Below are 64,274 nucleotides of genomic sequence, written 5' to 3' on the forward strand. Positions count from 1 at the left end.
CTATGTGCCCTGCTGGGCGCCAGTATTGCTTTTAAAGATTTTATTTGTTGCCCCACCAGGTAAATAAAAACAGATTCCGCTGGTTCCAAGTTTGCATTGTTCAGTAATAAATATTTAGCGGGATTGTTGATTGGCTCTCTCAGCTTTGGTAAAAATGAGGCATGGGCAAGCGAGATAAAGGACGGGTAATGCAATTGTTTTATGGGTTTTGCCAGCTTGTGCCACAAATATTAGCTTCCCTGATGTAAAATTTTAACTCATTGAAGCTGAGGTCCGTGGTGGACCTATCATCACAGTTTCCTGTCTCAAAGTCAACTCTTCTCCATCACCACCTCTGCCATTACAATGCAACCTGCCATCAAAAGAGAAGAAATCACTTAAGGAGGAATAAACTGTGATTATGTGACAGATCCCCTTAAAAACATACATTCACAAGACCTATGAAGAGGCTTGTAACTTAAATGACAGTGTGAGCTTTATTCCAAGAGAAACAACATATTTTATGCAGACATCTTTCCCTTTTATTGAATTAATGGTAAACATTTCTTTGGGCTTAGCGTTCCAAAATAAGATGGCAAATTATGTGCTTTTTAACATTGATAATGCTTATATTGTTTAATATGTGTTGAGGTTCATTAACAGACAATATTCAAGTTTCAATGTTCTATGTAGCATATTTATCAATTTCCCTTTAGCCATTTAAGTACATAGTTTTATTGCTGAATACAATGTAAACCCGGTTTCACATAATTGGAACCAACAAATAGCTACTTGAAATGCTTGAAATGGGGCTTTGGTGTTGATGTTAGAGATATGAGTATATGGAACGCCAGGAGAAGATGCACCTTACTCTAAACGGAAAGGAAATAAAAATCCATAGCTGAACCAATATTTAAATTCATGCCCTGATCTCAGAGACCTGGCTCATTTCCACAAGTTTGCTCATCTACTGAGCCTTACAAGCTTTTAAAGGGGAACTCATCAATTGTATTACTAGTATCAGATATAAATAAGATATGAAAAGTACTGTGATAGGCTCTTTTTTAAAACATTAATAGGTTATGTATAATATTTTTTTAGACTGCTGCATATTAGTCATTTATGTGTTATAGTTTGATTATCTTAGCCTCATCTACTAGACGAATTTCCTGAATACATAGCATACTGCTTGTAGTAAACAATAGTTTCTGTCTCAAACATCCAGCCTGACATTTTCACTGGGGCCTGCCATTGATAAAATATAATAATGTATGGGAGCTGCAAACTCCTGGTTTAGTGAACAGACCCCTCTAACAAATGGAAATATATTGTACAAGGAGGACTTCATTAGGGTCACCATAAAGAATCAGCTCAGTACGGCTTTTGAGTAGGGAAAGTCATCCAAAATATTACATTACAGACAACAACCTCAGCATCCAGATCTGCAGATAAAGAAAGTCTATTGGAGCAAAATCAGTTCCAACCTACATTGCTCAAGCAGAATATATTTTCCATGGGACGTCGCTTTTTTGGCTATACTACCAACAAATCTGTGCTATCTTCAGTATTATTAGACTTTTGAGTACTGTCTTCTTTCTTGACGTCCACCCACTCAGGTTTCTGTAGGCAAGTGTTTTCATGTTGTCTATAAATAATGAGAGCGCATTACCAATCTCTTTGTGTCATTGTAAATTTCACAGAGATACTCTGAGTGTAGCTTGTCAGGCTGCTGGCTATGAATAGCATCTAGGTGGTATAATGCATCCTCCCCTTATTGGTAATGGGCTTCACTGTCCAAGAACATGTAATCATTGACTTGGAAAACATCCTCATCTAGCTCACTCTCTTTAAATGCTTTTTGTTCTCTCTCGTGTTTGTGGAAGCCTGAAAATCATTGTATACCAAAGGGAAATAATTTACAGGTTATTCTGGCAACTATCCAAATATAACCAATTCTAATCAAATCCAGGAAAAGTATATGTCTGAACAAAATGACACAAGAAACTATCGAACACACAGCTTGCTCCCAGTTATCCTTCAGAGGACCCCAACATGCTTCCGATCCAAACCCTAGACCCCTTACGCTAAATGACTGGATATATAAAAAATTACTAAGTGCAGTGGCAGATATAACTTTGTCGTAGAAGCATAGCTATACGTGTTTTTTTTTTTTTTTTAAATGCTTTACAAAAGCAATAAAAACACAACAAAAAGAAAAGTATGTAGAGAAAACTAAATGGAAGCTTTCTGTCTTGAATAACATTACATACATAGAGGGAAAGTGTTTAAGTGAGTGAAGTGGAAGAAAGAAAAAGACACAGGCCCAGACAGAAAGGTTTCCTTTAACTCAACATGTTCTGTACAGCCTCTCCCTATAGACAGTGTCACATTCCAACAGCACAGGTGTTTAAATTTCATTTGGTACCCGAAAGGTACCTAACTATACCTCCTTCTATACCTAACTATACCTCCTTCAGTTCTCCTTATAACATCGTCCTTTAGCTATTCCTTCTCTTCTTTATTCACTAATGTTCCACATAAAAAAAAGAAAAATTCTGCATATTGAAGAATGTTGAAATGTGTATTCTATACACTAAATTCTTAATCTATATCAATCAAATATTGTAATCAGACATTCTAAATATTTTATAGCATTCCTTATAAATCTTGCATTTTTTTTTTCTTAACCTTTCCCTACTGTTCCGTAATATACTGTATAACCTGTCTCTATAGGTCATCTATTCTCGGTACGTTGACCCGAAAAAACAATGTGTATGATCATGATTCACGCACATCTTTTCTGTGTCTCACTTTATGTCTGTACTTTAAGGTATAAAGCACGTGTTCAAATGAATTCATCTTCTGAACTTTGCCCTGGATGTTTGCTGCTTTCATTATGAATAGTACAGAAAAGTAGAGGCTGCCATCCACAGTGTTTGCTTCAGGAATAATACATTAAAGTGGTGTACATTGACATAATAATGCTCTCAAGTGTATGGAAAAGTCTCTATATCTTAGGAGCTATAGATACCTCAATACTATCATGTTAAGATCACAATAGCTTTGGAGCAGAAACTATGAGTGTGTATAGTTCTACAAGTGGAGTACACAACACAGCTTTTACCACCAACCATACTTCTGTGTTTCCTAAAACCCTGGATAGTTGGAGTTAAGACATGTAGTCACTAACACTTTAATATCCAAGTGAGTTGAAGCTCACTACAGTTGGGCTTTTATATTGCATAAAGTCAGTGAACTAAAAATGTTCAACAATCTTTTAATCTGGCTAAATAAACTCCTAAATGTGTTTTCACACTCATGTTTACTAATGTTTCAAACAAATATGACATTGTTACATTCCAATATGCATCTGTTTCTTGTATCAAAAAATAATGTTTATGTTAATAAATGAATATGTTACTATTAATATTGCAACATACAACTAAGAGTCCAAACACCATATGTGTGAGGCTCCCTAACATTTACCGGTTGATATACATTAAATAAAAGGTGCTAGTAGACTCATATATCTGATTATATTTCGCTTCAATCACTTTAACAGAAATGAATAAAAAAATAACTCATCCAACAACTCAAGAAACAAAACTTACGTTTTAGTAGATGTAAATGTTGATTTTCAAACCTTCAAAATCAGGATATTTGTGGCCCCAATGCTTATATAGAATTGTACCTGGGTTATATATATATATATATATATATATATATATATATATATATATATATATATATATATACTTCTGTTGTTTCTGTAAGTCAAATTGTCATACTATATACTACTTGTTATGTCCTGTCTACCCAGTGTACAGCGCTATGGAATATGATGGGGCTATATAAAACAATAAATAATAATATATGTGTCTATTTTATATTATTTCAACATAATAATGAAGGGTTAAGCCATGATTATATGCCCCGCCACACATGCAGACTTAAGTTGTACTGAGCAGTAAAGAATATCAGGACACCAATAAATCCATGCTGCAGGAAGTACTATGTGTCTGAAGCTTGCAATCTAGGTCCCACTTCCCCAGCATCTAACAATAAACTTGAGCTCAGGCTCCCTCAGACTTCAGTGAGCAGCAAACAACCTTCTGAGCTCCTGGTGACCCTAGCAGCATTAATCACATGTAGTGATGGCAGCCCTAGGACCTCAAGCAAAATGGTGATGACCTGCCATGGGTTACAGGAGCAATATATACATATTAATACCCCTCAAGGGTGCAAGATTTGGGAATGGTAATCTGTGACTGTGCCTAGATCATTGTGGCTGGATGTCCACATGACTATTATTTAATCGGGGACACAAATAAAAAGTGAAATGCATTATGCATGGCTGTTAAGGTTTTAATACAGATATTTTTCATATACACCCCTAGTAGCACCATTATGATGGCTGGAAAATACAGAATTCTCTAGAACAAGAATAAATACTAAGACATACTGATTCAGAAAAAGAAGAGATCTTCTCAACACCTTTTGAGGGCATGTTAATGTATTCAGCCTCTGCATGGGCTGTGGGTGGCTTTTTAGGAAGGTTAAAGAACCACTATATTAAATGAACTTATATTGACTCCACCAGCAAAGGGAACTTTAGCAGAGGAACATGAGAGCCTGAGGACTGGGGCTTGAGTTTCCTCTACAGTCAGTATCTCTCCTTATTTCCTGAGATCTCGGTTAAAGGGAAGGCTACAAATGTCCCAGCAACTGACCTGGGCATTTTTCTAACCTGAGGCCAAAACCCCTTCCCCCTTCCACCAAACACAGCTAATAACTGCTGGGAAAATAAACCAGGACACGCCAGACTGGTTTTTGGAGATGGGCTGGACCCCAGAGCCGGCCATACCGGGGACTTGAGTGTATCATTTCCAGGTGATGCCAGAGAGAGATAACAGGCAGCCGGCTGTCTAGACAAGTAATAAGACCAAGCTCACTGTTCTGGGCAGACACAGGGCGATTCCCCATTCATGGCTAACATAGAGGATCATGAAAAATCCAGTCTCTTTCACTATAATATAGACTACTTTTTTGCAGATTTATTGACATTTTTATTGCCTCTGCCTATCACAAGTAAGAATTGAGCATTATGATTGATTTAAAAAGCAATACATGCTATTTATAACTGTTCAATATTTCCATCTTTGCCTCTGTGTCAATGGACGACTTCATCGCAGGTGACAAAGGGGGTCTCCATGATGAGACCATAATCATTATTACCCGCATTTCCTAGATAGCGCTGACTGGCTTTTATCAGACATGCTGAAATGGTGGCTAACAACCATGGGAGTTCTGGTTCAGCTGAAGGTGTCCCTGATTTAACCATTTAAGTCCAATGCTATTAGTTTTCTTTTTCCCTTTCCTTCTCTTACCCCACAAACTCGTCACTGCCATTAAATGGCATTGCTCTGTCAAAAGGTTAACAACTTTCTATGGGTGACTTTTGGTTTAGGGCCGTCACCTAAGGTAAAATACTTTGGGAGACCATTGGTCAATAGAGAGCCTTAGTAGCTATGGGCCACTCACATGTTGTTGGGATGTGTACCTGAGACAAAACCTTTAAACAAGTATTCACAGCTTATACCATACATAATCAAAGGAGAATCCCATTACTTGCCCTGCACACCGAGACCGATCCTTTAACCCTGTACTGGCTAACTTCTTAATGCATACAGTTTCATGTGTTCTTATCTCATTATATATTATACATATAGTAATACAGTAACACATATGTCCATGTATATACAGAATGAAGGAGACTGCCAGTTGGATATTATTGTATGGAGGATAACTGTGTATATATATATATATATATATATATATATATATATATATATATATATATATATTATTATATTTATTTTTTTCACAATGTGCATGAGATGCGGGCATGTGGGGTACTGGGGAGTGAGCTGCGTACAGATGACCTAGATAGTGCAGCATCCCGGGCTCGATTGAAAAATGCCGTCTCTGGTTACGGAGACTCTGGCACTACATGCTTTACTCAAATCAACACTAAAATCAAGAAACTCAGATACCCCTATATATATCGTTTTTCAACGTAACCTTAGCTCCAAAATGATCGGTCTAATTTTAACCCTTCATCTATCAGCATGGATTATATTGTCAGTTCCTTTTAACATATAGTATTAAGGGTTAATATGACGTCGATAAACGACGTCATGTAATTGACACCCATTCGTCTGCACTCAGCCTGATATCTATCTAATAATCTGTATATATATATATATATATATATATATATATATATATATATATATATATATATATATATATATATCGATTTTATTACAGCCAGCGGTTAAAATAACAAAGAAACCCCATTTCACCGAGGTTTTCAACAAGGAATGTCAGATATTTAAGACAAGAAATCAGTCCTTTTGAGTATTTTTATTATTAAGATTTCATATTAATCCGTCGTAACTGCAGTTTTGACAATAAATATTAATAACTTACTTTTTTGTTCGATAATAAAGTCCTCGATCCACAAGATAAATTACCAGGGTCGTCAAACGTCTCAGCATTTGTTATATATTTCTATAAATATTTGATATCCCATTATTTCAGGTAAGAAGCCAGTACATCCATGTTCTGCTATAGAACCAAAGTATGGCCAGCGATCATTCTCCTCTGAGATGAATTGTGGGTGAGAAAAAAAAGAACCACAGTTTTTCTGTTTCTTTCCAAATTCCCAGTATAAAGTAGGGATGTGCAAGGATCCAGACTGGAGTGGGGTGTGACCCCCAGAGTTGTTATCAAGGGTCCAGCTAGGTGGGTGCTCAGGGGAACTGCTGTCTGTTTGGGGTACAGGGGTCTCATGCAGGCTCCATGCTGATCACTCTGCAGGTGAGGACCTCACGTTTCCACCGGGCTGGGGACCATGCTGTTGGGGGTGTCGGGGAGTTGGGAGGACAGGGAGGTCACATCACTGCCAGATGAGTTCCCCAAGGAGCCAGACTCGGAGAAGGATACCTGGAACAAGAAATGGAGTATGTCAGTGAGGGCAAAATAGCCTGATAGGGGGGCAAGTGAGACCAGCCTGAGCCAAGAAACTGCAATAAAGGAAGGGTAAAAGGGAGCATACATTGTGATGGAAGAACAGGTTTGGGCATGGTAAGCAGACAAAGGAAACTGGTTACTACAGGAGTTGGCAGGGTACGCAGAAAGAGGAGAGAGACTAGGGTAATCTCTTAGGCAAAAGAGACCTGTGTGAAAGAAGAAATGTTCAGGGGTTTAAAAGAACATCAAGAGGAAAAAGGTGTATACCAGCCTCAACCTCATCCAGCCTTCCTGTTCTTGTCTGACTTTTACACGCGTCTTCTCCTCACCACCCCTACCCATGAATGAGCCCCAGGTGTGCTCCCTCCTCACCAGCTGCTGGAATGCGGGTTGTTCCAGGTCGCTCTGTAATGCAAAGTCACTGAGTGCCTTCCAAGGTGGCTGATATGTCTGCACCTCCACCGCATTGCCCTGCAGAGCGCTGTCATGCCGGATAGGACTCCCAGCCACCAGTGGTGTTCCTGTCAACCCCTGTAGGCTCTGTGAGGATAGACACAGGTGATAACTGCCCCTCATATAACATTTACATGAATGCATACATGGATTAGATAATCAATACGAATTCTAAATACACAGATAAGCCACACATGTAGAGTCCTACCTAGCAGGGGCTTAACCCTCAGGCAATATTTGATCCCAGTAGGACCTTTACCTTGGAGTCAAACACAAACACTACACTGACTACAAGTCACATCATGCCCATCTAGTTCAATGTCACAATTAAAAGAAAAACAGAGGGAAGACAGATGAGGCATTTCTAACCTGATGTATCTATATGTATCTATCTACACACACGCACATATATATATATATATATATATATATATATATATATATATATATATATATATATATATACTTTTAACTGTTAAGTACCCGGACTAGTGTCAAAAATGGTGTTGCAAACATTTAGGCATAGAAGTACAGGGCACACGAACCTCATTTGGGTTATGTAGTGTCTGACATCATCAGAAAGCATGACCTCAGAACTCAGCCAAAGAACGCTGACCCTGTCTACTACGGTACATATGGAGATGACCATCCAATGCCACCTATAATTACATTACAGAGGCATGAGGTGAAGATATGGGCCCATTGGCTATATGCAGCTGCCCCATTTGGCCTCCTGATAACCCAGCTTTGTGGGTCACAGCCTTATGGCTGAGGGTTATGGGCTGGGTACAGTCTGTTGTTGCTATAACTCACCGTCTTGTCATTAAGCTGTTGCTGCTGTTGGAGCTGCTTCATAAGGATAGATTTTTTCTTGTCTTTACAGCGCTTATTCTGAAACCAGACCCTGATCACCCTTGGACTTAAACCAGTCATCTCGACCAACTGCTCCTTCATTAGGGCGTCTGGCCGGGGATTGGCCGCATAACAGGTCCTCAAGGTGTGAAGCTGCTTCTCGTTAAGGACCGTCCGTACTCTAGTGGTCTTCTCGCTTTGTTTATGTATGTGAGACCTAAGGGATGACGATCTGCCAGAGTCTGGGGGGGGGAAGCAGAATGTCACCTAAATGACTGGGAAGGGGGAAATCAAAGACCATGCAGTGAACAAGCAGAGAAAATAGACAGGGGCCAGGGAAGCAGTCATTAGGTAATAAAGTAAACCAGAAAATAAAATGACGTAAAAGCGACCAAAGAGAAAGGGAAAATAAGGAAACACATACAATGACTGATCTGCTAGTTCCAGGCTAGTACGGATTTTAGGTTATCACAGGTAGACGACTCCAAAGAGCTAAGCCAGCGACTGACTCTACTCTAATTGATCAGCCTTTGTACAGCGCTGTTTTAGCGTAACGAGAGGACCACAGTGCCTACAGTCTACAGCATAGTATTAACAGACAGGATGCCTAAATAACTATAATCCGAAACCATGGACAGATTACATCGGTGCAATTACTAGAGAGGGTATTCGTTTTATGATATGATTTTGTCCCATTTTCCTAGACAGAGTGAAAACGCCGTTAAACGAGACCCTGCTAATCCGGAGTTTCCGGGGTAAACTATGCCCCCTCCTCATTTTTTTAAGGATCTCTTAGACCGAATATTTAGTAAGGACAAGCAGAGCAGCGCATCATTCCTCACCATCTGCGGGCATCATACCTGGAAGGCTGTGATCTGCCCCGCACAGCAAGTCTTGGTCTCTCAGGCTGATCTCCTCTCCCGGCAGGAGCCGGCGACTGCACACCGAACACCGGAAACAATCCGTGTGATAGATACGTTCTCCGACCCTCATCACCAACTCCGAGCGAGGCAACGTGCCCTGGCACCGGGGGCATCGCGCACTGAACAGCCTGCGGGTGACAGTAGCCAACGCATTAGCTAGATCAGTGTATATAGCGATCGTTACATTAATAACAATGAACACAAAAACATCAATAATCATTATAATAACAACAATAATAATAATTATAACAACATTACAACGGCAATAATAATAGCTATTATTGTTATTATTGTTGTTATTAGTAGCAGCTGTATTATTATTATTAATTATTATTATCCATGACAGGTATAGAGTATAGACTTGCTCTTATCACCCAGGGATTTATATTGTCCTTTCATTAGTCACATACTCAAATCGTAAAAGTACATGAGTATCTTTAGATACATTTACACAGAGCTTTAGTACAGATACAAACACAACACAGGAAAGGGAACGTGCTTCAAACACAAAACCCAGGCAATGTGTATAAGTAAGGAATGTCTGAGGAGCTGTCTACAATCCATGTCAGTATCATACAACACAACATACACAGTTCAGATGTTACATGTGACCCCAATCCAAATCACTTTACATGCCAGCTTCTCTCCTGCCCCTCTGTCCTGAAGCGGGGTATTAACTGGTTTATCTAATACTGGACACTATATTTACACTGAAATTCAGAAGTGAACTTATCATGTATTAACTGTAGTTATCGGTGTGACAGTATAAAGATGAATGAGTGTGTTATTGTTACTTTACCATAAAGTGCGTGATATTTTTTTGTATTGTGCAGTGTGAATGTCTAATGCAAGATGTTACATGTTATATTGCTACAAAGTCCTCAGTCAGCTTCAATAAATTAACTCACAGCAACAAGCTTAATTAATATGTAAGCATTGAATAGTAAATGTCTATAGAACAAAAAAATTTAATATTTATAAATTATAGTAGTTTTTGTGTGGTTAATAGATAAATCGAATATATATATATATATATATATATATATATCGCGTTTTTTGTTTTGGAAGACATAACCTAATTTTATGCAAACACGCACACACAATGTGCAGAATATTATAAAACAAAGTAACAATTATAAAAATTGCAATCTAAATTTAATAAAACCAAAAAAAGCAATAAGGACATAAAATAGCAATCTGTAGAATGCAAGAATATTATATATAGTAATATAAAAGAAAGATATTAATCAGCATGCAGAATGTTAAGTAATATCATGACAGAGTTATGACAAAAAGGGAATAAAATAGCCATGTGATATTACTGACAGTAATTATTCAAAATATAAAAAGTGATATGATAATTGACATGCTAGTGCTGCAGTTATATTATATACTGTAATGCAATAACAGTAACGATTCATCATTTTATTCTGTGATATAACTGGAAATGACGAAGCGGTATGTAAAGGAATACAATCTATAATATATCACAGATGAAGATAATATCTAGAAAATACTGATGACGATATAACAGTTAGAAAAAATAGCATTTAGATATGTACAATTTAATTATAATAAATAAAAAATGAAATATAAAAACAAAAGTCTATACTATTTAATAATTTGAATTGCAAGTATTATGAATGAACGTATAATATACGAAATTAAAAAATATTATTAGCTAGTATACAGAGTAATAGTATACCAAAGGCGTGTTTTATTCAGGGCTTGAAAATATTTCTGGAAGCATATCGTTAATCTTATATTTATGAATTCTGAGGAGGATAAAAACTTAGTAAATCAAAATTTAGCACACGAAATCCAAAATGTGACCATGCAGTGAAACAAAACATATATTTCATATGCCTCCTACATTAATGGAGAGGTTAGCACCGCTAGGAGAACATAGGAGAATGTTGTGCAGGATAACAGCAATATTATATATTTATAGTTACAATTATATGAGAGGTGAGAGAATGACTCACAGCCTCCTAGCATCATGCAGTTGGATATAATATTACTTTCTTTCACATGAATACAATATCATGCTGAATAACTTCTTGGGATGTAAATAGGGCATCTGCCCTGAAACAGCATCATCCACACAAAAAAAAGTAAATTTCTATAACACAGAGTGTGAAGCCACTAAACACACTGCTGTACTGCCAGCATACAAATAGTTAAAGGCGGTGTGATGAAGATGGATATGGTAACATATAGCAGTCGTAAATTAACATGAAATATGAAAAATGGTTGGCATGGTAAAGGAGGCAACATGAACGCTTAGAGGGTGATATAAACATATAACTTATTAACATACAGAGAAACATGTTAATATGAAAATGTAATATGTGGCAGTGACAGCATAAAGCACAGACATGAACATACGATGTTAGGAGCACACAGTAACATGTGCAGCAATATGATTACAGATACACCCGCAAAGTAACATAGACAGACATTACATTATAAATCCCATTGTACAGCGGGGAGGAATAGGATGACGCTATATAAATGAATAAATAATAACAGTCACAATGGTAAAATGACGCGCATTACGACACAGCTACTGTGACATTAATAACATGCAGCTTGATGTAATACAATGCAGAAAATAGACCGTATTGTTAAAAGCCAGGGCAATAAATGCGTGCACATAGACAGACAGATAGATAGACAGATAGATAGATAGATAGATAGATAGATAGATAGATGGAATGAGCGATAGATATAACGAATCGAATGTTTTTTTAAGATCGCTTTAATTGGAAAAATTCGCTTTTTTCGGGGAATCACTTAGATAGGGTTTCCTTGGTACAAACATCGTGTTATTGTCCCTGTAGGGAAATACATAACGAATTTTGATTCGTTGACCCCACCTAGCAAACAGCGAAAGGGTTTAAAATGACAAAGATCTCGATTATATATATATATACATATATATATACATATATATATAATACATGTATATATATATACACATATATATGTATATATATATATATATATATATATATACACATGTATATATATATATATATATATATATACTATAGATTTCGATTTAATCCGCATCGAACTATAAGAAAAGAATGAGAAAATCTCAACTAAAATTGAAATTCCATAAACATATATTTTATTAAAAAATATACAGACCTGCAACTCTCAGCCAATGAAGGAGGCTTATTAATGTTCCAAATAAAAATAATCCAAATAAAAATAATCCAATATGTGTGTTTAGAGTTTTCCCGATGTTTCAAGAAAACCCGAAGTTGCTGGAATGTGGCCGTAGAATGGCATGATACTGGGGCTCACTGGGGCTCGCTGCGGCTAATGTGCGAATAAAAGGGTTCCGCGTCAAAAGTGAATCGCAGCACCGCGAACCCAACCCTATGAATAGATACTTTGTGTAATGATGTAACACGGGGGAGCCCTGATAATAAATCATTTAATATCGGATACAAATAGAAAAGGAAATGTAACAATAATAATAATAATGATAATAATTATAATAATAATAATAATGATAATAAAGATGAACGGGAGTGGGGAAACGCGTTAGTATACCCGTGGCAGATCGCACCCACGTGCTGTATTTATGTACTGAATGACTCCTCTTGCTGTGGGTGAGCGCCGGGCACACCGGGGGCAGCGCGGGAGGCTGTGTTCACCTGAGGTAATCTCTCTTGCAGTAGGTCTTTCCGTCTCGCACAAAACACGTGCAGTTCTCATCCAGGTACTGGCTGCACTCCGCACACTTCAGGCAGGCGGCATGCCACTCCAGGTCTGGGGACACTCTGAGGATGTACTGGTCAAGGATGTGGCTCCCACAGCCCACGCACACGGCCAGTCCGGCCTTCTCTGCCAGGGAGAGGAGCACACACACAGTTACCGACAGCGCCGCTAACGCCCACTCTCACCACGCCAAGCCACCGCTTAGAGCGTTTGCCTGGACGCCAATCATACAATCAGTCACGCTGTCCTACATGCCTGACTGGGACAATGACTTCAAATGCATTGGCATGCTGGTGTGTACAGCGCTGTGGAATATGATGACCCTACATAAATCATATAATAATAATAATAATAATTGTGGGACACAATAATCAGTGCACTTGTGTGTACAGCAGCGATCACACTGTCCGGGGCAGAGGTCTGGTTTATCCCCCCCCCCCCATTTGGCACATATTAATCTGGGATAACAGCAACAACAAAGTGTAACCGGGGGGTCTGGTTTATGTCAGCCTGTGCCCCAAACACACGGTGCAGCATGGGCAGCAAACACACAAAAAACACACAACAAACACACAACGATCCCAGTTTGTACAACAAATAAAGTTACCAAAAGCTGAACGGCCACCTTGTTTGGCAACAAATATAGTTTACAGGCGACTGAAAGCAAAATGTATATTTCTATCGTCTGTCCGTATCCCCCAATCTTTTCCCTTCACTTCTATTACTATTTCTTTGAAATTAATATTATTATTATTATTATTTTATGTCCACTAAAAAAAGAAATATTGCATCCAAAAGAAATATACTTTCAATAAACTTGAAATAATCCTTGTAATAATTCCTCCATTCCGTTTTTATTTCAAATTAACGAATTTTATCTACAGGAGACATGTTATTGATTTATAATAATAATAATAATGATTATTATTATTATTAGTTTTATGGGTAAATATATATATATACCGGTATGTTATTATGTTCCTAGTATACATAACATTTGTATAAGGCAGTTGGAATTGTGTGTACTAGTACTTATATAAACACCTAGGGGATTAGTTGAATGAACAGTATTTTCTATTGACATTTTTTTAATATATAAATACAATTGGGGAAAATAGCAAAAGATACATAAAAAGTGAGAAAAAGGCAGCAGTGTGAGGCTGGCAGAGCATAAAGTTGAGCGTACAGATGTATGATCATGCTGGCTGCTAGAAGTTTGTTATATATATATATATATATATATATATAGATATAAATTTACATATATATAATGCATAGACTTACTTTTGGGGTGATCACCCATGGCAGCCAGCAGAGGATAGGCGAAGATCAGATCCACCATACAGCTGCAGTGAGATGCCGGAGCTGGCAGGACAGGGAGCCAGAGCTGCAGCACCCAACATTCAGCTCCCAGGACTGGAGCCTGGACTGGGGACTGAACTGTCCCACGCACGCTCCATGACGTCACGGCGCACAGCACTGGCCCTCAGCCCAAGGGTTCTCGAGCGACAGGGCAGGGGGCGTGGCTAGACATGTTGGAAGCTGATTGGACGGCAGTTTAAATGGGCAGCCTGCTCTTGAAGTGCCAGATTTTTCTTCATAGGTTCCCAAAACATTAGACAATTCGAGTAATCTAGATAATTTGTGTGTATAAAATGAGTTTTGATGATCATACTTCTTCATTATAATTGCTTTTAAACAACCAAGTCCATCCTATATCTATTAGAGTTATAATTAGAATACCAATTACATATCGATTTATATAGCTTGGTATATACATATCGTATACATAAAAATATGTTATATATATATATATATATATATATATATATATATATATATATATATATATATATATATATATATAATTCACTCATAGGACGTTAACGTTCTCTATATTTAGGAGGACAGCGGGCATTTTTGCTGCACTTGTATCTTAGAAGGAGGTGTTAAACGTATTCATTTATTAGAAGCCATTACAAAACTGTAAGGGGAACGACAATAACCAAGGCAGTCTTCTGGCTGTTCCATTTTGTCCCATATGTGACTGTCATTAGGTAGCATCACAGAGTAATTGTAGAACTTGTGTGAATTACACATCTTCAAAGTGTCCTGGTATTGTTGGGAAAGTCCAGGAGAGGCACATGAGTCTCACTGTCTTGGTTGGATTGGACACCTAACCTAGACCAGCACAAGGGAAGAGCTGCCTCTGATTTTAATAGTAAGAATGGCTTCAGTGACATTCTTAAATGGATTTACTATACATTCTCTTCCTGTAAACGTGTTTTGGATCAGAATGCATGGTGTACACATGTTCTCTTTTCTGATGCTCTAGTACATAAACTGCTATCTAACTTATGCTGTTATTTCTCACAACCCCCTAAAACTCAACCTCGTTTACTACATATACTGTATACTACATGAACGTCTGGCTGCAGAGCGCCCTCTACTGGGTACAATTGGTAATGTATGAAATCCTTTATGAAGACACTGAACGCTTTTTTATAAATAAGAAACATTGTGGTTTATATCCAGCCTTCCAAGCATTTCAGAATATTCTTTTTGCATATATTGCATTTTATATTGATAGTATTTTGCTATTTTGCTATTTTACCTCCAGCAGTTTGTAACTCCCTGTCCCTCAGCAGATGTTCCTATATATTTAAATGTCTTGGCTGGGCAGTTTTATAGTAAGAATTACTGGGTCATATTGGAGTTCTTTGGGCCAGAGAATTCAGGGGGACTTATACACTGTTACAGTATAATTCCTCAAGGTGAACATTTGGTGTTCTTTCCCTGTCAGTTGTACTGTAAATATACTGTATTTAATGAATTAATGAATTGACTAACTCTACATATACGTATCATAGATTTAAAAGCCCCAACTGCCCCCGTTGTTCTATTTATTAAAATAAAGCTGTTATGACTCCAGAGCTTTTCATTTTACTGGACTCCTTATATTTCCAAGTAGACTGTGATGTATATAAAGCCACACACATATATATATATATGGGCCTTTCCGTCTGTATTTCAGCTTTCAAATTTCTTCCATCATTAAAATCTAATAAGTTTTGCAAAAAATGCTTCAAATAGTTCTTATTTTCAACAACCCTTTATAAAGCAGACATACTAGCAACAAATCTGTTCCACTGGACAAAAGAAATAATGTTTAATGTTCATCCTCATTATTTATATAACAGTATAATTAATACTGTGTCGGTTATTATTTTATATAATACTCTAGAATCAAACGTATAATCATAGCTGCTAATTAATACAATAGACCCATATGGTTCCTCCATGAACAAATAAAAAAGTCACTAAAGGGTTTATTCACTAATGAGAGAGTTCCTAGAAGAGTTGTGGATTCAACTCCCTCATGTCACTACTCATTATGAAGGGCCATCCCTATTCTCCAGCAAGAAGGGCTGAGCTGACCCTGTATAATGCATAATTCAATGGGTAAAGTAAGTTACTTTAAGAAATCTCAGCGTTAACTATACATTATACATGGCCAGCTAAACTCTTCCTGTATCAGAAGCTGCCTTGAGTTGGGCTTTCATAAAGATATGTCAAGAAGCTGAAACGCAAATGTCATGCAAACTCTCTCTTTAGTGAATATACCCCAAACAGAGGCATGAATAATTATACAGAATAACATATCCATGGGCCAGTAGTTTAAGGTACTGATTTTCTATACAATAGGTAAAGAATAAGATGATATGTTTATTGTCTAATAATTAACACTATGAAATAATATAATCTCAGCTAGAAGATAGAAAATCAAGTGACTGCAATCATGCTTTCAAATGATATATCCCACGCTGGAGCAGCATTAGATACTATTGCCAGAGGGGACAATGCATGAATATAATAACCTGCGCATGGATACTTACTGGGGTTTATTTACTAAAATGTAGACGTATTTCAACTGAGACATAAATGCCCCTTTTTTTAAATTAGTTTCAATAGTGCTGTAATTAGGTCAATACAATTAGCATTGTCTGCTTACCTTTAGGAGACCATGATAGGTTCCTTTTCTGATGGTGCGAAAGACAATAACCTATACACAGCATTCCCAAAAGTAAAACTTATTTCTCCTACACTACATATGTAAGATGGAATCAGGCAGCTTTTTGTATGACCACAAATTAACCCCTCTTGGGCATTTTTTATGGTGTGGGATACTTTTGTTTACATTTTGTGTGTTTATTGGATGGAGTAAGATCCTTAATGGATGTATCAATAATAAATGTCACTTTGACAATGTTTTCCACATGTGAATATTTTATGGTTTTTTTTACTTTGCTTTCAAGTGGGACAAAATAATGAATTCAGAGTGTTAAAAAGAAAGCTTGCAGACAGGCCCCAAGCGCTGCAACCTCCCAGTAACTGGGGATCCTAACACACAAGGAAATGTTGCTTTATATTATGATGGGTCAGATTCTATTCCCTGTAGAAAGTTTATAGGAAAAACAATACAATTATTACATCATCATCAAATATAATCGTACATGTAGCTGTTGTGTTAAAAAAGCAATAAGATGCCTTTTAACACTTTTTGTTATTTATCAATCTTTATAATATTGCTTCCCTATCTCATCATCTGACAGGCCAGTGGAAGGTGAACCTCAGACAGAGAAGAAAAGAGATCAAACTATTAACTGCTAAATTCTTCTGCAAGCTGTCTGCGGGGTCTTCAATCCAATTAACCACAAGCAGCAGACGAAAAATGTTGAGATCAATCTTAAATTAGGTTAATATTCAATCCATAATCACATTAATGGCAATCTGCCCATAATTAGCTATTTGATAATCCCTTGGAGCATACAGACCACTATTATCAAGAAGATTGAGGTCCATTGCATTTAACTAATAGGAAAGTCTGACATTTAAGTCACACCAAATCCTAATGCCCTGTAACAATATGAATTTATCAAAGCAACAGTCTGTCCCATTTATAGTTGGGATTAATGAGTCGGGACTAAACATCTTCCAATAAAGAATACTCAATAGTCATGGATACACTAACCAACTAATCTTAACAAGTTTAATCACGCTCAACACCCAATTAGCAAATTACATTTTCTTATCACTGTGGCTTGTTCTATAAGCTGTCAAAATCCAATATAACAAAAACAGTCTGTTCACTAATGAACAAAAAGATCTTATAATACAAATACGGCTTCAATCTTCAACAATGAAAACAAAAATTCCATCTTCCAGTGAGAATTGTCCATGATTCCATGTTAACATTATGTTAACATTATTTAAGAAGCAGTGAATAATTATTGTACAAATGAAGGACAATCCAGTTAAGGAGAAAATATCCAAGCAGAGGTCAACTAACACAATGTAGCATCTAATCTTAGATCAAATCAATCTCTAAAATTACTTTTACTGTTCCATTCAACAGTCTTTATATTTGAAGAAAAGAAAAAAAAACAGCCATATATCCATTTAGCTTCTCCCTATAAAATCTGTATCAACGGCACCTTTCCTCTTCCTTATAGCTCCATCTACTGCTCCATATAACCTCTCTATATAATGCTGCCTGCCAATTATATATTGGCTTTACATGACTCCTCCTACTGCTTTATGTAACTGTTCCTTATAACCTCACCTACTGCTCCCAAATAATATCTCCCTATAGCTCCATCTACTGCTCCAAATAACCGCTCTATGTTATGCTGTCTGACATCATATAACGGCTTACCATAACTCCAGCTACTGCTTCACGTAAATGTTCCATATAAATCCACCTATTGCTCCATATAATCTCCCTATAAGTCCATCTACTACTCTATAGAACCGCTCTCTATATTGCTGCCTACCAATCTTCCAACCGGTAACCATGACTTTATCTACAGTTCAATATAATTCCACCTACTAGCCTGTATAACCTCTTCTTATAACAAATTAAAACCTCTTCCTATAACAACCTTCTACTGTGCTGTATAACCCATGCCTATAACCCATTTTATTAGTCCGTATAATCTCCTTTTAAAATCCCAATGTCCCAGGAGCTTTGTACACAGAAAGCAATAGCCATACGAACGTTATGTGTATTATGTGTAAAAGGTTGAGATTTTACGATTTAAAACATAATGATCACTAATCTAAAGCTAGTCTTGGAGAACCTAGTGTTAGTTCAGGTCTATGTCTAGATGCAGATGGTGGGAAATCTCTTCTTATTGATAATAAGGTACTTCCATCTGTCTTAATTTCATAATGGTTTAATCCATGACCCCATCTGCACTTAATGCTCATCCTACAGCCTAATTAGAAGATAACACATCTAACCCTAGCACACACTGGAAAATAGAGCTAACACTCTGGTTTTTTATTCACTGTATAAACCATCAAGCATGTGGAGAACCGTGACTTTAAACGTTATAGGATGCCACCTGTGCCACAAGTCAGCTCATGAAATTTCACTGCCTCTATATCTGCCCTGCTTGACTGTAAATGCTATGATTGTGAAGTGGAAACTTCTAGGAGTAACAACATTAAACCACAAAATGGTAGACCATATACACTCCCAGAGCAGGGCTGCCAAATGCTGAAGAGCATAGAGCATAAAAATGATCTGTCCTATGTAACATCGCTCACTACAGAGTTCCAAACTGCCCCTGGAGCAACATCAGCACAAGCAGTTTGCGTTAGGAGCTTCATGAAATGGGTTTCCATGGCTGACCAGCTGCACACAAACCGAAGATGATGTAAAGTATATCTCGTTGGTCTCGGGTGATATATCATACTTCACTTTCTGGAAGTCTAATGGAAGAATCTGGATTTGGTGGATATCAGGAGGACGCTACCTACCTAGTTGCATAGTGCCTAATTTGTGGCACCAGTTTGAGGTCCTTTCTTGTTCTAGTACTACTGTACCCCTGTGCACAAGATCCATAAAGACATGGTATGGTGAGTTTGGTGTGGAGGAACTCGAGTGGCCTGGACAGAGCTCTTCTCATCCAACATCAGTGCCTGATCTTATAAATGCTCCTTTGGCTGAATGGGCTGAATTCCCACAGACAAACTCCAAAATCTTGTGAAAACTCTTCCCAGAAGAGTGGAGGCTTTTGTGGATAGCCACAGAGGGTTGGGCAACTCCATTAATGCCCATGGTTTTGGAATGGGATGACCAACAAACTCATATAGTGTGATGGACAGGTGTCCATTTACTTGTGGTCATATAGTGTATTTACCCAAAGTTCCCTTAGAAGGGCACTTTTGTTTGTTTTGAAATTTTTAGATTCTTATGTAACCTATTGCTAGCTGTTTATGTAACCAAGTAAGGCTTTTAATATTATGTCTTGTTTTTGTGCAAACAATACTCTATAAACTCATTTTCTGCTGTTTACTTGAGGCAACAGAACATAGATGTCCACGTAATGTTAGCTTCCTCTAAGAAAATTTTTTATAAACTTGGGAAAGATACTCAGAAGAAGCATGTTGTATTTTATCTAATTTATAAACACATTTCTTCTGTCTATATACACATAATTAATATAGGTAAAGGACTGTACAATGATAGCCATGGAAAGAAAATTCGCAAAGTTGATAAAGATGATACATTAATTGTGTACACATTCTAATAAAAGGTATTTTCTTACACATATTATTGTAACAGTTTGAGGAGTAGAACGCCGTTGCTATACTCATACCCAGCAAAGATTCTGAACTCTTAGAAAATATGGATAGAGTAATTTGGGTTCCAAATTTCTTTATTGTAATAACTCCTTTTGCCTTCAGGACAGAGGAGAACTAGGTAATTGTTTGTGACAGCCTGCTAGTGGGATAAAAGTCCCTGTTACTGTCAAAGAGGTAACTGGCAATTATAACTATAATACGTAGCATGAGTTCAGAATAGTTGACCTAGGTCTATGTAGCCCTACCTTAATCCCAGAAAAACCACACCAGACACAAAAAGTGGGAAATATGTGTTTGGGTATATGTTAAACTCCAACACTGTATTTCAACACATAGATACATAAGTACTCAAAAAAGCCCATCAGGGCCAACATTTCCAGGTATTCATATCTGTTGATCCAGAAGAAGGATCACAAAATAACCCCAAAACACTAAGTAAGATTTTCATTCAATAGGTCTCAAAGTACAACATTTGTTCGGGGTTCCTAAGGCAGATATATCTTTCTTTGTGTCAACAATATCAATGCTAAAGTTAAGTTGTTCTAACGACAAAAGACTGTGTTTTCTAAAAAAGGAATGCAATGAAAGTATTTACTGAATCGGCCAACAACAATATCTTTTATTTTAGATCAACTGCTGGAAGGTTTATTTCGTACAAGAATTCCCAGATCATCCTCCATGTATGATTTCTCCAAACAGCAAACATTCACTTTCTAGCATGCTTGTTTTAAAAATGGTCTACCTTTATTCTGTAGTTTTAATTTGAAAAAATATATACACAGTTTATTGAAGACCATAGCAAATTAAAATTAGCCTCCCTGGGCTAATTGATTATTATCAAAATGCATTTCGAAAACATCATGTTGTAGAATAGATAGTGTTTCCCAAATGTTCCCATACTTTGGTATGGGATAGAAATTCAGTACAATTTGCGATCACTGAATGCATCAAGGCATCATTTCTGGTAGGCTTATTCACAAACAGATGATATTTCCTTTTGCATTACAAAAATCTATGCCCCTAAGCAGAACTACACATTTTATTACTTCAATCAATTTCAAACTTGATATAATCTCTTGTAATTCAAACTTTGAGTAGTTGTGCATAGCATGATCAGCTCTACCTCTCTTGATCATTTCTACCCACAAGGCCAGTTTCATATATAGATAGACCCCACTTTTCTATAATGGATCCCTATCCCTTCTAAAAAGTATGGAACTATGGAAATTGATTGGCCAGTCATGAGTTCCATCCCACCATGTTTCTATTATACCCATTACATCATACTGTTTGTTTGTAACTCCTGTCCTTTCTTTACAAGTTTAGCTCCTTGCATTTGAAGCTGCACATGCTTAAGTTATGATTTTTTTTTTCAGAGATCACCTGTCATGCAGTTTTAAGCCTTGTATCCCAAGAGCCAAGCCCAGGGGCTCCTTAACCTGCAAATTTCCACTTTGGCAACTTAGATAACCCTAAATTAGCAAGCTGTGGCCTGTTACGCTTTCTCCTATCTCCATATTTGTGATAATAACAATGGGTTATGGTTACGTCACTACTGATCCAGGCTTAAGAGATGAGGAGAGTAGGCAATGTTTTGAAACCGCCCCCCTCCAACACTGTATCCCCCTCTTGACCAAACTCTGCCTTAAGCAATGATCAGCAATCATGCTTCCCCATCCCCATCTGGTCCAAGGACACTAGGCTATGAAGGCCTTTAGAGTAATCACCCATATGCCTAGCAGGCTGCAACAACCACAAGATCTCAGAAGGGTTTGATGAATTAATCATGATGGTTCATTTGAGATCCCCTGCTGTGATTAATTGATTCCCTTGCACGAGCATATGGCTGCTACATGACACCTTCAAATATTACAAGTGTCTACTGTTGTTGGAGGGTGGAGTAGCTAAAGGTGAGTATGACCAGGTATGGGGTCTATTTTATTATCAAAAAACACCTGCACCTTGTGATCTGTTGAAACAGAAAGCCCACATATGACACCACATCCTGACTGGGGCTGATATGCAATATGTGAAAATTATATGTTTTCTGAAAAACATAGCTGATGAGATAACCAGTATCCTGGAGCATGAGAGAATACACAACACTTGTGTAAGTTTTCTCTGGACAGCTAGCATTCCCAGATGGTGATACCTGGGGTCCTTCTTATTGAGCTGACCCACCCTTTAATAGCCTTTGGTGAAGATTTTATTTGGCGAGTCGCTAAATGTGTTTACATAATGGCTCTAATACCGGTCTTGGTGGAAATCATATGATTTATAAGATACATTTGAGTCACTTGTGTGCAAACAGGGGTATCAATCAACCATAACATAGTGGTAGCAAAATCACCATCTGGGAGCCTTATACATGATCATAGAACACAAAGAGGTCAACTCCAGACTGTGTGCCCCTTCACAATGACATTGGGGCGAAAACCCTGAGATTTCCCAAGTATGCAAATGATCCACTGTAACCTGGATCCCGGTGAACTGCAAATGTTCTTGGTCAGTATTCCAATGGTGCAGTTTTGTTGATCTATCAAATCCACGTAAAATATTTATAAATGTAGAAGCTTTCTTGAAACACTATTAAGACTTGTGATTTGAACACACACAAAGGATTTCTCAGAATAACAAAATAATTGTGGATGATGCTAAATTTGTGATTTGATAAGCAGATAATTGTTTATTACCAAGCCAATAAACTGTCAATATCAGAACAATATGAATTGGGCAGTTTCTTTCAAACATGTAACAAGGAGCACAATGAATGTTTTTTGCAAACAAAGTCGCCACTTTAAGTAACATACAATTGATCACGGCAGCCATAAACTCATAAAATCAGTGTAACGAATCCTTCACATTTGTTTTCTATTAAAAAAACCGGCGACAAAGAGTGATATATGTATCGGGACTCTTGTGTATAGAACGTATGTGATGTCATTCTTCTGCGCCCTTCTGTTAATATCTTGTCGCTTGTTGAAATCGTCTCAACCCCGGTCACCTCTGTGTCCGACAGTGAGGCTGTCATGTACCGATCCCTGACAACCGGCGGGCAGCGTGGGGTAATAAAGGAGACTTAATAAGCACGCATTGGAGACGGGAGAGTACGGGGTTATTTCTGATAAACGCACTGAATTTATATAATCTGTCTCCCGTATCGCATATGTAATAAGCTGCTTTTTCTTCCTCCAGGCCTCTGCCCTTCGCAGGTTACTCAGCACTCTGGTTATTGCTGAACATGACACCCAACAAGTGACCCCAATTACCCTCAGTGCAATATCTGCTGCACAGAAACTAGGAGGTGATGTGGCCTGTCTGGTGGCCGGCAATAACTGCTCTAAGGTAGGTCTGACCTCCTGCTAAACGTCCACTTTGCATGGAGGCTGTAGGGTTATGTAACAGACAGTCTTGTTTATATCTCTTTTGGACCCAGATCCATATGCGCCTCCATGGTGACCCCCTTTTTTCTAAGAGCTTGGGGTTAGGGTGTCACTGTGTTTTAGCGCAATAAAACAAGTCATAATAACCCATAGAGGAATGGCAGAAAATGTATAAATAAAATACATCTTATAGCTAAAAACATTTTGTAGTATATTTTCTAACAGGGCCGGAAATAGGGAAATGGATGGATCATTCAAGTTACAGGCTTTTTGAAAGCATTTATAAGGAATATCCCAATTCTGTGGTTTTGATAATGTTAATCATGTATGTTCCTTTTTAGCTTATATTTTATAGCATCATAACTTTGTAGAACTCGGCATCAAGCTGAGGCTTTGTGTAGGTTTTGGTATCTTATTATATGTGCAGCATTTCAAAGCCTGCACCGTTTATAAATGGTGAAAGAAGAATGTGCAACGTTTGTCGCTACAGGTAGCAGAAGAACTTGCAAAGGTGCAGGGTGTCTCCAAACTGTTCGTAGCGCAGCATGATGTGTACAAGGGGTTCCTGCCAGGTGAGAAACATGGAAATGGCTTCCCATGTCATTCAGCACCTTTCCTCCATAGCTTGTGCATGTAGTGTTTTATATCTACTACTTTGGTCTGCTTTTCTCATATTTCTCTGTGCGACGAAATGCAATTATCTTCACCTTTGATGTGTTTCTTTCTCCCCTTCCTTACTCATAAGAATATTAATGTGCTGCTAAAGAAGCCAAAATTATTTCTGGCCCTTAATACTTACAAGATGCTTTCCTCTGGGCTGAAGGCGCTTACTACTCCTGTAGGGAGTGATATGGTTTTTACCAAAATCGGTAGAGGGGATCGCTATTACCGCTGTCAGCTGATTGGTGTCGATCCATGCAGAGATAATAGGCAAGCGTCTACGATCCATCAGCTGTCAGCTATGTAAAATCAAGTGTATCCAAGATACTCATCGTTTTGTGAAAATTGTAAAAGAAAAATGGCTGGCCATAGTTATTTAACAGGAAAGTTTATCTGATTTTAAGCTCACACGACCATGGGATGGTATTTTAATACGGCATCTGTCAGAAAACATGGATAATACTCATAGACCTACTCAAAGCATGTGGAAAAGGATCATGTATATAAGTGTTTCTGCTTCAACTTTTCTATTGTAGTAAAAACACTGGGATTTGAAAGTTGCCTTTTCGGCCAATGGAATCATGTTTTTGAGAAGAATGCACGTTATTGTTTCTCTCGCTATAATGCATTATGTATATAATAACTATTTACTGCTTTATAAAAGCAGATAATCTGTGCTACAGATAACAATGACTCTATATTTTGTTCCCAGAGGAGTTGACCCCATTGGTTGTGGAAGCCCAGAAGCAATTTGCTTTCACACACATCATTGCTGGAGCATCAGCCTTTGGAAAGGTAAGCAGGCTGTATGCTACTGCTAATGTTTGATTAGCCCTGTTGCTCATTTGGGAAGTGATGGCTCTTTATAATACAAATAAATAAAAATGTTGAATCCTTTCTTCCCCAGAATTTGTTGCCCAGAGTAGCAGCAAAGCTTGATGTGGCTCCTGTATCAGATGTCATAGAAATTAAGTCTCCAGATACATTTGTGAGGACAATCTATGCTGGTAAGAAATTAATCTGTATTTCATATAAATAACCAGGTCTAAAATAACACCCTTGACGCGTAGTAGTCAAGGCAAAAAAAAACAAACCTCCCTTGCCACTCTGTAGTGATGTACCATTTGAACAAAACTTTTATTTGTAACTTTTTTTTGGAGCACTGCATCAAACTTTAATGCTCTTATGCCACTTTTGGGGATCTCTACTACCACCAAGAGCACTCAGAATTCTGGCCTTTTACCATCAACTTTAGTCACTGTCTCTGCCAAACTGGCACACAAACCTACAAATACTGTATGTTATGTCAGTGAATCCAAATAGATAGGAGTTATTTGTTTAAAGGGACACTCCTGTGTCCCAGGGAGCCCCTTTAACAATGCATATGAAAGTACTTGAAGAAGCCAGCCAGTCAGTGGCAGGAAAACACTATTGTTGCAATCAATTGAAGCGTGCACCAGCACCCGCAATGTTGCAAATACGTAACTGTATGAAAACCTATTTGTTTAAATGCAGGCTAGTTAAATGAGTTACTTGGAAATAAAATCACCTTCTTGCTTATGATTAGAAAAACACACAACATTGGTGTGTGGAAATTGCAACATTTCTTTTATTAGCAAACAAAATATTTTCCATTGTGAGGGATGACCTTAACAAGCCTACGCAGACTTCTTTATTGTTATTGGCCTTTAAATTAATATCCGTTACTATACTGCATATATGTCTCTAAATTGCCTAAAAAGTTTGCACCGGTTGGTTTCATAGAATGGGCTCATCATTGTTCGGGAATAACTTCTTAAATAGGGTAGGTTTGGACAGGTAACTTCCTTAGGATGAGTTTCTTTGTTCAGGGAGATAATTTGTATACACACTTTTCCTGTAGACATGTTTTTTTGCATGTCTGCCTTATTATTCTTGATTTCTGAAATCTCACTGGTGCTCGTTTAACACACTTGTCTGCAACCCCTCAAGAGCACTGGGTTTAATTAAGCAAAACCATTCACTGCAACAAAGTTATAATGGAAGATAAAACTTGCCAAATACCACTTGCTTTCTACCGGTGAATATCCCAGGATGGTACTACAGCAGTGTTCAAGCGTCCAGCTGTGCCTAAAGAGCTCAGCAATTGCCAAGTACCCATCTGTGGCTAAGGGTGTCTCTTGAGGATAACAAAGTACCAACTGTTCAACCAAGTATTGTAGAAAGTCTATATCCCTCAGCCAAGTGTTGTGGGCAAAGGCCACAGTATTGTCACTTTGCCCAGGCAAGGTCTCTGTTAGGAGGGCAACTTTCAACCAACTCTGAAGGCAGAGTTTTGTAGAAACAATACAAGGTTATCGGGATCTGTCATGAGAAGTCAATAAGAAAATGGATATAGCAGTATTGGCCAAAGCTACCGTGGCATGAAATTGATACACATGTAGAACAATATGTAAAGTAAAAGTTTCTGAACTGGCAAGACTGTATAGGTAGATGCTCTATGCTCTTGTATATTGTGGGTTAACTTGTACCCATAGGTAGATATGTTGCAGTTGAGGGACTTTTTCATGTCTTGGCACGGTTTAAGAAACCTGCTATACAACATGGATGAATACAATTCCAAAAGTAAATAGTGAATAGACATTTAACACATTTTACTTACTATAAATATGGAAAATAATGTAGAAACCACCCCAACAACGTTGTCTATATTGTGTCCTTTTGTCACACAGACCTTTTCCCTGTATATCCTTACACACAGTTGTGTCGAGTACTCCCTTCCCTGCATGTCCTGTTAAATATTAATCATTTCTGCTGCTTTGGGAACTCGTCGCTACAACATACAATCCGTGTCCTGAGGCTGAGAAATCCCGTTGGGTGTTTGTTACACGTAATCACGCACCTGTAGTAATATCGCTGGATCAGTCAGCTTACACTTCAAAAAAAGAATTAAGATCTATTTTTTTTCCTTTTCTATTTAAGCTTTTCTTTTTAATGTTTTTTATTTTTTTTTTGAATATAATTAGTTTTTATTTTGTGAAATCATATATCCGGTAACAATCCCCAGCACACTGTTTCTGTATCAACAATACCCGACCAGTATGTTTAGATAAATACTCCAACTAATACAGAGAAATATATATACTGTATTGGCCCGATTATAGGCCACACTTTTTTCCCATAATTTAAATCTTTAAAGTGGGGGTGCGGCCTACAATTGGGGTTTAGCATTTTTACCTTCTCCAGGTTTTCTGGAAGGCCGGATCAGAAGACTGCAGAGCGCTTTCGGTAGTGCGGTCCAGCAAAAATGCGGTCCCCCGGCAACACGAGCAAAAACTTTAGTTCCGCGCTGATTCTTGATTCTCAACGTTGATGTAGATGAGGCAGACTGGTGCAGGAAGTGGAGGTCGCGTCTGCCACATCTACATCCACGTTGCAACACTAAAGTTTAGGTAAGGAGGGTGGGAGCCTCCTACCATACATTAAATGTAAATAAAAAAAAAAATATATATATATATTTCTTTAAAATAGCACCAAACCATAAGGGTGCAGCCTATAATAGGGTGTGGCCTATATTCAAGCCAATATGGTATTTGCTTACTTAAGATTTTTAACGTTGCTCACTAACACCCTTTAGCATCTTGGCTTATCTCAGTATCTCTGATACTTTACCCTTGGAGGCTGTGCAATGCGTCATCTGCTGTGTTCTCTTGTAGAGAGAAGGTCTCGTGTGCTCTAACCTGTCACTTTTGCTTCTGTCAACTGTGTAGATAAATCCAATACAGTGTAACAGCTAAACACCTTGTTCAAACGCCGATGAAACTGTAAAATGCCATATAGCGGGAGCTCTCTGGTGCATTGAGCTCGACTGTTTTACGGCCTTTCTGTTTTGTTGGTGATGGTCTCTTTTGTTTATGGATTATCGCAGCATTGGGGTAGTCATGTAATAGTGCCCCATTGTGACTGCATTATTTTCTGACCAAGCACCACAAGGGGCTATAAACCCTTTTAAGTGAACGGCTTTTCTACTGTGCTTAAACCATTAGAATTTGCTCCTTTTCTCAGCTATTCCTTTATCTTGCAGGGAATGCATTGTGTACTGTAAAATGTGACGAGGCTGTGAAGGTGTTCACGGTAAGAGGGACATCCTTTGAAGTGGCTCCATCTTCAGGAGGAAGTGCCACTTTAGAGACGGGTAAGACTGGGGTACATTAAGTAGGACACCTACCTCACAGCTAGACCATTTAGTTGGTTCTTAAAGGCTAAAATGCTTTCTAAAATGACTCCCCCTTTTGGTAGTCCTGTAAACAGGCAAACAATATGTTGCTACTATATCTAGTATACTAGATATCTCTGGGAGTGAGGCACTGACATCGGCATATACTGAGCCACCTCAAACACCTACACTCTCGAGTTCTTACATGTGTATTTGTGGTTATCTGAGCAGCACATTAAAAACATTTATATGCGTGTTGGATAACATGCATATAAACCATCCAACCATACAGATGCCTCATGAATTGAGTCCAAAGAGGGCTGTAAGTTGCAGGGGAGTTGTATAGTATCATGGTAAGCTGTGATTGTATTAGAAAGGACTCACCAGAATTGGTACATTTAGCGGGGCCTTGCCAACCATCCTTGCCGTATAATTTTTATAAATGACGATGAGATTTGCAGTCGGAACCACTGTGGTTTAATCTAGATAGATATACAGACACCAAGGTTTGTATGTGGAGGTAATCTAAAAAAAGTACAAATGTTTTTTCCAATGTTAGTCTCCCCCGCTGCACCGGTCGGGCTGTCGGAGTGGCTTCAGCAAAGTCTGACCAAAAGTGACCGCCCAGAACTGACAAGTGCCAAAGTCGTCGTCTCTGGAGGTAAGAGAGGCTGCTTTACATGCTTGCGTTCAAATTTTTAGCGCACCAAACGCTATGTGCTTTCCTATATATCATATATACAATACAGTATATTACTAAGGCACTGTAATCCTGTAATGGAGAGGTCTGGAAATTGCTCAGAAGTATTGTGTAACGAATACTAGGAGCAAGTAAACAACGGATTAATAATAAACTCATACTAGTAGCCGATTTCTGTATCTGAGGACTGTGTTTGTTGTATCCCCCTGACTGCGCCTCCAGTGTACCTTTATAGCCACTGGTGTGATAGATCGTGTCCTTTAGTGTACATATGGAGCTGGATAGGTGCAGTATAAAAGCGTAGCATGCTGTTGCGTGTACCTATCCTTAAAGTGCCAGGAATGATTGTAAGCCCCACTCTTTAGATAATATTTTACAGAGAGACAAACTGTGACATTAAAGCCAGGCCTATTTAACACGTATTGGTTTATTCCTGGTATATAACGTATTCCTGTCCCATTTGTAGGTCGAGGGTTGAAGAGTGGTGACAACTTCAAACTATTATATGACTTGGCGGATCAGCTGCACGCTGCAGGTAAGGTACCTATAATGGGTGTATTTATGTAAAATGTATACAATATGAGCTGTGAATGCTACATATTTAAAGATATTTGTGTATTTGTATTTTAAAGTTTTAGGTAGTCTGTATGTATTGTAAGTTGAATTCACATATCGCTTCATGTACTATATCTGTATCATCCTTGGGTAATCAAGTAAAGGTAGGGAATGTGCAGCGCTATCGCACTGTTGCCAAGTTGAAATAAATATACATTCTCCTTTTTCGTAGTTGGTGCGTCTCGTGCCGCTGTGGATGCTGGCTTTGTCCCCAATGATATGCAAGTTGGGCAGACAGGAAAAATTGTTGCTCCAGTAAGTATGTTGCATTACAGTCAGTGGCAGATTGGATTTCCATAACGTATAGTGAAGTAAAGGAACTGGATATCACAACTCTCAAAAGTTTATTTAATTGACCGGAGTGATAGTTTAATACATTTAGACATGTCCTAGCACTCCGTATTAAAATGCTGCATTGTAAGCACCCCCATAGTGTAAGTGGGCCAGGTACAAAGGCAACGGATACTCCAATATTATTCTGTCCTAGTTTCCGAAATGGTAATGTGACTTATTTAATTTATGGCCTGAACCACCCTTGCTTAGACCCATACCAGGGACCTTTCTGGATCTGACCTAAGGACTCGGGGTAACAGCATGGAGCAGCCTTCTAGAAATGGTACTGTTATTTAAATATCTGAAAAACCCAGCAAGTCTTCATGGTAATGTGCTAGCTGAAATCCATGTTTAAAAACCATTGCCAGTAAAGCAGATTAATGATTCCCATAACAACCATTTTATAAACATTTAGTTCCCTCTGTAGCCTCTGTGATGACATTTGTACATCTTTTAGAGGCATGGTTTCCCTGCTACAGTCGTACAGTAGGCACTACATTTCTGGACCAGTCACGTTCAAAGGGTGTTCAAAAGCCAAGTAAAATTTGGAAAGGTTCACTAGAATTCATGTCTGCTTTACTAACGGTGCCATTTTTAAATGGTTACCATGTCAATCTCTAAAACTGAGTGACGCTTGCATTTAAATGTCTCGTCTTAGAAGCCTAGAAAGTCTGTGCTGTCCCTTTGGTAATTCCCAGCTGTAACGTGTATAGCTGTGTCTGTGAGACGGAAGGGGTAAGGGCAAGTTGAAGGCTGCGTGGAAAGTTCTTTGATACATGGACTCCAATACTTGCTTATAGACAATGAGTCTATCATTCTGGCTCTAAAAGGGTTAATTAGCAAGATTAAAGGGGGATCCAAAACATGCTTGCCAAATTGCTTTTCCGTTTAACCCCCTGGGAGCAGAACATCAACTGCTTTCAGCTAAATGCACTGACATATGAATATTTTACAGCAATTTAATGTTTTTCCAGCTCCCCCAAGGACTTGCGAATCAATTTGCAAATGCTGTTAAAGGCTGAGCCGGATAATTCAGTATGAAGGAGGCTGTCAGCCCAGAGCTTTTTAAGGGGCTTAATAAGAAAGTAAGATTGCCCCCCACCTTCGGTTCGTTCCCCTCCTCCCATCTCCTTAAAGTTTTATGCATAGGATTTTTCCACATTCTGCTGCTCCGAAAAACCTGTTTCTGTTAAGTTTTATGGACTTTATTTGAGCAGCCTGGATTTTTCAATTTAAGATCCGTTTGAAATAAAATAGGGTCGCCTTCCATTCTTCAATTACTTCTAAGGAGTCTATTACCAGCTCATATGAAAATGTGATGTGTGGTGCTTTCTGTTGATTTATTTTAACACTAATGTCTTTAGTTTTGTTAGACAGGACAGTGTTATACACTTTTATTTGTAAGTTTTTCTTGCATTCATCAATGAAATGCACGATCGTTGGGTTAAGAAGGTCTTAAATGCTCAGGGAATACTTAGGAAATTGTTTCTAAAGAAATTATGCATTTTGCTGTAAAGAAAAGGAATTTCTGAAAGATTTAAGTAATGAAAGCAGTTTTGTTTGATTTGACATTGCTGTGATAATATCTGCCCTGTAGCAGACTGTGTTGCATGATTTGGCAGTGAAATATATTATGTGTATTATGTGTACAGACTACAGGCACATGTCTTATTTTTGTTTACCTCAACACCGCTTCTCGGTAGTACAGATTGTGGACATCTTCACATACATGTTATATGTCTCTCTGTGACCTCCTGATGTGTTTGTAGAAGCTGCAAAATGTATCGACGTTCTGTGGATACTATATGAAAAGTGCAATGTGGTGCCTGTTAAGAATGTGTAACCATAAGATGTTCGTGAGCATGTGATATTCCAAATATTTAATGTATTGAGCAGTACTTTTTTTTTTTTTTTTTTTTTTTTTTTAAGAATTACAAATAATACAATCATTTTATTACAATATTAGAGATTTCTTGATATTAGAATGGGACAGATTCTATATATATATATATATATATATATATTTATATATTTATTATTATTAGAACATTTTGGTGTAGTGCATTACCTTCGAGACAAAGGAGAGGGGAGATATGACCGAAACTTTAAATATCAAAATACAAACGTGATTGGGAGAGCGGGGTGTTTGGCATAATGATGGTAGCCTACTCTTAAAGTAATAAGAAAGGTAGCGTAAAGAATCCCCACTATTAAATAGATTTCTGCCTTTAAAGTGTCCAATAAGTTAAATATAAGCCATGTTTATCAAGGTAAAACAAACTCGTTTCTCATTCAGTCGGTCGGTAGAAACATTCCAGTGTTTTCTATGGCAGTGGCCCAAGTGTTGCCTTGGTAAGAATGGCTTTGTAACGTAACCTTGTGCAAATCTGTTTTCCTGTGATGTGGGCCTTGAGCCGAAAAGGTGTCAGTGCTGTCCGCTGCCTCCCAGTAACAAGATAAACTGATGTCCTGTCGTGTACAGCTGCTTCTATAATGGGTCATTCTGTCCTACTTGCAGGAGCTTTATATTGCCGTTGGGATCTCTGGGGCCATTCAGCATCTGGCTGGGATGAAAGATAGCAAGGTAATGCTGCATGTATTGATATGTACAGACCCTGTAGAGAAATACACAGAAATGCTGCAGTGTAAAAATATATCTGAAAATAATCCTAAATAATAAATTACTCTGAGCAGTCCTCGGTAATTATATGTAGCCTGTAGGCATTGGTCATTGCCGTTAACACGTCCTTTTATTTTCAGACCATTGTAGCTATTAACAAGGATCCTGAGGCTCCAATCTTCCAAGTGGCAGACTATGGTTTGGTAGCAGACTTATTTAAGGTAATTAATTCTCCAAAGTTGTTTGCCGTTATCTGCTGTGCTAATCCTCATTAAAGTTAATTGTGGTTATTGTAAAATTACCTTTCGTTGTACAGCGCTATGGAATTTGATGGTGCTATATAAAACAATAAATTATTGTAATTAAACTACCAAAGTTAATCAAAAAGTCTAAGTTAGAAGACCTAAGTAGTAATAGTTCACTGTCTGTCCTTTAGATGCCACATCTAAGTAAAATCTGCGTAACATGTGGGCAAAAGCTATAGCCATCGATCATGTTTGTAAATATGAGTGCTAAGCTTCACCTGTCTTGCAAATGAAAAATATACTACTAGTTTCTACGTTTTCGCGGTGAAAGTAGATTTCCACAATGTACAGGATATTATTTATTCCTTCAGAGAAGTATTTAGGAATACTGGAAAATGTATATGTCCCATGCAGTTATATTGCCTTATGTGCATAAAGGGAAAGAGGATTGCTGTTAACCGGTTAGGACATGTTTGGCCCTATGTGCCTGTTGCCTGTCTGCTCGGGGAAGCAGGTGGCGAGTGCCAGCGCTTAATGCTGTTGCTGAACTGACGCCTGCTGGCAGGATCCAAGACACGGCCACTTGCAGGATACAACATGTAGACAATTTCCTCGATAAATTTTGCAGTAGCATATTAATTCCACCTGATGGAAACGTAGATATTATAAATAATTGAAGGAATGTTTTCATCAAAGAGGAACGAGGCAAGAACGAGAGGACACCTCGTCCCCTCCCATGGGGATATTTACGCAAGGTGGATGCAATGCAGTAGTAATGGTAGAATGTAGTATTTCTAGGCCGGTGGCCTCAGTCATTGCTATGTAGGGGTATTGTCACTCATTCCAAGGTCTTCATACATACACAAAAACATACTTTGAGATCACAATGGGCAGCTTTCACAACACTCCTAAGTAGATCATGTATGATGAATATGCCACCTTCCTGGTGACTGTAGGGGTGCCTTGATTCTTATTCTAGGCGTAAGGAAGAGTGATATATGTGCATAAATAAACCATTGGAAATGAGAATTACTGATACAAGTGATATTAGACACAATACTGAAAGCTAGCTGATAATATACCATTTATCACTGCAGGACTTTGTATTGAATCATGAGACGGGACATTTCTTGTCATGGGAAATCTTGTATAGTAACGTGTTTTTACCCAGGTTTATCAATTTTGTTTATAGCCTATCTTGTTTCCTTTTTAGGCGGTTCCAGAAATGACTGAAATTCTTAAGAAAAAATAGTCGACATCCTGCTGATGTAGGGGAAAACTCTTACTTCTACAAAAAATAATTTTATTAATTGCAGTTGAAAAATGTATCTGAAAAACCGAGAGCCTAGAGAATAATACAGGTACTCACTCAGGTCATGAAATGTATTTTTTACCACCAATGTATCATAATAGTTTAATAAAAGTCTGATACTTTGCACTGGTGAGAATCTTTGTACATTTGGATAAACGCTGCTGGGTGACTCCACTGCAAATCATGGCTGGCACAAGCCCTTATGAAGGCATTGCTAATAGATTGCATGTTGAGGCATCTTTATGACTTGATCAATAGGCTCTGCAAAGACCACACTATGACCAAGCTCTTGATACTGTGCATGGGGGCCATGATAAAACACTGCCAATCTTGGAATACTTTTCATATTTTTTTCTAATCTTTTGATTTCCGCATCTGAACCAGATGAATATTTTTAGCAGGTGAAACGGTACCCCCCCCCCCCCCAAAAAAAAACAACAAAGAATTAACTTTTTTGTTCAAGTTGCTTTTATTATCTCCATATTGAGTACTGCCAAAAATGTGTTGTGCATTGAAAAATATTGCAGCATTTGTACAAAATTTGTGGTTATGATCACAATTAATTGACAATTGTGTCAACACTGAAACATACTTTCTCCCCATTCAAGATATATAAATGTCTGTGTCTGCAAATAGTAAAGAAAATATACCCCCTGTAGTACTTCTAATTGTATTTGTTCCTGAATACATGCATTACATGTTTTGTAAACCGTTATATGAGGTCAAATGGGGGAAAAAAATCAATCTAGACTGTTGCATAAATCCTGAGAAGAGTAATCTTAGATTGCTGATGTAGACTGCCAAATGAAGAAAATAGCTTGAGTTCTGCTCCTTGTCACAGTGAATGATCTAGAATCCTGCTCCGTGACTTTAGCTGCTAAGATTCATGACCCTGATAAGCATTTTTTTTTCTTTTCTACTATGCGACTATCCAAAATAGCCATGAAACTGGACTCAAGAATTGTTTCTAGCTGAATCTGAAATTCTAGTACATTTTAACTCAGCATCTATAGGTTTACTTTCTAGCAGAGGGCGGTTTAGTGGAATTACTGACTTGTCCTGAAACATGCCAAATCCTTGTGGATGGTAAATGTTCATCTTATTACCATGGTTGGGACTAGATTTATATGGCCCTGCAAGATTACGCATATGAAGGTTGGCTGGATCGAGGCTTTTCTGAAGGAATGATACATCTTCTGAAAAAGAGGATGAGAGTTCTTGAGCGTTATTTACCGTGCGTCTGGTTGTTCCGGCCAGAGGACAATAATCTGTAGACTCCTCCCTTGTGCTACAGTCTGTGGAAGAACAGAAGACCTGGCTGCTGATACTCTGGGCTAGTGTTTCTGAACTTTCTGGAGATCTGGAAACACTTCCTGAGGTTATACTGCTTGAGGTGCTGTTGTGTTCTGGGGTGATTTGTACTTCTGCAGAGTAAAGGTCTGACGATATGTTGGGGTGATGAACATCAATAGCTGCTGTAGTGATGATGCAGTTACCAGGAACGACACTCTCTGCAGGTAATATATGTGTTTATTTTAGTAATATGGTGGTAAAATGCAAAGAGCAACAGATCAAAAAGAAAGGGGGAAAAAAAAAATCCCCATACACTCTCTGGGTTTCTAGAATTACCATTTCTGTGTGCGTTCGTATATTTTTCCACTACTCCATTATTTAGCTTATAAAACCACACATGTTGCAGTTCAGCTATTATTTGGATCAACAAACAGCTCACACTGACATATTAAATGCTAATTATGTTAACTCAGGGCAGAGATGCAGAATACTGCTTCACAAACAGTGTTTTTCAGATAGATATGAGTCTAATAATATTGACAGACACCCTCTGTGCAACGGAAGGATGCCCTTTTGCTTAAGAGCATAAGGTGGTGTTTGCTTATTTGCAATCCAAATTATACATTACTACCCTTATTGTCTATCCTATACAAGTAAAACCACACTTTCCAGTTTCAATAGGTTATTTTTGCTGAAACATTTGTCAGCGCCCGTTCCCCCTTAATGACTGCTGTTTCAACAGACACGGATCTAGCTTGATGTATACCATCTCACACAATAAAAGTGGTTGTGGTTCTCTTTCCTGTACCCTATGATCACTTTTTTCCATCATCAGCTGCATAACATGTACCACAGTTCTATAAGCACGTGACAAATGCCACACTGACTATATCCCCTAAAGTGTTTTTTTTCTTTTTCACACTGATCAGCCCTAACATTATGACCACCTGCCTAATATTGTGTAGGTCCCCCTTTCCCCGCCTAGACAGCCCTGACACACACAGACATGGACTCCACTAGACCTCTGAAGGTGTGCTGTGGTATCCGGCACCAAGACGTTAGCAGCAGATCCTTTAAGTTCTGTAAGTTGCGAGGTGCAGCCTCCATGGATGCATCCTGGTGCCATGTGTTCTCCAGGTAAGTGTCGCACACGCACCCAGCCATCCACGTGATGTAAAAGAAAACCTGATTTATCAGACCAGGCCACCTTCTTCCATTGCTCCGTGGTCCAGTTCTTATGCTCACGTGCCCATTGTAGGTGTTTTCAGCAGTCAACAGGGGTCAGCACGGGCAACCTGACTGGCCTGTGTTCTGACACCTTTCTATCAGAACCAGCATTAACTTTTTCAGCAATTTGTCAGCAAGTCTGTTGGAATTGACCACACAGGCCAGAATTTGCCACTACGTGTATCAATAAGTCTTGGCCGCCCATGACCCCAGCTTTTCATTCCCTGGACTACTTTTGATTACAGCAGACCGGGACCATCCCACAAGAGCTGCAGATTTGGGGATACTCTGACCCAGTCGTCTACCCATCATGTTTTTTTTTCCTGCTTTTAACTCCTCACCTGTAAGGACGAAATGTTCACTAATATATCCCACCCGCTGACTGGTGCCATGATGACAAGATTATCAGTGTTATTCACTTCACCTGTCAGTGGTCATAATTTTATGGCTGATCCATGTATATATACAGATACACCTAAGCAGGGTTAATGCTCAGTTATCAGCATCATGAAATGTATTTTCAAAATATCTAAAGAACTATGCATTTTGAGAGTTGGAGAAATGAGAGCTGTGTTTTCCCTTCCCCCAGTATTAGAAACTATGTTAAATATGTATCTGTTTCAGTATGTAATTTACAGGCTCTCCAATACCCCAGGACCCTCTCCTTTTAGTGAATTATAAGTATCGGTTATATATGGAAAATATTTCGTTAGACATACTTGGTTATAGACACACCAGGGGTTGACAAATTTGGTTTATATTTAGCAGCCAGTCAAAAAATGTAGGAGCCTTATTTTCTGTCACTAACGCACATACATACAGTAAAATAAACCCACAAACATACTTCCAGATGCATACAGACACACTATATTTGTACTTCTAACTTTGTGGCTCCGGACAGCTCTTCTGTCTGCTCCTTCATGCACCTCACATGCTGCTTTCGTCTGATCGCCGGGAAATGACATGCTCTCCCTGCGTTCAGACTCGGGCCGCGTGCTGGGACTGAGGAAGGCCTGGCAGTCGTGTTGGCAGTACTGGGCAGCACGACCCCCGCAATGCAAGGGCCTCCATTATGCAAAGTACAGTAGTCCCTGACAAAACCTTAGACTCCAGGTAGTGATTTCTGGTTTCCATGGCAACCTGGGGTTTGTTGAGCCCTGATGTATACTATGTACATATTTTGCTTACACACGCATTACACTTTAGAAATTTAGAACACTTACCGCTGCTCGGTTCATTGTAATACTGTGTGATGTAATTGTTCATGTCATCCTTCGTGATTACCTCTGAGAAACACAAAGTATGGGAAATAACGCGTCAAACAGGATGTTCGTTAGCAACAAAAATACAAATAGAGTTTATTTGTATAGTAAAGATTTCCCATTTCAGGATACCACTGCATTACGCAATAACAATATATAAAAATATGAACCATTTGGTCCATCTAGTTTGCTGTTTTTCCAGTGACCTTAGGTCTTATATTTAGGACAGCTTTGCGTATATAACCATGCATGTTAAGTTCCCTCACTATGCTAATATCTGCCCTTCTGCTGGATTAGAGTGGATAGATAAGTGGAAGTAGATAAATATTAATTAATACATGAAAACTACCTTCCTTAGTGGGCTGGCTTTCTAAAACAAAAGATATATTGCCAAGTCTTAGGCCATCGCTTAAGGCTGCATAGACCTCAGCCACCGATTTGCCCACTAATGTCCTATTCACGGCGAATCTGTGGGAATTAGTGCCCATTCAGCCAAAAGAGCATTTTTAAAACCAGGCACTGGCATCTGCCAAACCCAGATTCATCACTCCAGGGAACACGTTTCCACTGATGCACAGTCCAGTGCCAATGTGCTTTACACCACTCCAGCCGACCATTGGCATTGCACATCGTGAACTTAGGCTTGTGTGCAGTCGCTCAGCTGTGGAAACCCATTTTACGGAGCTCCCGCCACACACTGCTTGTGGTTTATGTTGCTGACAGCACCACGTTTAAAGTCACTGAGCTCTTCAGTATTCTCTTGCCAATGTTCGTCTTGACTTTATACCTTTGTTTGCAAGGGGTAAGGCTGAAACACGTAAATGTAATAATCAGGAATGGTGTCCACGGGTTTTTGGCCATATATTGTATGGATGGTTCCTGTTGTAAATGAACGATTTCAGTGGAAGTGCTTTCCTGTAAGATTGCTTCAAGCTGCCAATCAGAGGTGAGAATTGTTGGAGCACAGAGAAGGTGAGGAGCATAATGTTACCTCCCCAACTACAGGTTAACATCTTTGTAACTACTAGTGCAAAAACCTTGCCATACCTTCCTTATTGAAACATCACATTCCTTCCAAAAATAGCAATGCAATATTCCAGATATCATTTCTCTGCAAATCCTCCTACTAATCCATACGGCCTTTCCCTATGAACATGCCCCTTCCCATCCATTATTTGCCATGACTTAATACAGCCACCCTCTACGCCCTCTTCTCTAGCAGGCAACACAGCTAAGCAGTAAAACTCATACAAGCTGGAAAGCTGTTCAGATCCTGTGTTGATGGCAGGTGACCTGCACAATAGTATAGTGGTGAGAAAAGATTTACACTTGTGGTTTTTAAGTACTGTAGTGTTACAGGAACGGCATCACTGAAGGTACTTGTGGTTTATCAGTTTTAAGTACTCAGTAACAGTGGGACACCCTTTATGTGTCTGGTTTCCCAGCTCTTACTGGGCTTCTGGAAATGGGTTCTGGCAGCAGAGCGTTACCCACCATGCTTGGCTTTTTTTAAAATCAGGTCTAATAATTTTTTTTTGTCTAATGCGTTTAGATCTCATGATTTGTGATTTAGAAGGCTGAAGTGTAGCCATATTTAAGGATCATGACACTTAAATCGTACTCACTTTGTATTGGAAAGCCTCCCTTCACCAGGGTCAGTGCATGTTTATCTTGGAAAGGCTGAGCATAATGGACTTTTCTTTTTTTCTTCAATCTTATTAATTATATATTTATAGCTACAACATCAGCTGTTATCCCCAACCATATTTCAGAGACATGATAACTGGGAAGCGATTGTAACTGTAGTTTATAAGGTCTAAGTATGACCCTGTTTTCCGAGTTGGGTAATGGTAACGGAGTGTTAGCTGATGTACTTGATAGTTAATCGGTATAAGAGTTGCCGTTTTGACAAATGTTCCCTTCTCCCGGAGAGCTGTATATCCCACAGCCCTTTGGGAACACTGACAGCTCTGTACAGCACTTTGCGGTCTGCAGGTGAAATAAACAGATGTTTTCTGTTCAACATGTTCTGCGCTGTATACGACTCGAACCGCTAACTTTCTGCATCCTAAAGACGACAATTAAATTTGACAATGAGATGGAACGAGTCTGTTTTCCCGGTCTGGGTTTAAAAGCTTTTTTGGCCATCTTGTGGCTGAATTGCCTGCAGTCAGAGGAGGGCTGTGTTCTAATGTGAAAGTTTAGAAAGAGCCTGAATGTAGCTGTGGGCTGTTAAGACTCTAGGAACCACGTACAGCGGTTCAGCTATCTGATGTTCAATCGAATCATTGTTCCCATCTATAATTAATGGTTAATGCCACCTTACCACACACATCCACACACGCCACTTCACCTCCGATACCTCGCTCAGTGACATGCTTAACAGATAAGCTTTGCATGACCATATATGCGACACTAGAAAGGAGTACGTGTGGAGGAGCATAAACTGCATGCAGTTTCACTATTTTTATTCGGATGTTCTAATTAAAACTAAGGCTCTTGCAAGAATTCATTATTATACGGTTCCAGAGAATCCCTATAAGCATTTTATACGCTAAAAAGGCTTGTAGACTTCAAGATCAATCAACTAACCCCACATTACGACAACACATCACACCACATAGCTAATACAGAAACCGCTCACTGGAACTCAGCCACACCTTGGGTAAAAATATCCCATAAAACATACATACCTGTTATGTTTAAAAGAAATGTTATGTTTCCCAGACAAATTCATTAAAGAGATATTCCTCTCTTTAAATACATACATTACACATTCATCTTAAATCAAAATTTAAATGATAAAAATGCACTGGAGTCCAAGCAAAGTGAATGTGTATGTATATACAGTATTTAGGGATAGAAATAGAAAAAAAGACAAGTCTATCAATTTCAACCCTCTTGCAGATGTAGAATCCCACATTGCAGCGATTCCAAATTATGTCTAAAAAAATCCTTCCTGACCCTAAAACGGCTTCTTATTTCTTACTGGATCAACAAACTATAATTAATCATATTCTTCTTAACTTTTGCAAACACAAAACAATTGAGCCAAACTTAAAGGCACTTATTGAATTTGATAGAGCAACCCTTGTTTGTAGTGAACTCCACATCTTTACTGTTCCTAGCGAGTTTTATTTATTTATATATTTTTTTAAAGTAAGACTTTTGTACTTGGGTATACTGCATCATTTAGATTTCAATGTACATATGTGTGAGAAAAGTGACAGACATTGACAAGTCATTAAAGAAGAACATCTCACCTAAACATTTTTTGGGATGTGTGAGAATTGCTAAATACAAGGAAAACTACTGGTGCCAGAGTTGTCTCAAGATAGCCCAAACATCAAATGAACTTCAGGTAGACCTACTTGGTGCTTGAGACCCTGGCACGGTTCATACTGTAAATCCTAGCATCCACTGAATTTTAATGTGTACTGTAGAGCGCCAGTGGAATAAAAAAAAAATAAAAAATACTTGACGAGAGATTTAGAATATGATTGGAATTCATTTAGATTTGGCATTATGGCTGCTTATTGTGTGACACAGCCTCCATAGCATGCCATTTCTAGGCACCTGGTGTCTTTAAGGCAGAGTGGTAGAATACAATGTCATATCCCGGCGCTAAGCAGGAGAGACAGCTGGAGGTTCTGGCCAAGGGCAGTGCGAAAGATAAATACATTGCTGTATGTTATAACAATCACATGGTTGTAGATAAAAAAGCTTAATAATATAAATGACACCAATCACGTGTAAATAGTGCAAAGGTATAGGAGAAAATTTAAAGTATAAAATATGAAATATACTCCCCAAGAACGCACTTCAGTAACCCTCAAAAACACTCCAACAACAAGAACAGGGGCGCATGTGCATGTAGGGAAAAAAACTAAATATAATAGCGTAATCCCGTGGGTACATAAATCTAGTAAAAAAAAGTGTTATAGCTGCACTCACAAACTATGACAGTACAGGAGGCTCTTCAGAAAACTTTATACAAGCAGATCTTTATTTCTTCTATAGGATCTATAAGTGAACCAAAGAAAACAAATCGTGCAGTATCTTCATGTATTGCAAAAGAAGGAAAAGCAGAATGCATTTACAGTGTTTTCGGCACGACCTCACTGTTATGCATGAGCGTATTATTGATCAAAAGTCCTGTGTTTTGTAGATGATGAATGTGACCGCCTAATTCTATTTATGTATATGTAATTGTATTGCACAGAGATACCTAGGTATAATTTACTCACCATGAGCCAGCTCTGTGATGTTTTCTGTTGTTTCATCATCAGAATTTGGCATCACCTTGAAGCGTTCATTTTGTTTTTGAAGCTCATGCGGAAGCTTTAAGGCTCTCTCTCTCTCTGCTACCAGATCCAAGTCCTGTTGTGCGAGGTGGGCTCTCAGCTGCCTAATCTCAAACTGGGAGAAATAGAACATATCATGGTAAAAATGCAAAGTAAGACCTTATATCAACTATAAAAAGGATAGTAAGTCACTTGCCCAGCAGAATAAATTCATACGAACAGCATGCTTATTTTTTCGGAAGGATTTGTTTACTGAAGGGAGCTGATCCCATTACATTTTCCTGGTCTACGTGTGATATTGATTTGATGTTATGAATATAGTGACTGCCATCTAGTGTTAAATTAAAAGACTGTAAAGTTCCAGAGGCCATGGGTTCAACAGGTCAGTAGCTACAGCTGACCATGTGCATAAATTCTTTCACATGCTACCTTCATTTTTGTGTGTTCTGTGAAAAACAGATTCGTGTCTATATCAAGTCATCTACGTATTGTGTGCGTATGTATGTATATATACACACGCACACACACACACACACTGAACAGCCATATTATAATGGCCAACTGCCTAGGGGGTTAAAAGGCATAACATGGGCAGAGTGGCATATAGGAGGGTAAAAGGCATATCAGGGAGGCAAAGTGGCACATAGGTGGTATAAGGCATTTCTGGGGGCAGAGTGGCAAGTCTGGGGGCAGGTTGGCAAATAAAAGGAAATAAAAACAAACAAAAAAAAGTTTACATGAATTAAACTTTTTTCCTTTAGAGTGGTCTTATAATCAGGCTTTTTCTTTTTTTTTTTATTAATATTCAGATTTTGGGGGGTCGTCTTATAATCGAGCAAATACGGTAATAATTCCTGGTCAGCAACAATATTTGCCAGGATGGGTCCCTTCACTCATACTCATTAGCCCTCTTCTGCTACCAGTGTTCACCACAAATCAACCCCTGCTGCTAAGCAGTCCACTTTTGGTTCTGTTTTGTTCCCTTTAAGTGTCCCCTTTTAAGAAAGTGTGGTTTAGCTACTGTTGTACAGCCACCTGAGATGAGGACTAACAGGTTGTACGATCTAAGATGCCGCTACGTAACTGCACAGTCTCTTTACCTGACCTGTTGAAGAACATCTATGGGATTCTGCTCACCCTCTGTCTACCTCAGTATATAAAGTAAGCAGATCATGATTATGAGTATAACTGCCGACATTAAGTATAGAAATCTGAATCCTTAGCTTTTTTGCAGAGTCCATTAAATGCTATTGTTGCCAAATATAACAATGTAACATGTATCTACTAGAGGGAGTACAAATGTTGGCAAATGATGGAACGGCACTATAAACTTCAAATCTTTCGGTGGGCTGGTGGAAGTGGGGGTCAAGGCATTTTTTTCCCTGCAATACTTAATATACATGAAGCAACACACGAGTCTTGTGCTGGCCAGTACTATAAGAGGAGTTGGAGTTAATACCATGAGATAAGGCTAACAAGCTTAGATCTAGATCATACAAGTGAAAAAAATCAAACACTCCAAAGAGAAGCACATGACTTTTTTCAATGATAAAAGCAGGGCTAGCTTGGTCAGGAGAAAGAGAGGTGAAAGCAAATAATATAAAGTGTGCAACATACAGGAGAATTTTTATTTTTATAAGACCCTCAGTTTTCAGGAACTCGGCCAAAGAAATATCCATTCTCTGGGCAGCAAGCTGTACTGTCATGTAAAGTATATACATAAATAAATAATAATAATAATATAAAAAGATTACCAACCAGTGAAAGCAACAGGAAATAATCGCAGATTATGAGCTTGTGTAAACTTCTCCTGCCATCAGGCTGTGGTGGTAAGGAATGCAGTTGTTGCACTAGGTGGACAGGTGAAATTGTATGTAATGTGCAAGCAATATTTAGGGCAACAATACCTGGACCCTTTCAGTTCACTTAGGACTTACTGGTACGTCCTTACAACCTGTGGCAAAAAGCCGGATAAGAACACATCGGTGTGTCCTGACTTTGTTCCAGCGGTGGCTACATGGTAGAATTTTCGTTGGCGGAAGCCAGCTGAACGTGTGACAGTGCTTGCCAAAAGCCCTGGTACACGGTCATTCAAGGAATGCCTGATCACGCAATCGGTCATTCCTTTCCGGGAGGTGTCACTGCTGACACCCACCAGAAGTTCACTTGAGGACAACAGGGCCTTTCTAGACCATGGTGGGCTCTCACACTGCTCCCCTCTGCTGGCTGATCACACATATTGCAACCCACAATGTGGGAACATAATGAAGTATGAATAAAATATATATAATAAATATGTTTCTTCTAATAAAAAGTGCACCTCAGCCCTTCCACTATAACTAAAAATATATACATAAAAAACACGACCCCAAACCCCATATGCTGCGATACCTACAGTGTAGAACAAAATTTAAGCAAGATTACAAATTTTGTTTTTTTTATTTTAGTATAGTTTTTTTTTTTTTAATCTATTTTCACCAATAATTATGTTTTATGTATTTTTATGGTTTTAAAAAGAAGGCCCTACTTTTGAACAAAATGATGTATAATTTGTGCAGGTTAATCAAATGTGGAAAAGGGGAACAAAGGGTTAAGAAACATTATAAAAGCCTTAAAGGGTTACACTTAATGAGCTCATTTACCATTAGCGTTCAATAACAGTAAATAAGTCTATACTAGTCAAACAGCCAATGGGAACTAGGAAACAATTCTCAGAATACCTTTTTGTCTCCTCTGGACATTTAGTGTACAAGACACTGTTTGTCCTCAATTAGATTATTAATTTCGCTACTACACATGTGTATGATGTGTGTGTGATTAGCTATAGCGTTTCTTTATATGGCAATTCCACGGTATATCCTGTCAGTAGGCAAAATGCCGTGGTGGAAGCTGACAGCATGTATTATTCCGGTTTTATTTCGGTCTGGTCTGCTGTAAACCGGCACACGTGTGTATGTTGCTCTGATGTGCCTTTTAAACTTGCAATCCAATCATAACTTAACACTGTACAACACTGCTATTTAAACTTGGCAGTCTGTTGACTTTAAACACAATAACAACTGCTGTTAAAGAGCAAGTGCAGCTGGGTTGTGAGCGGTTCTACACGATGCAAACTATTCTTTAGTTTTCAACAAAAAGATTGAAAGAGTGATGGTTTGGCACTCCATGGACATTTTCCAGTCGTGTTAATACCAGAGCACTAGGTGGTAATGGGGTAGGAAAACACTGTTATGCATCTTTAATCACGGGCTGCGTTCCTGAAATCCTGTTAAACTATACAATGGAAAATGGTTGTTGAGTATATTTTAGTTTTTTGGATAGTCCAGACATCTAAGGGGTTATGTATAAAAGTGAACATGTTGCAAATTTCTTATAACCAAAGCAACCAATGGAGTGTTAATGATGACATCATCACTACACTAGTTGCTATTATTATATGATCCATTTTAATATAAAACTTCCAGTGTATGTCTGCTTACAACTGAAGTAGTTGTGGTGACAAACTACTGCGGTGGCACCGACTTGTATACACAGTGTGCTGCAGCACATAATGTTTCTCAAAGAATATAATAGTAATTAGTACATTAAGTTCAGAGCACTGATCACCAGGATTTTGGTACTAGGCCGCTGATGAAAACTTAACATACCGCTTGCTCTTGGCACATCTGTGTCAGTCTGTCCAGCTGCTCCTCTTGTATCAGTTTGGCCTTTTCATACTGCTGCACCACAATCTCCATCTCCGTTTTAACAGGCAACATATAAGCTGAACAGACAGAGAGATTGCATAGTTAACCCCAGATGGACATCCAAAAGATGCTTGGGGACTAGAACACCCATAATACTCAAGCAGCAACTGAATCAAAGCGTGTCTTCAGCTTGGCTTAGCTTCCTGGGGAGACGTACTTCCACAGCAGCTGCAGAGCCACCATCAAATTGGCGACATCATTCTTACTAATGTTATCGAAACCATGCATAAATAAATCTAAACAATTATTAACCCTTACAAATGCAGCAAATTGACATTCCAAATAATTCACATAAATATTAATCTGCACAAGATTTAGGCACATATTACTCACCATCCATGATTCTTTTCACTCTCCATATCCTCAGGGAAATGAAAAGACTTATGGCATCCCATGGACTGCTTGGGCCATTTGCAACAGTTGAGGCTACCATAGGAGCCAATGAGAGAATAATCAATGCCCCATCAAGCACCTGCCGTGGTCAAAGATAAAAAGATTGTCTCTTTAAAAAGAGAACTCTCACAGGGAAACAGGTAAGCTCTAGAACAGTGATAGCACTGTGGATATTACCGAATTACAACAGCCAAGATCCTGGGATTCGCCAGTCTGTGTACCCAGTGAATTCCAGCCCGAGGAGCCTGGGATCATATCTTAATACCATGTACAGAGCTACATGTTGGCTTCATCTGTTCTAGAAGGGATTCTCCTGGATAGTTTCACAGAGGCATTTTGCCAGAAATGAATAACTACACGATAATTTAGCATTTGTCAATTTGAAGTTCCTGGGACATATCAGCTTCAGTTAAGGAGGGCAGGATAAGAAGTGGGGGCTCAGACCTGCTCAGAGTAAAATGAATTAACAACCTACAATTTATATTAATATACTGAAGATAAGATCATAAAGATTGGCCATTAACGTCAGAAGATCCTATATTAAAACGACCACACATCTATTATATGCATTGAAGTGGTTTTACGCCACACGCTGATTGTCTGTATAATATTACAGTATACAAAAGCTCCTGCGCTAGAATGTATAAAGACGTTGCTTAAAAGTACAGTATTGAAATGCAGTATGTATTTGTGCTTCCACATAACCATCATACAACTAAAGCTGAAACTCCAAAATATGTATTGTGAAATTAATAAGTAGTGCTTGTTGCAACAAATATTTTTTGAGATTTTTATTTATTTCTAACACATGTACATGTAGACACACCGCCTTGGATAGCTACTTCTTTCTAAAGCTGGAATCAAGTGTCCGTTCATCAGCGCCGATGCAGTACTAAAATAACGAGGACGGATGGATATCCCCTTTATTTTAGTTTTGACTATTCTTTGTGAAGTTAATTCCAAAGGATTCCCTCTGTCTCTGTACACAGACATGAATAAAAACAAGGAGTACATTAATTAAAGTGTGCATGCAAGTTAGCATTTGCACCATAATACAAAATGACTTACCTCAACTTTATTTTCAATGTACTCCCAAATACCAAGAATAACAATTCTTAAAACCGTCTAAATAAAAAAGAAAAGAAAAAAGAGAGAGAAAAAAAATCAAAGCTTTACCAAATTTGGTTTGGATCTCAAGCCTTGCCATACACTAACATACATTTACACATGCTAACACCATACAGTAACATTTACACACAGTAACATATTATGTTCATAAACACTAACACCTTACAGCAACACACACAGACACTAACATTCTACGCTCATGTACACATATGCTAACACCATACACTAATACACACAGGAAAGCTGTGGGTGTCGGAACCCCTGGGGCACCAGGAAGTGGTTTCTAGTCCGCATGGGGACCTGGTACCCTTGGTTTGTCAAGCCCTGACCTAACAGCTAATAAATTGTTCGGGAGGTGTACCCCTGCTGTTGTATGCCATGCGATGGATTATAATTTTGTAATAAAGGAGCTATTTTTGAAACCTTTATTTGGCAGCTCCTGCTTCCTCTCCTTTTTGCTGTACGTGGATTAGATCATGCCTGTTTTTGTTATCTTTATGATTTTAATACCCCCCTTGCTCCTAAGAACTAAACCCTGAGACTTCTCAGTATCATTCCTCCAACTATATGTCAATTAGACTTGTGCCAATGACTATTCTATTTTCAATGGTATTATGTAGAAGAATAAGTTCACATCACATCTGCCATTTTTCTATTGTTCCAACCTTAAATTCATAAACATTTTCGGTTACACCATTGATCTTTAGATTTCCACCACAGCAGTAGTTTCTCACCTCAACAAAGAACATGGACAGAATTGACAGGCTGATCCAGTGGATGATTCCTGAGCACTGAGATGCACTCGAGACTGAAAAAGACAGGAGAAAAATGAATTTACTGCAATTTGTGAAATGCAAGGCTTGCTTTTTTGATGAAAAAAAAAAAGTGTCTAATAAAATCTTGCTCTCTCTCTCTTCTATTCACAATTCAGCTTGCTGGCTGAGGGTCAAATGTTTTAACAAACTATGATACAAGATAGTTAGGCTGAACTTGCTCATCTTGCTAAGTGCTACACTCACACCACAAGTACACCCCAGAGAACTTATGTATACGACTCACACTGGAGGAGTTTAGTGTCTATCAGAAGTTCCACCGTCATTAGGATCACCACCAGAATCACACAAGCCACCAGGAAGCTGTTTACCCCAGCACTAAGCAGGAAAGCTTGCCACACAGTGGCTCTTCTGCCACAGCAGGGCTTCAGCCAGCTATACCTAAAATCATAACGAAAGATCAACTGCCAAATCCACAGTATACATTTATATTTTTGGTGTCAAAAGTATATATATGCTGCAACAATGTCAATGGCCTAAGCTTATCACTTACAAGCGATTACACTTTTTAATTTAACAATTCTGATGAAGTGGCCACTGCAGAAAAAAACACAAACTTTTAAACAAATAATGCAGAACAACTAGAATGCATATCATAAAAAAGCCATTGTTTGACGTTGGCTGATGAGTATACCCATCATTTGTAAAATGACCACAGTTATAAACAGCATTTGGCATTCGTGGAAAGGACCTGCTGCTCTGGTAACCAGTGTGCCCAGTGATTTCAGCATGAAGCCATTTAATGTTACAAGAGAGACACAATCTCTGTTCATTATACACTGCTCTCATGTAAGTGTAGTGCGTAAAATTAATATTAATTATATATGCATATACACCGATCAGCCATAACATGATGACCAAACTGTGATGCACTGTGTGTTCTGACACCTTTCTATCAGAACCAGCATCAGCTTTTCAGCTATTTGAGCTACAGTAGCAAGTCTGTTGGATTTGACCACACAGGCCAGGCTTTGCCTCCACATGTATCAATAAGCCTTGGCCGCCCATGACCCTGTCGCTGGTTCACAGCTTTTCCTTCCTTGGATCACTTCTGACCACAGCAGACTGGGAACACCCCAGTTTTGGAGATGCTCTGACCCAGTCATCCAGCCATCACAATTTGGCTCATGTCAAAGTCGATCAGATCCTTACGCCTGCCTGTTTTTCCTGCTTTGTGCACAAAAAGGTTCAGTTGCTGCCTCATATATCCCACCCACTGACAGGTGCCATGGGAACAAGATTATCAGTGTTATTCACTTCACCTGTCAATGGTCATAATGTTATGGCTGATCGGTGTATATTACAGATAGATAGATAGATAGATAGATAGATAGATAGACACACACACACATATGTTTTTCATAAAAATGCAATTTATAACACATTCTAAGATACATACTGTGGATTTGCCATGCTGCCAGAGGGTTCAACCGCAGAAACAGTATGTTCATAGTTCAGATAATCTTTAATCTAAATATTAGAGAAAATACATTCATGGTACCCATCTGTAAGATATAAGAAACATGATCACAATACAAAGAAACCTAGAAAGGATCTTTCAACATGTTGTACTCTTAATTACTAATACAGCTGCAACTTTTAAGAAATTCTGTATACGACACTTGTGTTTACACCCACATTAATCCAGAAGCATCCAGTTACGTTTAGGGACAACCTGACAGTGTCTGTCTTTTTTTTTTTTTTTATTAAAAAGTAAAAGGAATATCAATATTTACAATCATAATTCATTAAAATTGGGTACCTTTTATTTTTTCTTATTGAAAGCGGCTTGATCACAAATCATGAAACAGTTTCCTGAAGTCAGGGTGTATAAGTCAGGAATGCTTGATCGGCATGTAGGCAGAAGCATAGCAAGTGTGTTCACACACTTCAACAATGCTTGATGTCTAGGTCATGGGTGGCATCTTTCATTTGGTCAGTCCTTCAGTGGGGTGTTCAAGGCTCAGGCTGTGGGCTGCAGGAAAACCAGCTTTGTAAAGGACACTTGCTGTAAGAGCAGCAAACACTGTAAAAAAAAAAAAAAAAGTATAAATGTAAAATATAACTTACCTGTAATATAGATTGTGCTTAGAGAAAACACCATAAAAATTGCATAAAAGCGAAGATGACTTTAGTTGTTGTGGAATTAGGACTCCCACGGCACGTGTTAACCGATTTGACTCAGAACAGATAATCCATAAAGCCAAATCTAGTTAGTAAAATAATATTATAGACGGTCATTCTAGTAAAGATTATACCTTATATTGGCTAACTGAAGTATAATAGATTACAAGCTTTCAAGCCTATTTAGGTCTCTTGTTCAGGCACATATGCATAGTAAGAGACCCAGAAAGGTATCAGCTTTTCCAAATATTCTCTATTTCTACGGCTAACCCAGTAAAACTCTGGTGACCCTTCATATTAGCTAGAGAAAGTTGAAAATTCTTCCATGAGATAAAAACAGTTTGAGGTTATTAGGACCGTTTGACTGGAAGCGTGAACCGGATATTTGAGAGGCCATCACTTCAAAAATAGTGCAAGACAAAGGCTGAATCCATACGGCATTGTGTTTGTTTCATCTGAATCACTGCTAATTAACATGAAAACTACTTAGTGAATAAAAATGCCACCAGATTTTTGTAGTGAATGATTCCGATTCAGCAAACAGCCAATTCAGTCAAGTGCAGAAATAGAAATTGTTGAGGGGTGGAAGCTGAGAAACACATTACCGGTAAATCATTTTTTGACGCATCTGTGTACAGTGATTTTGATGAACGCGTACGATTAAACACCAATAAACAATACAATCATGTTTAATGTATAAAATAATATCAACATGCCTGTGAATCAATATACAAAGCCACAACAGCAAGAACCAGCGTCATTACCCAATCTAACATACCGTCCAAGCCACCATTTTCAACCGACTACCTATCTAACATTTTGCAGGAATGTTTAAGGGGCATTTATCCTGCAGGATCTCATTCTCACCCGTGCACGCTGTCAATCTCATTCTCACCCGTGCACGCTGTCGATCACATTCTCACCCGTGCATGCTGTCAATCTCATTCTCACCCATGCATGCTGTCAATCTCATTCTCACCCGTGCATGCTGTCAATCTCATTCTCACCCTGCAGGATGCACCTTTCACTCCTCAGGCCTTGATCATTTAGCTCGTTAAATCACTGACATCCCTCTGCTTTAGTCTCCCTTATTCTGTTCATTGTTGCTGCGTTTAGAACCTCAGAGGTAACAGTGATCACCATACAATGCTGAGTGCCCAATGATACATGGATTCTGCAGATTGGCCATAGAGGGTGTATTTTTGATAAGCTCCATTCATTAAATGGGAGACACTTATCTACCTCCATCTTTCCCACCTTATGCCATTCACAGCATGCCAGCTCAACTCGCTTGTTTCACGCTTAAGCCACTCACCCCTTTAACTTTCCTACATGACTCCTTCACCTTGTACGTCCCGTTACTTCTGCCCCCTTACGGACCCGCGCCTCCTCCACTTTCTCCGCCGTCTCCTTGGAAACCGCGACACTGAGTCAGCACCTCGTGACCGAGAGCCTCGGCCAATTAGAGCAGACGCTGGCTTAAAGGCATTCTCGCGCTGAGTGATGACAAAAAAACGCTGGGTTCATCTCAGGTTAGCGACACGGAGTTCTAAGCAACAGCCACAAGTCACAAGCAACGCGAATGTTAAGCGCAACGTTATAGGAAGGCCACGGTTTGTCTAAAGACGGGGACTGATTCGAGTTTATAAAGCCGGCTTCAGTAAAATCACTTCTTTAACAAAACCTCAGAGACAAACTTGTATTGTAGCTCCTGTGTTTGAAACTCCGGCCTTGTGCGTTTGTGTGATGAACTTAGTGTGAGCGAGAGACACAGAATATCTCATGACAGTGCTAATAATAATAACAATAATTAATTCATATTATAAAATGGATATAGTCATAGAAGACTATTTAGAAGTTCGTTAAAGCTGTTATTGGGCCGGTGCCTGCCAAGATGTAGCATAACATAAGAGGGCTGCTCTGAGGGAGCACTAGGTGGCTCCTTTAACTGGGTACACTTATACAAATGTATCTTGATGTTACATCTATCACTAATTATATAGAAAGAGAGAGTCTATGGGTTTATTAATTACTATGAGTTACTTTTTAGGTGAGCTGACGCAAGATGCAGCGTTTTAGCGCCATTTTTTGCTGCACAGGCAGGGTGAAGACCCATGCGACCGTACAATGGGTAACCGGGGTGGAATAACTCTCAAGTACTATAATGTAACTTGTCGCCCTAAAATAAGGCTTTGGTGGGATTGTGTTTGGCCTCCCAAACTATTGGACAAACCGCAAAGCGACGACTTCGTCTACAACCAGGCTTATGTGCCGATTACAAAGAACTGGGCTAGTATTTTGATTAATAGGCGCACTCGTGGCTAAGCTTACCCCCTCAGCCGAGGAAACCTCGCATTTATTTTCCCTTTGCAGATGAACAGCCCCCAGTGGGAATTTTCCATCTTAATTTATTATTTGGCCTATAAAAGGTTGATTCGTTTTCCGTTTGGTTACTAATTAAATTCTACTTGTATGCACAAAGGTGAACACGGTCACGAGGCGGCAAGTAATGCATTCTTGGAAATAACTAGAAGCGTAACTAAAATACCAGAGCCCGTGGCTACTATCGGCCACATCACCAGAAAGTAGCCAGGTGAGCATTGAGCATTACTGAGACATTAGAGGTTATATGACCTGCATCTCTATAGCTAGTCTATGTCATAACATATGTAATCTTTAAGCCCCCATATTGCCCTATTATTTATTTGTTTTTTTCCCATATCCTACTGTTAATAGTTTGTTTTTTTAATTCCATTTGTAAAATTGTCACATTGGTTGAACTACCTCGATCATTACTTTTTCACAACTACCTTGTTCTAGGTGTGATCATAAAGGTTGCCTAATTATAGGCAGAGCACATTTGGCAAATTTAATTTCTTTATTGGCTAACTGAAGAAGATTGCAACTTTGCAAGCTTTCAAGACTATGTAGGTCTCTTTTCCATGCATATTCTACCATATAATATGCCTGAAGAAATTACCTACATAGTCATAAAAGCTTGCAATCCATTATACTTCAGTTAGCCGACGAATCATTTTTACCAAATTTGCCCTTTCTATGGCTAATGCTGTACAACTCTGCCTAATTATAGACAGGGGTAGTGAGTAAGATACTGTAACATCTAACTTAAAGCAAATAGTATTACATTACATTTTTCACTAATATTTATGATGTATTTTTCAGTAATTTAATTGAATGGGGAAAGTGTCAGGCGTCCTTTACTCTGGGAAGCTACCATGCTTATTTGTTTATATATTTTCTTCATACTAAATGATGGGATATTTATACAAATATGGAAATATTTTGTATATTGCATAAACAACCTATCATTTAGCGTGACCAATATATAAAAGCGAGCAGGGTAGCTTTCTAGAGTAAAGGCTCATATACTGTATTTTGCTTTGATCATGTTTTATGATTAACCTGCTTTTATCTTTTACACATGATGCTTTGATTCCGTTCCCTGTTTTCCTTGATAGTTGGCCTGTCATGTAACCAACCGAGCATAAAAGCCGTTGCACGTGTTGCCTTAAGATAGTGGAGTTTATTCAGCTTCGTGGTGTATTGCAGGTGAGCTCAGGTGAAATTAACTATTTAACTATAGCAGAAGAAACTCCTCGGGGCTGGCCCTTCAGTTTGAGTGGAGCACTGAAGACACAAGTGCAAGGTATTATGGGTACATATCTGAGCAAATTATATCAATGTCAGTGCTGTCAACGTGGAAAATTGGATCAGTGCTAAATTAGAGAGCAGTCTACCTGAACTTCTTTACTTTAGCTTGTGGTCTAGCTCAACTTGTCAGTTACAGCACTACTAGACTTTCCTGTAAGTCACTGTTGTGTTCACGGGTATTTCCATTACAAAATTAAAGTTTCGCCCAAACTCAGGTTGCAGTGTAATTTGTTGTTTATATCCAAACAATGGGAAACTTTTCGAACAGAACATGAAGTTTGGCACCTTTTTACGACCCGAAGTAAACGTCTATATTCCCCACCTCTGTTCGTTTCTTTCTTCTTTCGTATCACTGCACATCGATAACGAGGCTCTGCGTTTTCTGCTGCATCCAGAAGATTTCATCTACCTAAAAGTGCAACTGTGTTCTCTGTGCAGAGATTTCTATGGAAATCTTTGTAGCAGGGTTATCCTGTTATACCGAACTTTTTACTGGTACTTATGCCAGACAGAATGCACAGCAGTTTAATGGTAGACCGTTGGATCATATCTTTTGAGCTTAAACAGAGTGGGGCAGGACATTTTAGGACAAAAACTGCCCATCACTGGGTTATGGGCTTACATTCAGATAGATCTTGTCACAACAGAGGGTTGAGCTCAATTTTAGAATGGTTACATACCGGCTGCTGGGAAGAGGTGAATATGAAGGAAGTACATTAAGGAAGTTTAGAAAGATTACCAGTAAAATATAATTTCCAGGAATAATCTAGTGGTGGATGAGACAATATGGTTCACTCCTGTAGCAATAGAATGACACATAGAAATGTGCAAGAGTGGCTGTCATACTGTTACACCTCAAACGTTCAACAACACACAGTGTCTTGGTGTATTGCATAAGAACAAAAGAAAGGGAGGGATCCTTCTGGCAGATTCGCCCAAGGGGGTCTGAAGCAGGGGCGTACCTAGAGAATTTGGCACCTGGGGCGGATCCTGTATGTGGCACCCCCCCCCCCACATACACTTTAAAACTGCGTAGCTTCTACTGTTATATACCGGCGCAGACACTGAAGGTGGTACAGCATTACTGTTATCATTATATACTGAGGCAGACATTGACGGTGGTACAGCATACACCTATCACTATATACTGAGGCACACATTGACGGTGGTACAGCGTAATTCCTATCACTATACACTGAGCCAGATATTGAAAATAATGCAGCATAACTCCTATCACTATATACTAAGCCAAACATTGATGTGGTGTAGGCCTGCCACTTCATTAGTAGTAGGGATGCACCGAAACGAATTCTGGACTGAAACCGAAAATGCAGCACTTACCTGGCCGAAACCGAATATGACCCCCCCCCCCACACACACCATAAAAAAATATATATTTTATTTAAAGTTAGTAACACACCAAAATAGGACAAAACAATTAAATAACAATATTAATATATATATATATATATATATATATATATATATATATGATTGTTAACAGCAATCACATTCCTATCATGCCCAGGCATACCCAGATTCCAGGATATACTCGCAGACTTGGCATGATAGGAGTATGATTGCCCTATCTACCCCTTCTCACTCCCTTCTGTCCTATCTACCCCTTCTCACTCCCTTCTCCCTATCTACCCCCTATCCCCTGTCTCCCCCCCTTCTCCCTATCTACCCCCTCCTAACTATCTACCCTCTCCCTCTTTGAAGTTCACTTACCTTTCAGGAGTCCTGCTGTGGGGCTGCAAGGCCTCTGTCTCCCAGCTCTGCCACTGTATGGAACAATATAGAGTGATGGGAGTTATGATGTACTTTAGAGCATAATTATAAAATGAAAAATTCATTGGAAATGGTACAGCATAACACCCATCACTCTCACACACTTACCAATCCACACATACACCAATCCACACATATATACCAATCCACACATATACCAATCCACTCTCACGCTATGATTTCCTACCTTTCCTCTTTTCTCTTTACAGCTCCTTTTTCTCCTCTTCGCTCCTCTTCTTCAGTTCTTCTGTCTTCTTCCGGGTCAGAGGGCACGGACAGCGGTGGGCGCGGCTTCAGTGTTGTGCGCCGGGATCTGACAACAAACCCCGGCGCACAGCAGCTGTTGCCGCGCGGATCGCAAGGGAGCGGTATCGGAGGTCTTTAACAGACCTCCGGCTCCCTTGAGTGATTTTAAGCCGGGTTCAAGGAAGATCCTTGAACCGGCTTAAAATCACTCAAGGGAGCCGGAGGTCTGTTAAAGACCTCCGATAACCCTCCTTTGCGAGCCTGCTCCTCCAACGGCGGACATTACTGTCCGTCTCTGGAGGGGTGCCGGCAAATTGGCACCCCCCTGATGAGCGGCACCCGGTGCGGACCCCGCCCCCCGCTAGGTACGCTACTGGTCTGAAGGCTCATTTTACTGGCGTATAAGCCCTGTCTCTTCGTATGTCTCTAAAGTCTCCTGCTCAATCTTTACACTTGTGGGGCCTTGCTTGTCACTACTTAATTGGCAGTTTCACAACACCCACATTGCCCCCCAATCCAGAGAGGAGGTGTTGTGAAACTATCACTAACCGTGTCATTGTACAAACAAGAAAGTGTGGACCTGCTCCTACGATCTTTAAAGAAAATAATCCATCTCCACTCCTAGAGATAAAGGAGCGTGCCCATAGATCATAAAAATACAAATGGAACAAGAAATTACTCCAGTGTATGGCACTCATTGAGAATAAAAGGTTGATTTTATGCCAAGAAAAAGTAGTTGTGTAACTATATATATAGATAGAGAGAGAGAGAGGCCCAAATGGTTCAATATCATGCTACAATAAAGCACACGTTTAAAACTGCGTGTAAAACAGACGCACACAATATAGCCAGCTAGGAATGAAAATAATTATTGCGCCAAGGTAGTAGCATAGGACTTTCTATAACATGGGCATAGGTTGAAAACTTGTCAATGTCAAAAGCGAGCAATGGATGTGATGGCATCCAGGCAATGAATCTCTAAAGATAGCAGAGGTCCTCCAGCGAGAGACCACAGATCCCAGGCAAGATGGACCATCACTACCGGAAACAAATTGCAAGTGAAATGCCTTTATAGCAGCGCTGCGTCGCTGTAGACAGGCATCCATTGCACGGTTCATCATTTTGGATATCATGCATGTTATTTTAGTGTTATATAACCAGCGTGTATCAGAGAACCTCATTACCAGTATTTACATACTGAAGGTCAGCGATCATGTGATGTTTAAATAAAAAAATTCCACCATTGACTTTCTGTTGAAAACACTGATGGTGTCCGATTACATGTAACATTCCGCTCTTTAAGTCATGCATATGTATTTAAAATACCACATGCCATATTATGCAATCTGCAGAATCCAAATGGCTAGAAGATCCAGTTTGTGATATATTATTATAAGATATTATAACCTCTGGGGACACTGGGACAGACGGGTAAGGATATGTATCCATGAAACGGGAAATAGATAAATCTGTTGGGATATCCACTAAGTAAAAGGGGTTGACAGTAGACCGTGGGTTAAGCAGAGGCGACAATATGACAGGCGTGAAAATATAGAAGGATAGAGAGACACTGCCCAGGAGAGGAGGAGCACGGATGTGTCATTCAGGAAGTTCCATAACTATAACTATACTGCATGGTGTGTCACAGAAAGACACAGCTCACTGACATTGAACAGGCGATACAATCTTCCCCGTGGATGCCAGAATACTGTAAGTAGTAACGTTACACCAATACAAACATGTTTCTATTCCACTCGTGTGTAGATCATACACTGTAAACCAAGTGAGTGTCTGTATATTATTATATAACGTGGGTTTGGCTGTATGTGCAACGGCACAAGTGATATGGATGGGCTTTTTGTACTTGTATAATGTACATGGAAGCAAATCTACATTATGATATTTAGAACATTCTTTGTGTTGGTATACATTCAACGGGTATACTTATATATATACATTTATATCAAACCTGTTTGATGATATCACACATGAGATATGTAACTATATAAATACAATTCTGTATAAAACATAGAAAAATAAAATTTGATGACTGATAAGAAGAACCATTCTTTTTATGTAGTTTGCTAGTCTGCTGAGTCTTCCTGATGTAAGACTCAGACCTTAATCAGTCTTTGATCTTGTCTTAGATTCAGGATAGTTTTATGTCTATCCCAGGCATGTTTACATTCCCCCCATTGTATTACCCTCTACCACTTCTGATAAGAGGCTCTTCTATTTGTCAACCATCCTCTTGGTGAAATAAATATAACATATTGTATTGTGTGTTTTTCAATGATAATTATCACAGTGGCAGCTGACTCCATAAGATGTGACCTAATGCATAATTATAATAATAAAAACATTTATATTCAGGCATCTCAAAGTAGCAAAAATTGAATATTTTTAGTGTTGGGAATATTTCTGGAGCAAAAGACAACTTTTAGGATATTTTATATATATGTGAAAAATAGGCTAACTTTGCTTATACATGGAAAGCTTTTAAATGCAGCACCCAGTAAAGATGTGCCCTTGTACATATCTGTTTTAGTTAACTCCCAAACACACGATGCTGGAAAGCCACTGCAATAGCAGATCAAACATCCAACAGATACTTATTATTTGAAATCTTTCAATCGGAACAGCCCAGGGGGCAATTGTCCCCTTGACTTCATGCCAGGGGTCCCCTTCTGCCAGTTGTGTTTGTGAGCGACTGAGCACGGGGGTAGGGTGAAGGTTGGCAACATTTATTAAGACTTGCTACATTTGGTTGATATGTTCATATACAAAGGGATTTGGGATATTGGTTAACAGTTGAATTTATTGCATCAGTCGCCATGATCAATCCAATTCCTTATGTGCAGGTTATAGAAATATGCACAGACGTTAGGACTAACATGAAAACAATCATACTGGCATTAGTGTGTAAACTTACATACATGTAAATATAGTTACTCATATTCTTAATTTTAAGATTCTTAATGCTGCTCTCAATGTCTTTTTATTCTGTATGTGTAACATTGCATCATACATGCAAAAACACTGAACCAGCGCAGTCCTGGTTCCGGTAAATCTGGAAGAACCTATAATGGCATGTTTGAAATGTTGCACCAGAAATGTTGCAATTTCTTTCCAGGGCTGATCAGATTGCAATACAATGAGGTTTCTCCCTTTTATTTATTTATTTTTTTTTCTCTTGGCTGATCTATAACAAACCTTTGGGCCATTTTTTTATTGATTTTTATAGGTGTACATCTTTCTGGCTCCTAAAGATATAAAGTTGGCTCCCAGATGTGTCTGTATGGCTCCTAACCCTGGTTTATACACATATAAAGGAGGTTATACATAAAACACACAGGGGTCTTATTACCGTAGGCGGCAATCTGCATATTGGACCTTTCTATTGATTTTTGCGACAAGACAACTTTTGACATTTCAGTTTCAATTTTAGGTGTTCTTCCAAAAGTGGGGACCGAGGTGATTTTGGCATAGCATCTCGGGATGTTTCCACTGATTATATTGCACCAGAAGGGTGCTTTTTACATTAACCCTCAAAGTTTCTTAAAGAAATGTGTTATTTTGCTGAATTACACTTTAAGTACGGCTTTAACGCTTGAAATTACTTTTCTACAACCTCTAATTGCAAACGCTACAAAAATATGTAATCTCATATTTACTTTAAACAACTTATCGCAGCTTTCTACAGTCTGAGATACAGCACTGCCCAAGGTCTTCAAGGAGGGTGCTTGCACCATATTCCAGAGCCATATAGAGTATCAGTAAAACATCAAAATTACTGGTTAACAAGTAAACCCTAGCATGGAAATTACTGCAGTCATATATTAAAAAAAAATGAGCAATACCAAAAACATGACCAAAGAAAGAACTTTGTCATTGTTACCTTTGTGTTATAATGTTTGTTGTTTTTAATATGTGACCATAATGATATTCATTGTATTAACTGGCTTGGCAGTGTTGTCATCCTTCCGTGGTCAGGATTCACGCTTCGCTTCACTAGGAATCTCATCCCTAGACCTCCTCCTGTAACGTTCAGTATGACATTGCAGTAATAAAATGCACCTAAAATACTGGAACTGGTAATCAGATATGAAGAACAGTAGCTTGTAATGCGTCATTTATTTCAGAAATGGAAAACATTATATGTTAATGTTTTTATTTTGGTTAAAGAATGAACAGATGATTGTTATGCATCTTTTACATGCAATTGCCTATCATACTAGGCATAACTAGTATCCACAGGGCCCTGCTGCCCCAGCTTGAGAGTGCCCACACACAGCTTATCTGTGCCATGTTTGCCCCAAACAGCTGGTCTGTGCCATCATTGCACCTTGCCCACCCCCCCTCCAGCATACACTCTGGCACACATATGTAAACACGCATACTCATACTCACTAACATACACATACAGACACACTCCCTCTCACACAACTCATGTTAACAGATACTTATACATAGACATTTATGCTCACATGCACTTATACATAGACCTGGACTGGAAGGGCCCTTTCTGAACAATTGTGAACCGGTACAAGGAGTCAGTAAAAGCGGTCGCAGGATTCACCTGGGGCTGCGACCCCTGTAGTTATGTGACTGTTTATATAGCGCCATCACATTCTGCAACACCGTACAGTGGACAAACACGACATAAGTAGTACATAACATAATAACTTGCAGAAACAAAACGGTAAGGCAGATCCGGCTCAAATGAGCTTACAATCTAGGTCAGGGGCGTCCAACATGCGGCCCTCGAGGTGCAGCCCGCGTGAGATCGGCAGCCAGGATCATAAGAGCCCTGCCGCTTACTTGTGGGAGGGTCTATTCTCTGCTCCAGTCCTGCCTCCTCTGTGGGGAGAACGAGGGAGGCCGCACCCCCTGCTGAAGTCTGTGATCGGCATCGAGAGCTGTAGAGCAGGTAAGGGGGTGGGGAAGGTTGTGTGAATGAGTATGTCTGATTGAGTGAATTAATCTGTGAATGAATTTGTGTGTGTGTGATAGCATAGATGTGTAAGTGCTGGAACCTAGGCATGATGGGACTATGATTGCTGTTAGCAATCACACTCCTATCATGCCAAGTCAGCCAGTACATGCTGAAACCTGGCTAGCTGCCCCCCCTTGTGTATTGATGCTGCCAGCAGTATGGGGTCTGCACTTACAGCCACCCTGTACCAGCATGTATTGGCTGACTTGGGGTGATAGGAGTGTGATTGCGAACAGCTAAAAGGCAATCTGCTAACAGCAATCACAGTCCCATCATGCCTAGGTTGCAGCATTCACTGGCTGCCTGGGTATAAAAAGAGTGTGTTTGCTGTTAGCAATCACACTCCTATCATGCCAAGTCATATTGTTGATTTTTTTTGTCCAATTGTGGTGTGTTACTTTTAATAGAAGTGTGGTTACACACCAAAATTGGACAAAAAATACAATGCCCAGCCAACCAGTACATGCTGGAATCTGGGTATGCCTGAGATTGCTGTTAACAATCATAATATATAAAGTTTTTTGTACAATTTTGGTGTGTAACTTACTTTTAAAAGTGTGTGTGGGGGGGTCACTTTCAGTTTCGGCTAAGTGAACCCTGAATTTTAGATTTTGGTCCAGAATTTTCATTTTAGTGCATACCTAAAATAAATAGAACTATTTTATTTTTACTTATCCAGAATCCTGAATTTGTAGGCCCAGAAATCCCAGAAATCAGTGAGAGGAAAAGTAAAGGTTTTGTGTCATTTACTTTATTTTAATCTGCATATCTTATTAAAGGCCATATTTTCTCTCAGTGAAAAATGAGTGCGGCCCTCGCACGTATACAATTTGGATGAAGTGGCCCACTGCAGAAAAAACTTGGACACCCCTGATCTAGGTGGTGTCAAATATTCTGAACATTATTGTATTAGTGAACCTCAATATTCCTACAAAATTGTCTAATATTTTTTAAAAATAAGTGGGGGAAAGCATAGGATCTATCATACGGTCATAACTAAAACATATTTTCCCCTGCATTGAGACAAAATTACATCAGGTTCTATATACCTATTTGTGTTTCAACCACAACCGTTGCGAACATGTGTATAAAATTAAGCACAAAGGAATGCCATCTCCATAGACAAACACTGGCAGTAGAATGGATCATTATATTTATTTTTATTATTTGTTTTATATAGCACCATCATATTCTGCAGCGCTGTACATTGGGTAGACAGAACATAACAAGTAGTGCATAACATAACACTTTTGATAGAAACAATAGGCAATTAGGGCCATGTTCAAACAAGCTTACAATCTAGGAATACTGAAGAGCTGTGACTTTAAACGTGGCACTGTTTAAAGGTAGGATGCCATCTTTGCCACAGGTCAGTTCGTGAAATTTCTGCGCTTCTCCACTGTAAATGCTAATTTTGTGAAGTGGAAGTGTCTAGGCGTAACAACAGCTTGGCCACGAAGCGATAAGCCACGCATACTCTCAGAGTGGCTGAAGAGTATAACACATAAAAACTGCCTATCCTCTGTGGCATCGCTCACTATAGACTGGAAGCAAGATCAGCCTCCACTCTTCTAGGAAGGCTTTCCATCCACCAAGCCCTGGCTCAACCACCACACTTCCAGATAGTGAAGTGTGAGTCATCGCTCCAAAAAACATTTCTACTGCTCCAGAGTCCAGTGCCGATGTGCTTTACACCACTCCAGCCCTCCAGCCAATGCTTGCCACTGTACATAGTGATCTTTGGCTTGCGTGCAGCTGCTCGCCCATAGAAACCCATTTCATGAAGCTTCCGACGCACTGTGCTCGTGCTGATGTTGCTACTATATATGCCTATATAATCACGTAAAACGTCCTTATTTTGGAGTTAAACACACCCTAACTGAAATTTCTTAAATCAACTAAAATGTTGATGTCTTAGATCCCAGTAACATTTTGCAAATCTCTGAGTTTGTTTACAGATTTTAGAAGGACACGCATTTTAGCGTAATCACACTAATGTGCCTACACAATAACAAAATGAAATGCCAAAGAAATGGTTTTGAACACATTTCAACATATTTACAGATTATTTAGTTAATTATATAGTTATTTATACAAGTATTGTTTACTGTGACCACCTCAAGCAGATTTAATATTCTCATATCTAGCCATACCAGTGCAGGAAAGAATCTTAACCCCTTAACGTCCATTGCCGGGTCAGGCACGTCATGCAAAACAGTCACTTAACGACCTATGACGTGCCTGACACGTCATGAGACTTAAACAAGCTTAGAAAGTGATAAACAATCACTTTCTAAGCTTAAACGGTGTTGCTGTAATGCCTCGATGTCGAGGCATTCAGCAACATCCGCCCGTTTTAAAAGCGTTTAGGAGACGATCAACGATCACCTCCTAAACTTCAATGGTGTCGCTGGAATGCCTCGATCAGGAGGCATCCAGCGACACCAAATACTTACCCCAGGGCGGGCTGTGACCGCTCCGGAGAGCGCTCACAGCCGCAGCTGCAAGCAGTCTTCGCCATCCAAAAAAAATAATAAAGTTGAAAAAGTTCGCTAGACGGTCTCCA

General features: G+C 39.0%; 3 protein-coding genes across 4 annotated transcripts; 1 reads left to right on the forward strand and 2 right to left on the reverse strand.

Moving 5' to 3' along the window:
* Positions 1-6,870: 6,870 nt before the first annotated feature.
* Positions 6,871-14,319, reverse strand: LOC149298668 (insulin gene enhancer protein ISL-2-like). Of its 2 annotated transcripts, none has more exons than XM_089487247.1 (6): positions 14,262-14,319; positions 12,914-13,103; positions 9,180-9,370; positions 8,281-8,561; positions 7,387-7,554; positions 6,871-6,987 (listed from the first exon to the last, which is right to left on the reverse strand). In XM_089487247.1, the coding sequence occupies exons 1-6, from the start codon at positions 14,317-14,319 to the stop codon at positions 6,871-6,873; spliced, it is 1,005 nt and encodes a 334-aa protein (XP_089343373.1). The 2 variants fall into 2 exon arrangements, with proteins under 2 accessions (XP_089343373.1, XP_089343372.1); XM_089487246.1 differs by having other exon boundaries at positions 8,281-8,586; positions 9,169-9,370.
* Positions 14,320-23,659: 9,340 nt separating this feature from the next.
* LOC149298669 (electron transfer flavoprotein subunit alpha, mitochondrial-like) lies at positions 23,660-34,633 on the forward strand. The gene is made up of 12 exons (XM_089487242.1): positions 23,660-23,695; positions 23,826-23,975; positions 24,504-24,585; positions 25,386-25,468; positions 25,581-25,680; positions 28,737-28,847; positions 29,428-29,529; positions 30,035-30,103; positions 30,356-30,438; positions 33,035-33,100; positions 33,277-33,357; positions 34,595-34,633. Exons 1-12 carry the CDS (start codon positions 23,660-23,662, stop codon positions 34,631-34,633), a joined length of 1,002 nt encoding a protein of 333 aa, XP_089343368.1.
* A 1,014-nt stretch (positions 34,634-35,647) lies between these two features.
* Positions 35,648-53,119, reverse strand: LOC149298670 (transmembrane protein 266-like). The gene is made up of 10 exons (XM_089487034.1): positions 53,047-53,119; positions 50,950-51,088; positions 49,106-49,260; positions 48,781-48,854; positions 47,987-48,043; positions 46,859-46,997; positions 46,427-46,542; positions 42,723-42,894; positions 38,437-38,499; positions 35,648-36,204 (listed from the first exon to the last, which is right to left on the reverse strand). The coding sequence occupies exons 1-10, from the start codon at positions 53,117-53,119 to the stop codon at positions 35,648-35,650; spliced, it is 1,545 nt and encodes a 514-aa protein (XP_089343160.1).
* Between the last annotated feature and the right edge of the window lie 11,155 nt (positions 53,120-64,274).

This window comes from Sceloporus occidentalis, unplaced genomic scaffold (genome assembly GCF_023333645.1).
Source record: "Sceloporus occidentalis isolate IW3139 unplaced genomic scaffold, rSceOcc1.0.p SCAF_31, whole genome shotgun sequence".
Classification (NCBI taxonomy): Eukaryota; Metazoa; Chordata; class Lepidosauria; order Squamata; family Phrynosomatidae; genus Sceloporus; species Sceloporus occidentalis.

Coding starts and splice junctions, on each gene's coding strand:
- LOC149298668 (XM_089487246.1), bottom strand. CDS start 14,319: ATGGTGGATCTGATCTTCGCCTATCCTCTGCTGGCTGCCATGGGTGAT. Junction 9,371..12,913: donor TGCAAGAGAGATTACCTCAG/GTGAACACAGCC, acceptor TGTCACCCGCAG/GCTGTTCAGTGCGCGATGCC. Junction 6,988..7,386: donor AACCCGCATTCCAGCAGCTG/GTGAGGAGGGAG, acceptor TTCTTGTTCCAG/GTATCCTTCTCCGAGTCTGG.
- LOC149298669 (XM_089487242.1), top strand. CDS start 23,660: ATGTACCGATCCCTGACAACCGGCGGGCAGCGTGGG. Junction 28,848..29,427: donor AAGTGCCACTTTAGAGACGG/GTAAGACTGGGG, acceptor TTCCAATGTTAG/TCTCCCCCGCTGCACCGGTC. Junction 29,530..30,034: donor CAAAGTCGTCGTCTCTGGAG/GTAAGAGAGGCT, acceptor TCCCATTTGTAG/GTCGAGGGTTGAAGAGTGGT.
- LOC149298670 (XM_089487034.1), bottom strand. CDS start 53,119: ATGGGTCTTCACCCTGCCTGTGCAGCAAAAAATGGCGCTAAAACGCTG. Junction 46,998..47,986: donor ACATTGAAAATAAAGTTGAG/GTAAGTCATTTT, acceptor TGACCACGGCAG/GTGCTTGATGGGGCATTGAT. Junction 42,895..46,426: donor AGATGTGCCAAGAGCAAGCG/GTATGTTAAGTT, acceptor TATTTCTCCCAG/TTTGAGATTAGGCAGCTGAG.